The sequence below is a fragment of the Pseudoliparis swirei genome, chromosome 4, assembly GCF_029220125.1.
Source record: "Pseudoliparis swirei isolate HS2019 ecotype Mariana Trench chromosome 4, NWPU_hadal_v1, whole genome shotgun sequence".
Classification (NCBI taxonomy): Eukaryota; Metazoa; Chordata; class Actinopteri; order Perciformes; family Liparidae; genus Pseudoliparis; species Pseudoliparis swirei.
This window is the reverse complement of record NC_079391.1, coordinates 24,435,285-24,496,232: the sequence shown is the minus strand read 5'-3', so window position 1 is coordinate 24,496,232 and position 60,948 is coordinate 24,435,285. Positions and strand designations below refer to the sequence as shown.

The following is a 60,948-nucleotide window of genomic DNA, read 5'->3' as shown; positions in this document are numbered from 1 at the left end:
TTATTCTGTTTTCTTAGCACCTGGTTGAAGAGGGCACAAGGTTTGTCTGTTTCGGTCTAATTTGTGTGCAACATTGAGTCACGTTATAACGCCTTTTCTTAGAAGAGTTTTCACACTTTGTATTGACACAGCCACTCCAGGGACCACTACACCACTGCACAATGTGTGTGTGTGTGTGTGTGTCTGTTTGTGTGTGTGTGTGTGTGTGTGAGAGATGTGATGTCCTCCCCTCATGGTGGCAAATAAGCAGAGCAACTCAATCAAATGAGCTTGAAAGATCCACCTAACACCTTAGCGTTAACAACTCAGTGGAGCTTGTTGTTCCCTCCTCCAAAGGAGCGGCACGTTCAACTCAATTCAGTTTATTTTGTATAGCCCATTATCACAAAGTACAAATTTGCCTCAGAGGGCTTTACAATCTGTACACATAGACATCCCTGACCTCACATGGGATTAGGAACAACTCACAAGAAACAGAGAAAAACCTCCAGGAGAGCAACAGAGGAGGATCCCTCTCCCAAAGCACGTGTCTCGGGCATCTTTATTGTCCTGGTGAATACTGACCCGAGGTGGGAAACCAGACCCTCCAACGTGTCCCTAGACCAGTCATGTATCAGAACTAGGACTGAGGACTGGATCCTGTGCTCCGTGCACCCCAGTGCTCTGCATAACACACGGTGTGCGTGTGCGTGTGCGCGTGCACGTGTACATCTTTGTTCCACCATCCCCTTCACTCCCGTGATAAAAGAACGTCCTGTCCGTCCCCTCTGACCCTCTGACCACTAGCAGGCCCGCTCTAATGACACGTCTGCTCTCCAGCGCCGGTGTCACGGGCCTATTTATGGTATGTGATGCGGGCAGATATTGCACATATTTTAGACATTTTTAGAAAATGTACACTGTGGTGTTTCTGTTATTTACCAGAGATTTCACAATGTGTTTTTTTTTATTAACCGTATACCGTTCTTTCGGAAGCTGTGATGGAAATACATTGCACAAATATGTCTCAGATAATATTGACTTTCCTCGCTCTTACAGCTATAATAAGTACAGCGTCGCATTAATAAAAAAAAAGGGGAAAAAATGAAAGTAACAGACTGAATGCAGTGTTGTGTTCTCAAAAATAACCCGGACACATACGGACGCATCACTCCACGCTGCGATAGCAGCGGTCACGTGACGGCCCCCCCCCTGCAGCGGCGGCGGCCTGTGGACCGGGCCGAGCCGAACGGATGCATTTGCTCCGGGAAGCCGCGTTGGCTGGGTGTCAAAATTGCTAAGGAGAGGAGGCGAGGAAGCACAGGTAAGACCGGGAAATGTCCGGAAAACTGTCGCCGGCGAGCAAGGGGCGGCCGCACCGGGACCTCCGCGTGAGTCGTTTCCGACGGTAGACTTGCACATTACCTGAGTTTAGATAACAGTTACGGCACCGGGACAAAAGGGAAGCCCAGTCCGTTCCGAGTCGCGACAAGCTACCCGGGATCCTACCGAAGGTGAGGAGGTTCGCATTCAAAATGAAAGCCCAAATTAGCCATTCATTTATCATTTATTTTATGTTATTGTTTTTTTATTTTTTGGACACAGGATATATATATATATATATATTATAATATATTATTTCATTATTATTTATTTTTGCTGCAGTAAAAAGCTATGTCAGGTGTAGCGTCATTGCACCACAGCTCTCCCATTTTAAATGTCGTTTGTCTCGTGGTCCGTTATGTGGCACACACTGAGGGTGTGTTCTACACACGTTACATTACACTCGGGATATTCATTACAACACTGTGCGAGAGGTATGAAAATGAAAATAAAAAATGTTTTCTTTGGGGCTTTATTTTGAAAGTCATACGCGGAAGTCATGTTCATTAGTTCAATGTAACTTAACACTTGAAGAAACGCCGGGCCGGGATGCTTTGTTCCGTTAAGAGTTTATTACATTTATTATTGTTACATGTTCCTTATTGTGTAACATTCGAGGGTATACCAATACATAACGTGATATAGTCCCGGTAAATAGACCGATCCCATGGTTAACGGAAACCACACGGCAGCTTAGGAGCAGCGGAGATGTCGTCATCACTGCACACTTTAACTCAGCGTCTGTTTGTTTTAATGATCTATCCACATCTTTTTTGTTCATACTCTTCTGGCATACACTTGAGTATGTTGCATTCGTTGTCATAACATGCCTGTTAGAATACATTTCATTATTATTGTCTATTTCCACGCATCGTTCCACTTCCCACGAGGCCCACGATGGACTGATCTCAGTGCTGCTCTCTCGGCTCCGGTGAAGCTGACACATTTACACATTTACACAAGTTACACATTGCATTTATTTTTTTGCAGAACATCGAGTTTACAATCAGAGTTAATTCATGTTTTAGTTTTTTGAAAGAAAAGTAAATAAGTAGAGGAATAGCTTTTACTGGCAGATGGTTTATCCCAGACCTCCATGTTGTTTCCCTGCTCTACTTGATACTCAAGTCCAGCAATGACTCGTTCCATCGCAATCTGTTGGACAGGAAAAAAGGGGACCGCAGTGTCCAGAGCCGGACCTCAAACGGCACCATGGCCGCCCACGAGGACTCCAGAAACGCCAGTGCCGGCGGCTCCCCCCGGCCCCCGGAGCCCCCCAAGGAGATCATGCAGCTCAAGAAGGAGATCTCGCTGCTCAACGGCGTCTGCCTGATCGTGGGGAACATGATCGGCTCCGGCATCTTCGTGTCCCCGAAGGGCGTGCTGTTCTACAGCGCCTCCTACGGGCTGTCGCTGCTCATCTGGGCCATCGGGGGCCTGTTCTCCGTGGTGGGGGCCCTCTGCTACGCCGAGCTGGGCACCACCATCACGAAGTCGGGGGCGTCGTACGCGTACATCCTGGAGTCCTTCGGCGGCTTCATCGCCTTCATCCGCCTCTGGACGTCCCTGCTGATCATCGAGCCCACGAGTCAGGCCGTCATCGCCATCACGTTCGCCAACTACCTGGTGCAGCCGCTCTTCCCCACGTGCGAGCCGCCGTACGCGGCCGGCCGGCTCATCGCCGCGGCGTGCATATGTAAGTGCTTCCGCTCCGCGGCCCCCTCTGCCGCTTTGCTCGCCGTCTTGTCTCGTTGGCGCCCCGCGGCCGCGGGAGCGCCCGTGACGCGTGACCTTCTCCCCTCCCCAGGCTTACTGACATTCATCAACTCCGCCTACGTCAAGTGGGGCACCCGCGTGCAGGACGTCTTCACCTTCGCCAAGGTGGCCGCCCTCATCGTCATCATCATCACCGGCATCGTCAAGATGTGCAAAGGTGAGCGGGGTTCCTCCACTGGGAGGTTTTCCCGGCTTATACATCTTTATTGAAACATTTAGGGACATGTTGTTCCGGTTGTTTCTCTCTCTCTCTTAGGTCACACGGCCAACTTCGAGTCGTCCTTCCAGGGCTCGTCCACAGACCCCGGGGACATTGCGCTGGCACTCTACTCCGCCCTCTTCTCGTATTCCGGCTGGGACACACTGAACTTCATCACAGAGGAGATCAAAAACCCAGAGAGGTAACGCCCCCCCCCCCCCCCCCCAACCCGTAGAAAGGCTGAGGGGCCACAACAATGACCCGGCGCCTTGCGGTTCCAGGAACCTGCCCCTGGCCATTGCCATCTCCATGCCCATCGTCACCATCATCTACATCCTCACCAACGTGGCCTACTACGCCGTTCTGGATGTTGGCGCCATAATGGCCAGCGACGCGGTGGCAGTGGTGAGTACAACCGGACCGTACCAAGAGGAGGGCGCGGGGACCCGAGGCTGCTCTGAACCGCTTTCTGTGTCCCAGACGTTTGCAGATCGCACCCTTGGCGTGATGAGCTGGACCATCCCCATCGCTGTGGCTCTGTCCTGCTACGGAGGCCTCAACGCCTCCATTATAGCTGCATCCAGGTCGAACACACACGCACACACACACACACACACACACACACACAGAGGAGTGTAAAATGCAGATGTTTCGCAGCTTGGTGTTGTCCCTCTTAATGGAGGTTTGTCGTGTCCAGGCTGTTCTTCGTGGGCTCCCGTGAGGGTCACCTTCCTGACGCTCTGTCCATGATCCACATCCAGAGATTCACCCCGATCCCGGCTCTGATCTTCAACGTAAGGGAGTGGAGCAATTGTTTGTTGATTGTGGTGGAACTGTGTAATAAGGAGTTCTTCTTTTTTACGAGTCCTAACTTCAATTCTAAAATATATATATACATATAAACTATAAATATCTGGTAGCTCTAAATACAAATTTAGAAGGCAGTGTTTTTTTGCTCAGCGTTCCCTTGCTCCCTGCTGTGCAGTGTGTCATGTCGCTGATCTACCTGACAGTGGAGGACGTCTTCCAGCTCATCAACTACTACAGCTTCAGCTACTGGTTCTTCATGGGCCTCTCCATCGCCGGCCAGATCTACCTCCGCTGGAAGGAGCCGGACCGACCCAGACCTCTCAAGGTGGGACCAGCTTGAACACTGTGGGAATCCTATGCATCCATTCATCCACCTATCCACTCATCCATACACCCATCCACTCATCCATCCACCCACCTATCCATCCATCCACTCATCCATCCATCCACCCACCTATTCACCCATCCACCTACCTATCCATCCATCCACCTATCCACTCATCCATACACCTACCTATCCATCCACTCATCCACCCACCTATTCACCCATCCACCCACCCACCTATCTATCCACCCATCCACACATCCATCCATCCACCCACCTATTCACCCATCCACTCATCCACCCACCCACCTATCTATCCATCCACACATCCACTCATCCATCCACCCACCCACCCACCTATCTATCCATCGATCCACTCATCCATCCATCCACCCACCTATCTATCCATCCACCCACCTAATCACCCATCCACTCATCCATCCACCGACCTATTCACCCATCCACTCATCCATCCACCCACCTATCTATCCATCCACTCATCATTCACCCATCCACTCATCCATCCACCCACCTATTCACCCATCCACTCATCCATCCACCGACCTATTCACCCATCCACTCATCCATCCACCCACCCACCTATCTATCCATCCACTCATCATTCACCCATCCACTCATCCATCCACCCACCTATTCACCCATCCACTCATCCATCCACCGACCTATTCACCCATCCACTCATCCATCCACCGACCTATTCACCCATCCACTCATCCATCCACCCACTTATCTATCCATCCACTCATCCATCCATCCATCCACCCACCTATTCACCCATCCACTCATCCATCCATCCACCCACCTATTCACCCATCCACTCATCCATCCACCCACCTATTCACCCATCCACTCATCCATCCACCTATCTATCCACCCATTCACTCATCCATCCACCCACCTATCTATCCATCGATCCACTCATCCATCCATCCACCCACCTATTCACCCATCCACTCATCCATCCATCCACCCACCTATTCACCCATCCACTCATCCATCCACCCACCCACCTATCTATCCATCCACTCATCCATCCATCCACCCACCTATTCACCCATCCACTCATCCATCCACCCACCTAGTCACCCATCCACTCATCCATCCACCCACCTATCCACCCATCCTCCAATCTGCCTCTCTTGATTCCTCTCCAGCTGTCTCTGTTCTACCCGGTGGTGTTCTGCATGTGCACTGTTTTCCTGGTGGCCGTCCCGCTCTACAGCGACACCGTCAACTCCATGATCGGCATCGCCATCGCGCTGTCGGGGGTCCCCGTCTACTTCATGGGCATCCGCGTGCCGGAGTCCAAACGGCCGCCCGTCATCACCAAGATGCTGCGTGAGTTTTTAAAACACATATTGTCAACGTGGAGGGGTAAACGGGGCGTCGCTTTCTCTCTCCAACCAGCCAACGTGCTCTCTCTCTCTCTCTCTCTCTCTCCGCAGGCTCTCTCACTTACTCCACCCAGTTCACCTGCTACTGCGTCCTGACAGAGACGGACAAGAGTGAGTAGCGTGGATCCAGCGTCCTCGCACAGCTGCCTCTTCAAGGAGGAAAAAGGCATCCGTCTCTCGGAGTCCTCTGAAGGATCTGCCGCTCTCAGATTCGACCCCGGGATTCAAAGACTTTCAAAGACTCCGACTTCTCCGCACACTGTGAAACTTTGAGATTCTTCAGTGACCTCTTCTGGTCGAGGGTTTGCCTCGATAGGGCCGCAGCCCACAGGTCATTTGCGTACAAGCCTTGAAGCAGTACGTGCCTGTGAGATCTTACAGGGACCGGGTAATGATGCGAGTACATTGTTTATCGTCTGGATCGAAACCCATTTCAGCTGAAAGACGACGATTAAAAGAAGTTTGCTTCAAAAAATCAAAAGAGGGAAGAACATGTTCTTTGTCTGCTGCTATGTGAAGACTTTAAGTCATCATTGATACATTATTGATCTCAGTGTCCGGTGGTTTCTTCCTTTCTATTTGCAGGTGGGTTAACCGTGTGTTGAATCCACGCCACTTCCTGTTCTTTGAGTTTCCTTCAATCTGCGTGTCAATTAATAAATATCTAATTCTCTATTGTTCAGTCACCTGACAGGGATTTGGATTTTTTGTTTTCCCCTAATAGTGTGCACTGTTTTTGTGGAGTGGTTAATCTAATGTAATGTATAACAACTAAATGCAAAAGTGCATTCAGTTCACTGGTTTCAGACCAGTGCTGTGGCATTGGTCCACTGGTCCGACCGTCTAGCCCAGTGGTTCTTCACCTTATTGGAGGTACTAGCTTCATCAGTGCATGAGCCGAACCCTTCATAAATGGAAAAATTGAATATTTCTTCAAAACATATATATATATTGTATTGGTGCACAAAATAACTGTTCAAACAACAAAACATGAATTTCACAGAAAAAAATAACTCGATGAATATTTAATGCAAATCAATGTGACTTTTGATGTTCCCTTTCAGATACAAGTTGAGATGTACTATGTTCTTACGTACGTCTCCAGGCAGCTTTAGGAAGTGTTCCTTTAGTTTTGCCGGTGCTAGACTAGAATTGCTCAACTCGGCCAGTGAGGACGCCGACTCCCAGCACGCTCCTTTATACACGTGAATCCACTTTGTACGGTTTCGTCCAAACACTTTCTTTTTTTTGCTTGGCATAGTTAATGACTGAAAGATTTAAAGAAAATGACAAATTAAGTATAATCACAACAGCCTCAAGTTCGCCGCAGCAAAATAAATCCAACAACCAGCGATGATTTATGCAACGTGTCACTCTACATTGCATAAATCATCGCTGGTGGTTGGTACCCCCTTTTGAGAACCACTGCTCTGGCAGGTCAGAGGTCACTGACCTTTCTAAAGCCTGGATAAGAGGTGGATCAGATTTGACTCCTCCGCATCACCCTGAGTCTCCGCCTAGTTGGGGCCGGCAGAGATGAAAGTACTCCAAACTTTTTAAAAGTAACATGACCAGCACAAAAGTTGTGTACAAAATACACTAAAAAGTATGCAGAAGGACTCAGCTTTGCAATGTTTATTATACTTACAGTATTTCAAATATAAATGAGCTATTGGCTTGTATTAAACATTGAAAAGTCAAACGTACCAAATTGTACTGGGCATCCAAAACATATGTAATGGTCAACTACCAAACAGTTTGTGTTGCGCCATGCAGGACAAACTCACACTGACATGTTTAAAGTTTATTTTGAAAGCTTTCTTTTTATACACATCTACATATATACAAAAATTGTAATTCAACAAGCATCCAATAACTTCAAAAGGGAGTGGGGGACCAAACTCACACACCCATAACAAAAACAATGTGTCACACTTTCACATTGTGCCAAAAAACTAACACGCACAAGCACACGCACACTACCATGCACAAAATGCAGCCTAAATCGCAACCACGCACAGCCCGAGACGTCTCAGACGAAAGTGTTAACAGCACAAAGCATACAAGGCATATCACGCTAATGTGCAACATTTCTTAAACACATGCCCACATTGAACAAACACCCACGCACAAATTCACTCCACCACAATAAAAAAAACAAAGACACTCTGGATCCTTTTGGAAATATCAGCTACTCCTTCACCAGCTGTGTGGGGAGGGACGTCACCATTAAAAAAAAGGAACGCTCAGATTTATGGCGTGTATTCAATCCTCTAAACCAAGTTGATATTAATTTTATTTTGTTTTTAGTCTCGACTTAAACAAATACTTCGGCCACAAAATAATTGAATTTAGTTTCCTGGTGAAAATTAAAAAAGGTACCATTCCTTGAAATAAAGGATGCCCTTAGTCAAGCAGCTTTCCTCAAATCTAATGAGTTGCGATGCTACTTTGAGACGGGATTTATTTAAAGTTGCTGTTTTCGCTCCATGCTCGCCAACAGGGAGTATGCCATTATCTGTCTCTCTGTGTTTGTGTGTGTCGGGGTCCACCGGCAGGTGCGGGTGAAACAGACTGATCAATCAGAATTATATTTGTCCTCCTCTTCCTCCTTGTCGTCTTCACCACAGCGGCCCAGCTCAAGCAGCACCTCCCTCTGGTAGCGGCCCCAGCTCCTCTGGCTGTACGAATGCTCCTCCTCTCCGTAACCTGCTCAACAAAAGATGACCCTCAATCAGCAGCCCGACAGTCACCACGCTACGAGTCCTGGAGATGTCTCGTCTGATCTTCTGACCGAGAGTTTATGCTCCATGTGGGTCTCATTTTGGGTGGAAAGGAAACGATGTGCATATTTCTAACAGTCAGACGTGTTAAAATTTGTCTTCATGTCAATGGAAAACACCACGAGGTCCAGTAAAGATGGACAGGAAAGACCATCTTTACTGGATCTCATGGGACAAACCAGAAGAGGAGCTACAACCTACTAAGACTGGACAAACATTGTTTCCACCCGACAGATCTTGGTCTCAGGGAGAGAGGAGCAGAAACCTCTTGAGAGATAAGACAGAGTGGTCCTGACCAACGCACGGGTCGCCCCACATTTAATTTGGGTTGAAATATATTTTGCTGAATTTCTTCCAATGTCCAATACTCACGGATACACACACGCATATATCTGCAGTTCACCGTTCAGATTGCTTCAAACATCCAGCCTCATGTTTTCAGAATGCTTTGTTTAACATGAGAAATTAATGAGAACCTGAAAACCACGAAGCTTGAATAACCCATTTATCAAACCTCTTCTAAATGTCTGGTTTAATATAAAGTGACGGCAATGTACTCATCTGCTTTAAATCTTTATTTGCGTCAGCTGTCAAAATAAATCGGACCATGACAAACCTCATTAAACGGGTTGAGGGATGGGGCTCGGTCGTACACACCTGCAGACTGGGATAACCGACACGCCGCCAGGAAGATTAATACGTACCGCCGTAGCGCTCCTCTCCTTCGCTGTCCCCATCGCTCTCATCAGGGTAGTCATTCCTCCAGTTGCCTTCCTCGTTTTCATCATCCTCGTCTTCATAAACCTCCTCTTCATAAACCACAACGTCAGGAACCTGGGATAAACAAGCCACAATTATCTGAAAGCCTCCTTTTCGTTGGTTAACCTTCAGAGAACTTTTTGTAATAAAGAGCTTATAGAAATGTAAGACAGCCTCATGATTTCAGCCATAGAAAAATATAAACACTCTTTGACAATCATTTTGTTTTACCATATTAAGTACTTCTAAATGTGATGCATTTGAATTATTTTTAGTTAATTGTTGGCCAAAATATATATACATGTATATTTTAAATGTACTGGTATGCAGAGACCTGCAATACCAGTACATTGGAGAAATAAGGTAAAGATGCTCGCCGATTTGTCCAAATTACAATTGTGTGGTAAGTTAGCACGGAACGGATGTGAGGCTTTCCCCAAGTCTAATTGTTACTTCACCCATGTCTTCATTCACTCACTCCGAGTCCAGCACTCATTCATCTGTCCGTTCCATCCATCCACACACACCAGTTCTCCCTCGTCGCCATAGGCCCTGACTGACAGGATGTCCTGGATCCAGCCGGGCGTGACCGTCTCCTGATAGTAAAGGTCGTAGACGTAGTCGCTGCCGTCGTCTCGGTGCTCCCCCCCCAACCCCTCTCCGCTTATGCTCAGGCGCTCCCGCAGCATCTTGGTGCTGTTACACAGGATCATTTCCGGGTCCGAGGACAGCTCCTTTACAAAAAGTAGAGCGAGAGAATACATCAATATTAGCAATGCCTTAAATTATAACCTCTAAAAGTTGAACTCTTAAGTCCATTCACACATTATCCAATAAGCTCGAGATGTGGGTACCACATGTCAAAGCACATCATCAGTTCATTATTAAATGTTTTGTTTTCTCTTGATCCTCCGATAACAAGACACACAAAAATGTAAAAAAATGCATGTTCTGAAATAAGTCTTATTCCGTCCCTCCCCCCCGCCATTGCATGTTGGAAATCTTTCACTGCAATAAATAAACCCTTTTTAATACACCACTACAGAAGGGCCTGGTTGCTTTCAGCCTCAAAGTATGTACAATCAAACTAAAGTAAAACGAGATTTTATTTTTTGTTTTATCATCAGAAATTTGATATCAGCCCAACAAGTTCGGCACTCGCCATGTTGGGTGCGTCTCTGCCCAACACACATATCCTCACGTGGGCGTTTCATTCTCTCTGCCATGTTGCATTTGAATCAATTAAATTTGTGTCACCCAAAATCACAAATGTGCCTCAGGGGGCTTTACAATCTGTAAAACATACACTATCCTCTGTCCGTACAATAAAAACTCTAAAAAGGGAAGAAGGAAAACACCTACTCCAGGAGCAACATAGGAGGATCCCTTTATCAGGAAGACAGAAGGTCAAGAGTAGAGAATGCACATCATAGCAGGATTGCATCACCCTGACTTTTGATTTTGTATGCTAGATATCCATTAGTTTCAGAATAAAGGGCACTTTACCGCCTGAAATTGTAACACGCTATAAATAAGACTTTGTAAAGACAAAGAAAGTAAAACAATAACAATACTCGGCTACGTTGTCGCTCAAGAGATCCTTTCACCTTCCCGGGCGACTTGTCGTCCTCCACGTCCTCCATGTCCTCGTGCAGGAGATCAACCACCTGGATCTCCCCCAGAACCAAACATTTGTCTGGCTCGTCCTCGGTCTCCCCCGCACTCTCAGAAGCTTCCGTCCGCGGGGTCTGCTGCTCGGCGGGGCTCGACAGGCCTGACCGGTGGCTGGACAGTATCCTGTAGCGTTCCTCCCTCCGGGTGCTCCACTTGGTGCTGCGCAGGTCCCCCGCTACCCGCTGCGAGCTGGCCGCGGAGGGGCGCAGCGCATGCGCCATGCGAGGCCGGGCCAGCGCCTGTCGCACCTGGGTCTGGACGGGGACATCCTGGGGACGGGGACAGGTGGGGGTCGACGGGTCGGACTTAATGACGGCATCGCGAAAACATATCACGAGAACGTCCCAGTCACCCGGTTGAGACCGTATGGTTAAATAAAAGAGTGAAATTAACGCCAACTCGTAAAAAACGTCATATCGAAAAGGCGTCGCGCTAGCTAGTACAACAACTACATTGTAGCAGCGAGGCTATGTTTGCCAGCTAGCCTAACGTGCATTAGCTTTCGTGATCAATTAGTGTGTTTGACAGTGTGCTCCAACAGCTAGTTACATTCCCATGTTGAAGCTACGACCGCTGTACATTATGGATACCATTTCAATTTGTTTAGAGGCCTGCAAACACGTCACAGCTCCAGTCAACGTCAATAAAACGAGCGAGTGATCGCCGCAGCTAATGTTGGCGCATCGTGCTAACAACTGACGCTAGCACAGAAGGCGCTTCGTTTCCCCAACAACTACCGCAGTTTACAGTCGGTAACTTGCCCTGGATAACAGGCTACTCACACGACACCGTCGTACCGATACGCTAACTCGTGTTTATTTGCCCGCGTTGACACTGGTGAGCTCGCGCCGTCGCATCGGGCCTCTTACCTGTGTCGCTACGGTCGCCACGAGTTTGAAGACAGCGTTTTCCACCTCAGCTTCATTCGGCTCCGGCACCACTTCCCCTGAGCTCTGGGACGTCTCCGGCCGGATCCGCTTACACGCCAGCAACAACGCATCTGCGGGGTCGGTGCCCCTTTTTCTCTTTACTCGCAGAATCGTCGTGTTCGGGTCCATGTTGTCCCTCTGTCCGAGTGCGTCTGGCAACTGGCGCAGTAAGAAGGTTTAACTGGAGAGCTCCGCCTTTATTTCCGGGTATCACTGTGGCCAGGGTTGCCAGGTCTGTGTGACAAAACAAGCCCAATGGCCAATAAAACCAGCCCAAAAACCATCCCAATATCAGAACTCAAAATATGCACATAACTCCTTCATGATGCCCCCCTGAGATAGGAAAGTGACCCACTGCGAGGGTTGTCGACGGGGGGGGGAGGGAAGTGTTGGCGTGTACGTGCTGTTCTGGAGTCAGTTTGGTAGGATTTGGGTATAAATAAATTATTTCATTTTAAATATGGATTTTTATTTAAAGATATTCATGTAATTTGCATGCAAAATAGGTCTACCCGAACCAGCGGACACAAAATTCAACCCGCGGCAACACTTCAAAAGTAGCCCAATTCCGCGGGAAAACCGCGGACCTGGCAACACTGACTGTGGCTCTTGAATGAAGACCGGGAAAAGAGTCTCCTGCGCAGGGGTCCGCCATATGAAGCCCTGACGTCACCTCTTTCCATCCTCCTTGTCATCACAAACGTATAGTAATCATGATTATTATTATTACAATAATATGAACTCTTGACAATTACAATTATAATTACTTCCTCAAATTACTCTTTCCTTCGTATCGTAAATGCTATTCCTTGTTTCGTCCTTTGCCTCGTACCAATTATTTAATAAACTCATTCTGCAGTGTGGATTGTTCCATCCTGATAACACAGTTCCTCAAAAAACCTGGCCTGGATCCTGACATCAACACGCGATCTCCAATCTCCCTTTTCGGTCTAAAATACTTTAACGCAGCGCAACTCAAAACCCACCTGGACTCCAACCAAATTTAAATTATTTTAACTTTAAATCTGTCTTTCTGTACACATTACATCCGGAAAGTATTCACAGCGCTTCATTTTTTCCACATTTTGTTATGTTACAGCCTTATTCCAAAATGGATTAAATTCATTATTTTACTCAACATTCTACACACAAAAACCCATAATGACAAAGTGGAAAACTGTTTTCTGCACATTTATTAAAAATAAAGAACGAAAACATAACATGTACATAAGTATTCACAGCCTTTGCTCAATACTTTGTTGAAGCACCTTTGGCAGCAATTACAGCCTCAAGTCTTCTTGGGTATGATTCCACAAGCGTGGCCCACCTATTTCTGGGCAGTTTCTCCCATTCTTCTTTGCAGAACCTCTCAAGTTCCATCAGGTTGGATGGGGAGCGTCGGTGCACAGCCATTTTCAGATCTCTCCAGAGATGTTCAATCGGGTTCAAGTCAGGGCTCTGGCTGGGCCACTCAAGGACATTTACAGAGTCGTCCCGAAGCCACTCCTTTGTTATCTTGGCTGTGTGCTTCGGGTCATTGTCCTGTTGGAAGATGAACCGTCGCCGCAGTCTGAGGTCCAGAGCGCTTTGGAGCATGTTTTCATCGAGGATGTCTCCGTACATTGCTGCATTCATCTTTTCCTCAATCCTGACTAGTCTCCCAGTTCCTCCCGCTGAAAAGCATCCCCACAGCATGATGCTGCCACCACCATGCTTCACTGTAGGGATGGTATTGGCCAGGTGATGAGCAGTGCCTGGTTTCCTCCAGACATGACGCTTGGCATTCAGGCCAATGAGTTCAATCTTTGTTTCATCAGACCAGAGAATTTTGCTTCTCATGGTCTGAGAGTCCTTCAGGTGCTTTTTTGCAAACTCTAGGCAGGGTGTCATGTGCTTTTTACTGAGGAGTGGCTTCCGTCTGGCCACTCTACCAAACAGGCCTGATTTGTGGAGTGCTGCAGAGATGGTTGTCCTTCTGGAAGGTTCTCCTCTCTTCATAGAACAACGCTGGAGCTCTGTCAGAGTGACCATCGGGTTCCTGGTCACCTCCCTGACTAAGGCCCTTCTCCCCCGATCGCTCAGTCTGGCTGGGCGGCCAACTCTAGGAAGAGTCCTGGTGGTTCCAAACTTCTTCCATTTCCGGATGATGGAGGCCACTGTGCTCATTGGGACTTTCAATGCTGCAGAAATCTTTCTGTACCCTTCGCCAGATCTGTGCCTCGATACAATTCTATCTCGGCGGTCTATAGATAATTCCTTGAACTTCATGGCTTGGTTTATGCTCTGATATGCACTGTAAACTGTGATACCTTATATAGACAGGTGTGTGCCTTTCTCAATCATGTCCAATCAACTGAATTTAGCACAGGTGGACTCCAATCAAACATCTCAACGATGATCAGTGGAAACAGGATGCACCTGAGCTACATTTTGAGTGTGATGGCAAAGGCTGTGAATACTTATGTACATGTTATGTTTTCGTTCTTTATTTTTAACAGATTTGCAAAAATTTGCAAAAAACAGTTTTCACTTTGTCATTATGGGTTGTTGTGTGTAGAATGTTGAGGAAAATAATGAATTTAATCCATTTTGGAATAAGGCTGTAACATAACAAAATGTGGAAAAAATGAAGCGCTGTGAATACATTCCGGATGCACACCTGTCAATCCTGGAGAGGGATCCTCCTCTGTTGCTCTCCTGAAGGTTTCTTCCCTTTTTCCCCCCTGAAGGGTTATTTGGGAGTTTTTCCTGATCCGATGTGAGGTTTTGGGACAGGGATGTCTATGTGTACAGATTGTAAAGCACTCCGAGACAAATTTGTAATTTGTGAAATTGGGCTATACAAATAAACTGAATTGAATTGAATTTAAATGTATGAACATTTCAATCCGGATTCAGATCTCACCACAGCACAGATACCTCCTTAATCCAAGTCACCCATGACCTCCTCTCTTCTGATGACCACTCGCTTAACATCCTCATCCTACTGGACCACAGCGCAGCCTTTGACACCATCAACCACTCCATGCTCCTTTCTCGTCTTGAGTCCTCCCTCCACATTATTGACACAGACCTCTCCTGGCTAACAAGTCATCATCATCAATAAATCAAAGTCTGACACAGCCCCAGTCCCTCAAGGTGTCCCCCAAGGTTCAGTCCTCGGCCCCCACCTCTTTATTCTCCCCCTTAACAACATCATACGCCACCACGGTCTCCACTGCTATGCCGACGAAGCACAGCTTTACAAGTTGGCTTTATTCCAGGTCGTTACCTGGATGCAAGCCAACTTCCTCAACATCAGCAACAAATCTAAAATCCTCATCATCGGCCCCAAATCGCTAAACAAATTGCACCACAACGTTCCCCTCTTCATCAACAGTGCCTCTGTTCCTGCTTCCACACACATCTGTAACCTTTGCGTCATCTTTGATCCAAACCTCTCTTTTGAACGCCCATGTCAAGCACATCGCAAAAACTGCCTTCTTTTGTCTTAGAAACATTACCCATATACGTCCCTTCCTACTGCAACATCATCCTGTACGGCACATCCTCGCCTTCATCACCTCTCGACTGAGCTACTGCTACATTATCCCGTACGGCACATGCACCAAAATCATCAACAAACTATAGAATACATTCAGAATACAGCTGCTTGTCTCCTCTCCCGCACCAGAGATCACATCCCTCCAATCTCTCAAAAACTCCTCCGGCTCTCCAAACAGCAACTAATCTAGTTCAAGATTCTCCTCATCACATACGAAGCCCTTCACAAACTCGCCCTTCAAACCTTCCTGACCCCCTGCCAACATGCTCCCACCTCAGATCTGCAGACGCCAACCTCCTTACCCTTCTTACTCTGTCCAAGCATCGGACCTGCGGGTACAAGGCCTTCCCAATTGCTGCCCCCTCCCTGTGGAACTCTCTCCCCCATCACCTCAGACATTCTCCGCCACTCGCCACTTTCAAAACAGCACTAAAAAAACGTTGATTTAAATCTGCATTTAGCCTGGGATACTACTTTTTATTTTGTTTCTCACTATTGTCATCTTTCTTGTTTTGCTGTCGCTTATTTAGTTGTCTTTACCGTGTAAAGTGTCTTGAGTACCATTTAAGATGCTATACAAATAAAATGGATGTTACGGTCCATCTCACATCCTCTGTCCTTAGGGAAGGCCAGCCCACAGAGCAGTTACAGGGTTCTCATTTCATTGACCCGCAGCTCTTATATTTGAAGAGTGATCATATGGAATATAATACAAGGGAGCATTAGTGTAAGGGTAATTATATTATTATTCTAAATGATAATAAGCATAGCAATAATACTACTACTACTAATAATAATAATAATAATAATAATAAAGGAAAGTCCAAAATCCACAATTTAAGTACTTTTTTTGTGTGAAAACATGTTTTTAAATGTATCTCATGGATATATTATATTTACTCAGTGTTTGTTGATCAGCGTGGCAGCGCTGTAATTTCCATCTTTTTATAGATGAATACATTGAAACTTGCATTGCCAGCAGATAGCGCTCTTGTGCCACTGTTCCATCTCGGTTGCATGGACATTGGCAGCACATGCAAACGTAAACGGCATGGGTCTAAGCTAAAACCGGTGTCTCCACTTTTAGTTTATATATATATATAAATATATATATGTACTTATATATATATGTGTGTGTGTGTGTATAACAGACTGTTTCAGGTGTTTTGGTGTTGCAGATGATATGTCCCTTCGGGGATGCCGTAGAGAGAAAAGGTACGGTTATCCCACTGCTGCCACCGATGTAACCGAGCGTTATGGGTTTGTCTGTCACATGAGAAAAAACAGATTCGGGAAAACAAACGTGTCGCTCAGCCCACGGCTTCACTCTCTTTATTTTTCTCCAACACTCCCGTACATTTTCTGTCTACGGCAAACCCGAAGGGACATATCATCTCCAACAACAAAACACCTGAAGCAGTCTGTTAAATACCCCCCCCCCCCATAATTAGAAACGTCTCTGTTTCGTAACCAACAAAGGAAAAGAAAATAACACAGATCATCGAGAGAAACCAATAAATGAACATAGCTAACAGGATAAACCTAACCATAACCAAAATACCTGAAACAGTCTGTTACTTATAATATATGTATATATACATGTATATATATATATATATATACACACACGCACACACACACACACACACACATAGTATGTTAAACCTGTTGAAGCTTGCGCTTTCACTGATTGGAGAGGTGATTTATTACTATTTGGAGAGGTATCGTATGAGCCACAGCTGGCCTATAGAGGGCCACAGGGCCTGGCCTCACCCACCTTGAACCACAAAAAGAACAAGGGAAAAAAAGTATACAAAAACTATAATAATAATATTAATAAATTATACAAATTGACAATGTTTGTGTTTTGAAAATATATAATATACCCAGTCATATTTGTAAAATGTCGTGCTAACGCCATATGCTGCTTAATAAATCAATGGGGACAGATCCAGCATGGACAGTTACGGGGGTAAGGGACATGAAGCAGAAAAATTAAGAAAACATTAGAACGCCAGGACACACATGGATAACTCCGTCAAGTGAACATCGCTACCAGCTGGACGACGGACACACGATGGCTGTGAAGAAACACAATGAGGTGGTGGATAAAAACAGGCACACTTTAACCCTAACAAGTCGCCACACCACATCCACGTCGTTTGATGAAACCTCAAGCCTATAAAACTACTGTCTTTTGATTGTTCTGACCACAATCCTAGACTGATATGATTAAGAACAAGTGCGAAAAACGTACGGTAATACAAATAAATATTTACAGAACAATAGGTCCTCTGCTCTGACTACATTAGTGCTCGGGCCCTAATGATAATAAAGTAAAATATGCATTTTCGTTATACACAATATGTTTAGGGTTTAAAGTCATTCATGAACCAACTTTCTTTTTTTGGCCTGAACAAGTACTTCAAGGCTGCTTAAACATGTCAGCCTTTTCCTTGAGTCTTGTCTGCCTCTACCTCCTGATTGTCACGATACCAAAATTAGAACTGCCATAAATATCATGATACCTGATACCACAATACCAGAATTCGATACAATACAACAAATACGATACTGGTATATTTATCTATAATAGTAGTTAGGGATTAGACAGCTATCTTACATTTTCTTTTTGAATAAAGATGAATTATTATAAAGCGAGGGAGTAGGGGGGGCTCGTGAGCGTTGCGGAGCAGGTCGGGGAGAAATTCTCACAAGAGCTCAAATAAATGCCCCGTCGGATATTAAAACATATTTGGGGGGACTTGATGACAGAAAGAGTAACTTTTATTCTTAAATGCTGATGAATGAAAAAAGTGGCTCCAGCAAAAAGGGCACTTTTCTCATCCAGGGCAAAAGGGCTGGTGCTTGAGCACCACTAGGGCTCTATCTGTGCACGTGCCTGATTGCATTGATGCCTTGTTCCTACACTTAATGCCATGTCTTTGTGTGAATAAGATGTCCTTATTATGGCAGTGTTGGACTACAAAATGTGTCTTTTGAAGAAACAATGATCTCACTATCCCCGGGGAAGTCGTGCAGCGTGTTAAACAGAGAACGGTGTTGTGGTTTCAGTGGGTTCCGTGTCAACGCTGCTCTACCCAGAACTGAATGCGATTCCAGAGAAGTGCACACAGTAGTTTCCGGTAGGGTGTCTGCTTTAATGTGTAAGCAAATGAATACAACCCACAAGTCAGATGTGGTTTCCCCCTCTCACATCGGTGATATGCTGTAGCCAGCCAAAATATAAATATTGCTGCAGCACAATTCAAAGTTGTGCTGCCCTTGCTTGGAAGAAGAAGTCCAGAATCCAGAGATATATAATAAAAAGTATTTAATTATAACAAAAAGGATCATCAGTACGTTCATGGTGCGGCCGGATGCGCTCACGTGGTTGCAAGGCCACAGAGGGCTCCAATTGATTAGTATTTAGGCAACATGCAAATACGTCAGCAGCACAGCATGCTATTTGATAATCTCTACACGGAGGAGAGGCTTCCCTCATCGTTTGACAGTGTTAATATTAATCTGAATTATTGAATTGGACTGTAATGTCCAGGTCCCTTCAAACCTCAGAATAAACAACACGTAGCAGCTGAAGTATGTGCCGATACGCGTCATGTCTGGCTGTCGAAGGTTACCACTCCGCCTCACCCAAAGCAACACACACACACACACATCATGTTGTTACAATGAGAGAGGGGGACGAGCCCCCCCCCCCCCTGTGAGAAAGAATCAGACGAGCAGATCCGAGGTCAGGACGACGTCACGGAATGTGGGTGCTTGAAGAGCCGGATTTGTTTTGGGAAAGGGAGAGTCGCTTTGGGTTTTGACATGTGCTGACTGAAAAGGACTCCCGCTGTGATTGCAATCACATCGAGCTTGTATTTTACATGTGTGATCAGAGAATAAATCCTCCCGTTGGAAAGGAGAGAACGAGAGAAGGTCGTTGGCTGAATTATTACTTTACCAGACATCCAATTTTGCAAATACCTTACAACAGCACTTCCGGATTTCGGGAAACTACTTCCGGCTTTTTCAAAATAAGATGGTTTCAGAATGATTATTCTTTTGAACCAGCGGTTTTTATGACTAAGTCTCCCATAATCAATACATTTCCATCATACCTGGTCATCCTATAGTTGGATAACCATAAACATCTTACAATCCGCATTACAGTTAGACTAATAATACTCATACAGGGACTTTCTCCTATGTTTTCCAAATACATTCTTCATAATATCCCTTATTACCTTCGCATTGAAAATGCCGGAAGGTTATGTTTTGATCGCCGTGTATTTATTTATTTATTTGTATGCGTGTTATTCGCAAATCTCAAAAAGTATTGAACCGAATCGCATGAAATTTGGTGGGATGATTGTTTATTATCCGGGGACCAGTTGATTAGATTTTGGGATCGATCGGGTCAAAGGTCAAAGGTCATGAACAGGTCAAAATCTTTCGCAGAACTCAAAAAGTATTGAACCGAATCGTATGAAATTTGGTGGGATGATTGTTTATTAGCCGGGGACCAGTTGACTAGATTTTGGGATCGATCGGGTCAAAGGTCAAGGTCAAAGGTCATGAACAGGTCAAAATGTTCTTGAATCGCCTGAAATTTGGTGGGATGATTGGTTATTATCCGGGGACCATTTGATTAGATTTTGGGATCAATCGGGTCAAAGGTCAATGTCAAGGTCATGGAAAGGTCAAACTCTTTTTTTACCATAGCACGATACATTTTTGTCCAATTGGCATGCAACTAATGCCAAAATGTTCATAATTCAATGCCCAATCTTGTGATATGCGAAGGTATGCGCTCTACCGAGTGCCCATTCTAGTTAATGATCATATCTTTCTTATGTATTAATTTAAAACATAGACTTTCTTATTTACATGTGCAAGTATATATTACCACTCCACAATGTGAACACTTTCACGATTCTCCAGGAAGAGATAATAATATTTTTGTTTCCAGTGATAACCCAGTCCACTTCTGATACTACCGTAATCATAAGAATCATAAGTGACGCAACAATAAATAATTAGAAAGGGTTACTGTTCATGATGCATGCTTGCTGATGCAAACTTAATTTAAAGAAGATACATGACATGATTAAGTGTCATTTAACTGCATATGACAGGAGTCCAAAGGCCAGTAAGCACCTAATATAGTTTAACCGCTAATGCGCTTGTGAATATCAGTTATTGAAACTGGTAATCATCACTTTCTGAGTGGAAGGGTCTCTGGTGGAGGAGTTGTTGTCAGATCGAGACTTGCAGGATATCGCCACGGACCACAGGAACATGAACACACCTAGGAAGAGAGAACGGAAAAGCTGTGAATCCTTCCGGCAAATGAAGAAGTAAAACACAGTGGATGCCTTGAACGAGGGTTATGCACAAACTCACCCTGCAGGGAGTTTAGTACCGTGAACACGTAGATCCCCGCGAGGGAGACGTAGGTGGTGCTCGCTAACCCCCAAGGTAAACCCAGCACGAAGCTGAGGCCCAGCACTGTGGCACAGTCCCTCCATAACTTCATCCATTTTTCTCTATTCATCTTCTTCGAGCTGCCGCCTCGACTGCCCGTCCTCAGCCTCCAAAGCTTAAACACCACAAGCCCCAGCATGCAGGAATTGCACAGTATCACCAGACACGGGAAGGCCACAATAGTGACGTAGCTTACCGAAAGCCTGTGGCTGCTCATCCAACATCTGCACGTTGTTCAAAAAAGCATTTTCATTTACATCAAAATAACTTTGAATTCCAAATGACGTGCGAGGAATAAAGCAGTATGCATTTTCCGAGAATTCTAGCCTCACGTGTGGTTTACATTTGTAACAATGGATCTTGGTTTCTTTCTTACATCTCCGCTGTTGAACTGTGATTGTTGGCGTCCCTTGATTCTGGCCTGTATTTTCCGTAAACACCTGAAATCCCACAAACCACTGCAATCAGTGTAGGGAGACCTGCATGAAGAAATGTGAAAAATAATTGAAGTTTTCTTTTGTAATGGAACAATAAATCATAAAACACCCATTATTCCGTTTGAGCACTTTACTCAAGGACTGACTCCACTCACCCCATCCGACCAGGCTGAGCTTGAGCAGGTATCTCCTGACGTAGATGTTGAAGACTTGGACAAGGAGAAGGTAGAGGTGGAACCCCTCTAGAGCCATCCAGCTGAAGGTGGCCAGCAGGGACCAGTGCAAAAAGAGACCCAGACCCCGGCAAACCCAGTCCTCCTCTTTCCCGTTCAGCTGCCACACCCAGAAGCAGCACAGCAGGAAGCTGAGGTGGAGGCAGAGCATCGCTCCGGTTAGTTGCAAATGCACGCCGATAGCCTTCTCGGGACGCCGCCGTCTGAAAGGGAAGAGGTTTATAACAATCATTTTTAGCAGATGCAGTACTATATATGGCTATTTTCATAGGTATTTTCACCTCAATACAGTTGGACTCCCACGTCTCTCACCCAGTCAGTTCTGATGTTACCTCATAGCTACTGCTTGAACGCTGTGCAGGCCGACTGCTTACTTGGCCACACTGACTTTAGACTTTGTCCCGATTCTGCTTCCTTTGACTTTTCTGACAATCCGTATGATCATATATGGGAAATATATAATAAATGACATACCATATGATCATATAGAGGAAATATATATTATGTGACATACCGTATGATCATACAGGCTCACAACAAACATGGGAGCGTAAAATGTATAGATGCAGACATCTACGTCTTTTTTTCACAGGTGTAGGCATTTGTAGTGTTGCAGTCGCATCTATTTTAGTAATTTCCTGTGTTAAGCTTTACAGGAAACGATCAACCCCCAGTGTCGCACGACAAAAAGTCTGCAACATATAACACCGCTCTTTGCAGCCGAAGGCAGAAAACTAGCACACGATAAGACTCTTAGACCCAAGGGGTTGCACCGAGCAGCCGGCGGCCATCAAACCTTTCAGCTCATCAATTAGTCAAAGTACATCAGTATGAAAAAACACAGAAGAAATGAATCCAGTAGTAACACACACTAACAGTTACATCCACATGTCGCTTCACTTTCTGGACCGAAAGCCCGACTGTCCTCTTGGTTAAGCAAAACATTAAAGATATTTGATGATATCTTATTATAATTCACTCTGGACCCATGGATGTCATAATTTAAAGTCACACTCACTGCAGACATATATAGATGATCAAGCTGATGACAGAGAAGAAGATAGTGAGCGCTGATCCAATGTAGGTGATGTAGCTAAGGTTCACAGCATGACTTTCCTCCACTGATAGCACGGGGTTCTGGATGGGGAAAAACATGGAATATAAGTTCAGAGGCCTGATGGAGGCCTTTTCAGCAGATATATTGTAGATATTTATTTAGATATGTCTTCAGTAAAACTCTATGCCTCTATAAAGTATGTTTCTATCTACCTTATTTCTATGCATTTTCAAAATGCAGGCCTTTAAGACAGCAATATCACACACAATCTACACCCACATCAAATTATGTTTGGCTGAAATGGCTAATTTCTTCTGCCTTTTAAATGTGTGCTACATGTTGTTTTTGGGGTTCGAATGGTATTGACAAATCACGTACGAGCAGATCGATTCTTGAGATATTACAAGAACCCGTATCATGCCGGAAATCCATCTAGTCAAGCCTTAAATAGTGATCTTGTGTCCAGCCAGCCAACCAATAGAGCTTAGGTTAGCTGCAATAGCATCAGTCCTATCAGAACTAAAGAGCATTTCTTTGATGAAAGAAGAACAAAAAAACAACTCTGATGATTCTCATAACCGGCTTAGACAAGAGTTTGATTGACGCATGGTATATCCAATCCCCTGCCCGCTATTGTTTTATCTGAAAGTCCCTGCCCCTTTTTTCAAACAGTACCCAATGACAACTCTCAGATGGATCTGTGGGAAAAAGTAGTTGCAGCATGTGGCTGATGACAAAATATTAGCATTTTACCACAAGCACAGCAAAGAAGCTCAGGTGGTTGCAGCTGCAAACAAATTCACTTCCAGTGTCGCTGGTCTCACAGCCGACTGTGCTCCAATAACCTATCAACACACAAGCATGTGATGCAGTATAAATCATCTTTTCATTGAAGAGCCATAAAAGAGTGGAGGCCTACCTGTTCCGTCCTCAAGCGGGGACTCCTGCCAAAACATACAAGCCCCATCCTCCACCTGAAACAAAACAAAATACATGTATTCAAAATCAGAGGCAAGCAGAATTATACATTCTCCAACATGGATGCCTCAATGCTTGTTCTTCTCACAGTAAATTCCTCATTGTTAAATTTTCATTGTTAAAGTATTTTGACTCTTTCAGAGTTATGCCAACAATGGCAACAGTAACTACTACCAATGTGTAAATAATCACTGTTAAACTTTTCACTGTAAAATATGCAGTGTCAAAGTAGCCTACATTAAATAAGTAAAACTCCCCCAGTGTCAATGTGATTGAACACTGCTACAAGACAGTGTACTCTGGAAAGTACACTGTAATCTGGGAATATCTGAATATCAGAGGGATATTGCGGCCGAGTTGAAAGTTAGCTTAAATGTGCGGCACAGTTAAGTTAAGTTCAAGGTGGGCATTATATTGCTGTTTAATTCCATTCAGTCCCCACTAATGTGTGTTTATAGCTAGTTGCAGTGCTGACCTCTATGGGTGTGACCCTGATGGTACGTCAACCCTTCCATAAAAAGGCAGAGGGGACATCGAGATGCCAAATAGGTAAGTTGATGTGTAAAATGTTTGTTGTGAACTTTTTGGGGGAGATTCTCTCATTAAAAAACCCCCAATTTAAATCTTTATTTACAGTCATTTGACTGCAAATAAAGATTTAAATTGTTTTTTTTAAAGGTAATTTCATATTAAATTAATAGTGTCTTGTCCTCTACTCTATCGTTTTTAATGCAAATCTGTATTGGCTCAGAAACCTGGACGAACCTGGACGAAAGGCCTGAAGGAAAGTTACACTGGGATCTCAAAGTTTAAAGATAACATTGTATGCAAACTAAACTAAAATGTTTTTATTTTTAATAAATTTTGATTAAGACTGGATATACTGCTGTTTGTTATCTATTTTTCCCCTAAGACTTTTTGTTTTGTTTTAAAGTGTTAGTAAAGTGAGAAAAGGAAAAACACTTTAAAGTTTTCCTGTTGAAAAGTTATAAAAGAGTCAATTGAAAATAAGTAACTGTTGGATATAAAGTACACTAATAGGGACTTAATACAAGAGGGAATATGTTTCAACAATGGCAGGAGTCAGTTAAAAATCAACACCTGGTGTCAAGTAGGTCTAAAGGTGCGTTCACACCAAAAGCGAAACAATTTTTTCGCGCGACTGAATCCCATGAGAAGTCAACGTACAGACGCTTGTGGCTGCGATAGACGCAATATTTTCCCGGGCGGCGCGTTTGGGGCGACGCAATGTGGGCGACGCATTTACAGCGGCGCGTTTTCAGCGGCGCAATTTTCGCCCCGAGTTGAAATATTTCAACTTTGAGGCGGTAATCTCACAACTCGGGCCAATCAGCTCTTGTGTTCCGCTCTCGTAGCGCTGGAAGCGGAAGTCTTTCAGGCGTAACAGTAACTTCATCGGTGAAAGTGACCGAGCTGAGTGAGCCTACGGGTGATGTCATGAACCCAAACACGAGGGCATTAGTGTGTGAGACGTCCACAACAAATATAAAGCAGAACTAGTGGTCAGTTATTCTGGTGGATGAAGGAGATGATAACGGTCTTTACGGAGACGAGACACAGAGATAAGCCCCGCCCCTCGTGGAGCGTCTCGACGCTTATGGCGAGAACACGGCGAATGGTCGAGCGAGTAAACTCATCCGCTTTGGGCGACGCGAAAAATAGTTTCGCTTTTGGTGTGAACGCACCTTTACGCTTATGAAGTGTAGACATTAGAGTCCTAGTGTCAAATCTGATAAGGCTAACACTTCTCAGTGGAGTGGAGTGTAACATATTAACTCTTAACATAATTGAATTGACTCTGAAATGTGAACACTATGTTCAGTGTCACTTTAACACTCAGTAGATTGGGACCATATGTTCACTGGCTTCCTGTTAAAATGTCATCTTTAAGTGTTACATTAACACTACATTTTACTATTGGCAGCACGGTGGTGTAGTGGATAGCACTGTCGCTAGAGGGGCCTGGGTTTGGATCCCGGTTTCTGTGTGGAGTTTGCATGTTCTCCCTGTGTCAGCGTGGGTTCCCTCCTGGGTTCTCCAGCTTCCTCCCGCAGTCCATAGACACGCAGCTCATGTTAATTGGACTTTAAATTGGCCCGTATAGGTCTGAGTGTGAATGGTTGTCTGTCTCTATATGAGACTTGTGATGGACTGCCGACCTATCCAGATGAACTCATCCTTTACCCAATGTCAGCTGGGATTGGCTCCAGCGCCCTGCGACCCTAATAAGCGGTTCGGATAATGGAATGGAGTTTTACTATACCTGTTTGTTGTGTTTGAAAGTTAGTTTGATGGCTTGTGAGAGGTTCTGGACAGGATGGTTCCCCACCCTCACTACCAGGACCAACCCCCCCAGAACAGTGCTCTGCCTGTCTAGTGTGAAATGTCTCCCTCGAGGCCGAGGGCTCAGCTGAAATGACAGAGAGAGGTGGATGAGAAGACACATGGCGTTAACACGGTGTGTGATCAATAAGGTTCGAATCAAGTTTCTTCACCTCACAGTTCATTCATTTTCATCACCGGACGACTGTGAGCGTGCAGACGTCATGAAATCAATGCAAATCAGCATGAAGTGGGAAATGCTAGCTTGTATAATCTACAGAATGAAGACTAACTCAAATGAAAAGTCCACCCAAAAAATCTGCTCCCTCGGCTCTTTTTGGTCCAAGAAAAAACATTTGTGTCGAATGGCCTTAAGGAGAGCGAGGCGCCCGTGACACAAAAGCACATCAGTGCAAACTTTAACGCAGTCCGAATGAGACAGCGAGATGCAAGTAAAGAGGAAGGAATAGAATATTCGCCAAAAAAGAAATAAAAAAAAGTTATGTACAGTACCTGTAGCTTATCCAAATGTTTTTGCTAAAAAAAGCACTTCCCACTAAGAAATCTGCTGTGCCATTCACGGGAGGATATTCCCATGATGCTTTGTGTGGCAAGACTTTGTGTCAAAGTCTACCTGCACTGATGTGCAGCCATTTTTCCACTCGCCTTAAAGCAGTTCGATAGAAAACCTTTCTTTTCTGGGACCAAGGTGAGTCTGGGGATGTGGGTGCTGTGTACAATTGAGTGTTTTTTGGTAAACTATTCCTTTAAAGAGGACAGAAACATGAAGGCCCTCCTCCTTATCCACCGCCCTAAACTGGAGCCGCTTTTGATTTCGCTAAAGCTCGTAAAATGCAAAAATAAAAATAAAAAGAGAGAGAGAGAGAAAAAGAGGTCTGCAGAGAAATCAAATGTTTGACCTTTAGAGCCACTGACCTTGAAATAAGTGCTGTTGATCACAGTGGCAACCAGCAGCACTTCGTCCTCAGAATCGGCTCCTTTGCTTCTCCAGAGAGCTGAGGATGAGATTTGAACCTTGTGCTGGGGAGTGGGACTCTCTTCGGCCTAAAAAAATACAACACAAAACCCCCCAAAATATTTTGTTCCTCTTCATTTCTGAAGATTGGCTTTTTTCCTTGCTCGTTTGGAGAAAAGACGACACAGCGGGGGCTGATCATGATCCCTGATCATGGGGAGCCAAAATGTTTCTTTTATTGTGCAAATTTCACACGCAACTCCAGAGCCAAGTAAGACGAAAGCTGGGAGCCCAAAAACATGACCTCACCTCTTGCGTCCAGCTCACCCTCCGATGAATGAAGTTGATCATCCTACGGCTTCTTAACCTACAGCTTGCAATTCTGTCCTCATAGCACCTGCCAACACATATTTCAAACATTTCAGCAATCCAAACAATACATAGATAGTATCAGAAGTCTTCTTAGACATAGACTTATTATAACTATTCATTTTAGGGAAATGAAAGAACACAAATACGTCAGCCTTTTCATAACACTGACTGTGGTATTAACAGGTCATGTGTGTTTCGGGGATTGCCAGCACACTCGTTAGACGACAGGGAGCAGCCACATGTGTTCTTTACTGTAAGCTAAAGAGTGAGGGTTACCTGGTCCAGGGGACATCACCTTGCTGACATTTGTCAAAGACATTTTCACAGTTTTCTGAAGCTGTGAGAAGCAACAGAGAAGGACACATGTAAGAGATTAAACCATCAATGGAGTGACAGATATATTTTAATTCCTACGTACTCAAGTAAACAGTGGGGTTTTTTCCTTCCTGTGTTGCACAAATGGTTGAGTAAGAGTCCCCGAGCAGCATTGGATCATGAGTGACTTTGTTTTTTTCTTGGTTTGAAACTCTACAACATTCCAATGGTTAAAGTGGTATTCACCTCATTAGCACACATAAAAAAAGGAAAAAAAGCTAAATAATGATGTTGAAAACTCACCGAGAGCTTGGTTCGTAGACAGCCACGCGAGCACGAGAGAGAAAAGAGAAGTCCACATTGTGTCTCGCCGTCCCTCACACACACAGATGTGTTGACGGTTCCATGCAAACGGAGCGTCAACTACATGCTTGAGGTTTTGCTTGATGAGCAGGCAGTTTCACATCTCTATACATCACATGGTGGTGGCAGAGCCGGGGGTGGACAGCTCACACGGACCACAAGTGATACATAAACCAAAACGTCTGGTCATAGGGAATCTCACCGGTCTTGCTCAGACAGCAAAATGTCTCAATGATTTCAAGATTAGTGATTTATCACTGAGAGAGAGAGAGAGAGAAAGAGAGAGAGAGAAAAAGAGAGAGAATAAAGTCTCCTTTACAATGTGACTGAAAAAGAAAGGGTATTTCACTGTGACTGAATCTCTAAGTTTGGAAAGGAAAGAGAAAAGAGGAAGTTTCCAAATGTTAGTTTTCCTCTGAACCCATGCAAGAAGTATACAAAACTTGTGAAGTGAAACTCACGCGACAACCGCATCATGTTCTTCTGAAGCTGACAGCACACACATATGCAATTCAAATGAGTATTAACAAACGCGTTAATACGTTTTCCGAATGCTCTACTCTGATGAATTCAGATTTTATTCCGAAACACATAAACAACACAGCTTTACTTAAATCCCACTTTAGTTAAAGCTACGCACATGTAATTGGCCAGTGTAACAGAGTTCTAAGTGCACTTGTGATTTCTTATTTTCAATGTATTATATTTTCATTGTGTTTGTTGTTCAACAAGTGGCAGTTGAGTGTGTGTGAATTTAATTTGAATGAGTTTTTATATTAGCAGTATTTCTAAAATCAGTTTTTTCACAAACAACTCTCTGAAACTCTACTGAGTTTTGCCTCTTCTGGGCCTCTTGAGCTTCCGTAGAACCATCTTTTCCTCACAATAGTTCTATATTCTTGAGGATAAGTTGTGGGGTAAAATCATCTTTCACTATGTTGTTATATTCTTTACAAGTGTAACCGTTTATGTTACACACGATAATGGTCTATAATCCGATCACGGTGTCTATCTGTTGTGTGTTAATAATATCGTCAAAAGATGATTCAAATATTTGTCTTGTTTCATTACTTCTTTGGCGCCATTAGTTTTTGCCACTTCCGGCCGCCCTGTCGTATATTTTACCCGTACAATATAGCATATAGTAATAAGTATAAATTCTGTTTTTGCATGTTTAGGAAGCTGATGTCTTCGGCAGGTATTTGTTTTTTCTTTGTAAAGGTGCGTTCACACCAAAAGCGAAGCGCTGTTATCTGGCGCGATAGAGAAAATTACAGGGGGGCGGACGGAGATTTTTTTTTTTCTAACTCAAAATTGTCTGGGAGCCATATGCCGTCACCGGAAGAGCCATATATGGCTCGCGAGACATAGGTTCCCGACCCATGCCCTAGGAGGTCCTTCTGTGTGGAGTTTGCACGTTCTCCCCAGTGCAGCGTATGTTTCTTCTGGGTTCTTGGGCTTCCTCCCACAGTCCAAAAACATTTAGCTTCGGTTAGTTGGAGGCTCTAAATTGCCTGTTGGAATGTTTCTCTGTCTCTTTATGTGCCTTGCAACAAGTCCTTCGCCCCGGTGTTGGCTGGGATTGGCTCCAGCCTCCCTGTGACCGGGATAACTTTGAATAATGCAATGGAATATTGACTTACTGAAATACACAGTAGTTGGTTGACAGTGTTTTAGAAATTGAACTCCACCTTTGACTTTGTAACATCTGTCCTCAGATGATAAAACACAACAGTTGTTTCTAAAGTTATTCTTAAATTAGTTATCTCTTTCTTCACTAACTATTACATTAACATGCTGCTGACTCGTGAGTGCATCAGCAATAATAATATAAAATCACATCAACGGGGTCATTCTGTCTTAATTGAAATGCTTCCTTCCCTGCATGAGCCTGTGTTGTGTGGGTTCCAATGCAATCCTCCCACCCGTGTTGATGTGGATGATATCATTTCTGGTTGCTAGTTTTCTTTGCGGTGTTGATAGGATAGAAGAGTTTTAATTGGATGATTTTACCACAGATTCCTCTGCTAGACGATAGGATAAATATAAAAACGTTGATTTGTTGTCTATTGCCAAGTTCTTTGAGGTTAAAGTGCCATTAAATACTAAATAAAACGTATTTTAAGAAACAAAACCCAGTGTGACTAAAAACATTGAACTTGAACATATTGATGTAGAATTTAGGCCGTTCATTTTGGATGGTTTTGTGTCAATGGCCAAGGATGGAGCCAAACCTATGCCCATTCAAATCTCATGAGTTACTGGTGCAAAACATTCTCCTATTCACACCAGCGGCGTTTCTCAAGATGCGTACTTGTGCGTACTTTTCTCTACTTGTGGACTCGTGAAACGTCATCAGTCGCAGCCCGAGTACATGTTCCAATTCAAAGTCCGCTTCTCGCAAAGCACGGTCAAAATACCCGGATGTGACTTGATCCTCCCACTTTCCGGAGGATGCATCAGAAGAGACTTGTGCGTACTCTGGCCAGCCGATATCCCAGAATGCATTTCACCAGCAACCGGAAACAGTAGCGGAGGAGAAAATAAACTACTGACAGTTGACTTTTAATAAATACAACTGTTGTTGAGTCACGGAATGTCATTTTACGATGTTTTCAGGCGAGAAGTTAGTAGTTTAAAAATCTAATCTGTGGTCGGTTTGTTTTGATTCAGCCTAATAAAGATCTGCGCAGTAGATTTGAGATTCTGCTCGTGGGACCACTGAGCTCCGGAGCGCCGGACGGTCAGCGCGCTGTGTGGCCGCCGACAGCAGCCTGATCTCGGCAGGACTTTTTTAAATGCTCCGCTGGCTCTGACGTCTCCGTAGCGGTTTAACATGAGATATAATTCGGTTTGGAGGATCTAACGAGCACAAAGAGTTAATTATTTATTCATAGATAACGTTACATCAGTTTGACTGAGGGTTAAGATTCATAACTTAATATTTTAATTACATTTTAACGTTGAACTCATGGTGTCTTTTTACTTTTGACCGAATTGTTTGCAATTACATGTGTAATACAACTATATTTATATACAGTATATATATATATATAAATATATATGTATGTATATAACATATTTATTATATATACATATTTATATACAATCTAAATATGTAAAAACAATATAAATAAATCAGGGCAGCACGGTGGCTCAGTGGTTAGCACTGTCGCCTCACAGCAAGAAGGCCCTGGGGTCGAATCCCGGTTGTTCCAGGTCCTTTCTGTGAGGAGTTTGCATGTTCTCCTCGTGCCTGTGTGGGTTTCCTCCGGGTACTCCGGTTTCCCCCACCATCATAAAGACATGCACCGCAGCCTCACCCCGGTTCGTATGGATGTGAATGAATGTTGGTGGTGGTCGGAGGGGCCGTAGGCGCTGATTGGCTGCCACGCCTCCGTCAGTCTGCCCCAGGGCAGCTGTGGCTACTGATGTAGCTTACCACCACCGGGATGACTGTGTGTGTGTGTGTGTATGACAAATGGACTCTGTAAGCGACTTCGGGTATTTAGAGAAGCACTATATCAAATTTAAGGTTATTATTATTATAAATAAATGTTTTTATTTTGTACACAATATTAATACACCTTTATGTGTATGATTATTTTATTTTTAATTGTGTGTATATAAATTATATATATATATACACACACACACACATATATATATATATATAATCCACATACATAATTCAAAATAAAATAATTAGATTTAAAGAATAATGAAAAAAGCAGGGTTGTCATATTTTTTTTGACTGAAAAAAAAAATTGACAGTGAATAATTAGAGTAAACTCAGGAGCAAGAACAGCTGATGTGGTAACGTCATCAAGTCAGCTGCTGTTCCAATCGCAGAAAGACCGTCCTCCCGTTGTCCTGTCCTCCGGAGTCTGGACTCCCAAGACCAGACTCCAAAAGAACACAAGTCTGTACTCGTGTACTTTGAATTGAGAAACGCCGTAGGTTTTTGTCCTTTTCGAGAAAGAAAACGTACAGTGGCTCAGATATACTGGTGTGGGGTATTGGAAGGAGCGTTTGCATTTTGCTATGCAGCTGTCCTCTTCCACTGTGTCTGGTCCAGTACTAGTTAGTTTGCGATCCCAGTTGCCAGTATTAGGGGTTGAACTCATTCTCTTGCTGACAACACAACCGTGGATGTGTGTGACCCGCACTCAATGTTCCAATATATATTGACCGACAATACAGTTGAGGTTGATAGTCCTGTTTTGTTTCTCAGCCCCACAGAGTGTGAGCCTGCTGACAGTAAACTGTCCACAGTTTCAAAGATGACGTATCCGTGAATAAAACATAATTATTAATTCTCAATAGATTGAGTGTACTTTAGCTCGTAGTTTGACTGCTGCTGCTTTAGGAAACAGAATAGAGCGCTCAGCAACTTAAGTTTTTGCTGATGCGCATTCTGCACGATACACTTGCATTCTTTATTAATTATTTCACTAGTACGCAGAAAATAAATGCTGTGTTCTGCATACGGCGAGAATACATTTCCAGCCACACACGGAGGAAATGACGATCAAAAAAGATCCTAAAGATCATATTCAGACAACCAGATAGCAATTTCAGTTTACATGTGAGACCTATTTGACTCGAAGGAAGGGATGCTTTGCCTGGCTCTCTGATTTACCTAAACAAATAGCACAACATAATGTCATGAGCAATAGGGAACATGTGTCAGTTTATTATCTCAAGAACAGTGCAACTGCCAATTATACTTTAAAACGATTGTATTTTATTATGTTTAATTAAAGGACTGCAAGGTGGTGTAGTGGCTAGCACGGTCAACTGCCAGTGCAACAGACTTTTTATGCCACACATACTTCATGATTATTTTACTCTACTAAAATTATATTATGTGATTGACTGCTATAGTTATTATTCATATAATCAACTATCTGAAATACACGGTAGTTGGTTTGACAGTGTTTCAGAAATTCAACTCCACCTGTGACTTTGTAACTTCTGTCCTCAGATGTCAAACCACCAAAGGGGAATATTTGCACTTTGCGTCACGAAAGCAAAGTTAATTAATGAGCACTGTGAAATTAACCAGTAAATATAGAATTGAATTAGTCCGACTCCATCTTCACCAACTATGACAAACCTAACTTTTAGGATTAAGAGGTGTGGATGCCGTTACTAATAAATACGGGTGGAAAGGGTGAGTTTGTTCTCTAGACGGTCGGAAGGTTACAAGACAGTTCCCTATCAGCTTCTTTGCTGTTAGTCTGTGGCGTAATATTCCGGTCGGCCCTACAATCGTAGCTTCAATTTACTGCTTAGACTTCTTGCCATTAAATATTGTTAAATGTATCTATCGGATTCAGATTCTCATTTTATATCGAGCACGGGACCTCCAGTTTGATACACTAATACTCCCCACTGACAACAACCTCCAGCTGTCTCACCCAGCCAAGGAAACTGTGGCCATCGTCGCCAGAAAAGGGAGCAGGCAGGTTCACATGGATGTCCCTGCAGGCTGACCGTCTGCCGAACAGTCCTGAGCTGGGCTTGAACGGGTCTTCTTCAATCCACATCTCGTACTTGAACAAGCGGCGTGCGTTTCTCTATGAAAGGCTGCAGTTAGCCTGGCTAGCTAAACTGAGACAGATATGCTAAGCTAAGAACGTACACACTCAGTCGCCAACGTGTACAATCTTTGTAGCGGTCTGTAGTAGGTTTATTAGAACCACTGCTGCCACCAATGTAGCCGAGCGTTATGGGTTTGTGTATCTAGTGCTCTTATCACATGTGAACAAACAGTCGGGAGAACAAACGTGTCGCTCAGCCCATAGCTTCACTCTCTTTATTTCCCTCCCAAATTCCCATTACCTTTTCTCTCTACGGCAACTCCGAAGGGACATATCATCTCTAACACCAAAACACCTAAGACAGTCGGTTACAATAAAAGCACTGTAGAAAAGCGAGATAACAAACGGCAAAGATATGTTAATTAGAGACGTATTTGTAAACGTCAAATACAAACATAATCGGGGGAGAAATACGTTTCAGTCAAACGTAATTGCACATTACGTTTTAGTTCTGGGGGAACGTAATTTTTCGTGATACAGGGTTGCCGTGTGCGTTCTGCAAAATGCATTACGAAACCTAACCTGCACAAGTGTTACTGGCAGGTTCCTGTTAGGTTCTAATAGTTTATTTTCATAACATGTGCAGAGGTCTTATGCTTTAAATGAATGCATATAGAAAGATATTATAATAGGAAATATTAGGGAGAATATTGTTAATGTATTATGAAGCATAGGGGTAATGTTTACTCTATGCAAATGTAAATGGCAAGAATTAATGTATGTTGCAAGAGAGTGACTATGTTAGTATTATCGATTGACGAAGCCGGTTGAAATCCGTGAAGTGACTTACAATAATAGACGGGACTTTTATTGTGAAAATACTTGACCGGAAGTGACGTTTTGACCCGGGGTTCAGTGACATTCGACCCCTCCATTGTTCTATCGGGACTTTGAAGCAATCAATAGGTGTTAAAGGCTGGACTCACCTTTGAGTGTGAGGATTGGCTGATTTTGAGTCTAAGACTCTGTGGATTAGAGATAGCGCTTTCTTCTACTGGGACCTCGAGGGCGGAGGAGCCCGATGAAGACCACAATCATGAGGTCTTGAATGTTTGTTTTACACTTCCTGCCATTAAATGTTGATAACTTAATTCACGCTCGTCCGGAAGCCTGTTTTCCATCATTTGCGAAGTGCCCAGTTTCAGAACATCCTTATATTCCCCTGACTCTTCTTGCCTCAATAGTGTCTACATTTGTGACACCGAATCACTTCTTTTCATAACAATGTAATGTCTTTTGGCCACATTGCAGCGACTTATGTCTGAGGGGGCTTTCTGGCGTTCCAAATTGTGAGGCACATTTAGATGACGTTGCCGTCTACTCTTCCACCTGATCTGAGCATGTGGTTCCTTTAGCAGAGATATTGAGCCATTGGCATGGTGACAAAGTTTAACAAACATCAAGTTAATGACAGTGCGATCGAGAAAGAAGTGTTTGCTTTACTGCTTGCCTCTCAACACCATGCCTGTTCTTGTGTATTTAGGACCGCAATCCCTTGTTGTTCCCGTCCTGAATGCACAATAACAACAAGCCTTTATTGTCTTGGTCTCTGCTATTGCAATAATCTTAATAATGAGATTTGAAATACCAGAGGGAAAGATCATGTTATGGCTGATACCCTTTCTCATTCCTATGACATCGAATATTTCAAGTCAAAAGTCAAATTCAGCCTTTTATCTTTCCTTCGTAAAGTACTCAGTAAGTTGCACATGGCAAGAGTACATTTCCAGTCGCGCATGGAGGAAAGGACGATAATGGAATATCTAAAAAAATCATATAAATATGACCAGACAGCAATAAACAATAGCTGGCAAAGTCAGTCTGCAATTTAGACATCAGCTGATTCTCATGCACACTGACCAATTGTGTTTGTTTGAAAAGGTATGGCAGTCAAATATGTTACACCAATGAAATAGAGATAATTTGTCAAATGACAACCTGAGCAACATGTTGATCCAAGCTAAAGTGAGTAAGTTCTCTTCACTGGCCTGTTTGACCTTGTGGTGACGGATACTTGCAGTTTACATATGACTCATGAGACCTATTTGACTAGAAGGAAGAGATGCTTTGCATGGCTCTCTGATTTACATTAACAAATTAGGGTGCCCAGACGTCCTGTTTTCCCCGGACATGTCCTGTTTTTGAGACCTAAAAAATGCTTCCGGCCGGGATTTTGCTTCGTCGGATATTTGTGTTTCTCTGGGTTTTCACAAACTAGTATTTACCCCTTACAAGTTTTGGAAATGGTATCTCCCTTACGTTCCACCTTCTTGCGCGAGCTCTGACGGTATAGAGAACAGTCATAGGTCGACCGATCTCAGGGTTGCCAGATACACGATAATTATCCTCCAAATACAACCATTTTGAGCCTTTGGTACGATACTTCACCGTTTCCAATCTGGCAACACTGAGCACCTTGCCGCTTCCACTAGTTCATTGTTGTTTGTGCGGCATGCTATACACTACTACCAACCAGTAGCAGCCGAGGCCAAATTGGAGACAGCTGCCATTGCTTCCTTCCCTGGATGAGCCTGTGTTGTGTGGTTTAAAATGCAATCCTCCCACCCATGTTTATGTGGATGATATAATTTCTGGTTGCTATAGTTTTCTTTGCGGTGTTGATAGGATAGAGTTTCAATTGGATGATTTTACCACAGATTCCTCTGTTAAGGTGCGTTCACACCAGAAGCAAAACTATTTTTTCGCGTGACTGAATCCCATGAAAAGTCAACGTACAGACGCTTGTGGCTGCAATAGATGCAATATTTTTCCGGGCGGCGCGTTTGGGGCAATGCGATGTGGGCGACTCGTTTACAGCGGAGCGTTTTCAGCGGCGCAATTTTCGCCCCGAGTTGAAATATTTCAACTTTGAGGCGGTCATCTCGCAACTCGGGCCAATCAGCTCTTGAGTTCCGCTCTCATAGCGCTGGAAGCGGAAGTCTTTCAGACGTAACAGTAACTTCATCGGTGAAAGTGACCGAGCTGAGTGAGCCTACGGGTGATGTCATGAACCCAAACACGAGGGCGTTAATGTGTGGGATGTCCACGACAAATATAAAGCAGAACTAGTGATTAGTTATTCTGGTGGTTGAAGCAGATGATAATGGTCTTTATGGAGACGAGACACGGAGATAAGCCCCGCCCCTCGCGGCTTGAACACGGCGAATGGTCGAACGAGTAAACTCACGCGTTTTGGGCGACGCACAAAATAGTTTCGCTTTTGGTGTGAACGCACCTTTAGACGATAGAATAAATATAAAGACGTGGATTCGTTGTCTATTGCCAAGTTCCTTGAGGATGAAATGCCTTCAAATACTAAATACAACTTATTTTAATAAACAAAGCCAAGTGTGACAAAAAAAATGTAACTTGGACATATTGATGTTGAATTTTTGCTGTTCCATAGTTTCAAAGATGACAGTATCCGTGAATAAAACAGAATTATTAATTCTCATTAGATTGAGTGAACTTTAGCTCATAGTTTGACGGCTGCTGCAGTGGCGGGCCCTCCGGGCTTTCTAAGCCTTCTCTGAAGGCCTAAACATAATTACAAAGTTAAAGCTATTTTATAATATATATTTTTTATGTTTTTATTTTATTTTTGCACTTGTGTCTTCCTCTGTTGCTGTGCTTTCATCCGGCAGCGCTGTTTCCAGTCCAATTTATTTTAACGGGAGCTTTTATCCAATCAGACCTCCAGTCTCTATGGAAGAAGAGCAGCTCATCTCAGGCCAAGACAAGTACAGCCTGCTTGAAGTACACAGGGAAACTTATCGTTGAATGACATAATCTTCAACCTATCATATCGTTAGTTTGACATACTGGGTGTATTTTTTGAGGTCTTTGGCCTTCTGGAAGCCCATGAAAGTACGTCAGATTAACATGCACTGTGATTGGTTAGTGGGCCCGCATGCAGTTCAACTGAGAGGAGAAGGAGATAGATTAGCGGGGGTCAAGAAGTCACCACATAACTTTTAATGGCGGAAGGAGGAGAAGCGGACTTGGTGGCAGATTTAATCTACAAGCCTTTCTCAAGGAGGATGTTTCAGGAAAAGAAGGACATTTGGCTATAACCAACGGCCGTCCGACCCCACAGCTAGCTAGCTTGAGCCAGCAATGTTCAGCACTAAAACGGATGAAGACTTATTCGAGAAACGCAACTGAGGAGGCTCGACTTTCATCATTGGTGTCCATGGCCATCAGAAGGAGCTGTTGGTGGACTTAAAGCTCAACGACCGCGTCATTGAGTTGTGTGTTGGCAAAGAGAGGAGGATGGACTTTAGCTTTAATTGAAGGGAGTTTGTAAGTCACGGCTCTCAAGTTTTGAAGACAGGCAAGAGTGACATTTCCATCAGCACCCCCCCCCCCCCCCCCCGCAGAACGAAATTTTCGGATATCAGTCAGTCGCGCACAATTCCAGGATGCCTTATATTCATTGGTTGCTGGATTAAATCTTACCCAGATACAACAGATACGTTTTTTTTTCGGATTGGCTATTGTGTAGCTCATTTCTTTTTTTTGATTGGCTGATAAGTGGCTCCTCACAGCAGAACTCCAGGGGAGCGCTTGATTCCTCCACGGTGAGGGCAGCGCGGCCAGCTCATGTTTGAGCTCGCTTGTTAAAACATTAAATAGCCGAGAGTTGTTTTTCAGCGTGAGAAATACGATGTGTGCCGGGAGTGCGTGACGTAAGACCGAAATGCGTGACACTTGAGAGCCCTGGTAAGTGTTTTGGGGTTCTGCAGTAGCGTTGTGTTCATTTGTCTCTGTTGTTTTTATTATATAGTTCTCTGATTTTATTGAGTGTGAGGCGGTTTAGTGCCAGAGTTCTGTCTAATTGTTTTGTTATGTTTTGGTATGTATAAATGTGACTGATTCTTGTAAATGTGTTCTTGAAATTGTGTTTATTACGGTGGCGTGGACTACAAGCATTGTCCGTTAATGACGCAGCATCCCGTCATGCGCGTATATATGTATCCACACTCTGCAGTTATGTATTTGTAGCCTAGGTGTTGCACTTTATGAAACATTTTATTCCACTTGTTTGCATTGTTATGTGAATACGAGGTGTTTACACCAAACCAATAATAACTTGTAGCTGTGGCATCTTAATGAGGTTATTAGTGTAACTGAGGGTTTTACGTTACTTAATAACACAAGAGACATGACAACTTTATCTCCTTCCGTCTCCTCTTTCACAATAAAAGCTCCGCATCGGAACACTGGTGAACTAATATCTTACATTAGGTTGTTCAGCTGTAGTAAGACCGCATTGAAGGCCGAGGTAGAAAATGCACGGCCCCCCCACTGATTTCCAGCCACACACGGAGGACATGACGATCAAAAAAGATCTAAAAGTTCATATTCACACAACCAGATAGCAATATATAATAGCTGGCAGAGAATGTGTCACAGTCTGCCATTTAGACAGCAGCCGATTCTCATGCACACTGACACATTGTGTTTGTTTGAAAAGGTATGACAGTCACATATGTTACACCAATGAAATACTGGTATTTTGTCAAATGAGTGAAACAAGTTGACTGATCATGCACATTCCTACTTTGTCATGCTATTGTTTGATGCTAAGAAAATACTGAAGCAACAAACGATGAAAGATGTAGAACCTTAGCTGCAAACCCCCAACATGTTGATCCAAGCTAAAGTGATCAAGTTCTCTTCACTGACCTGTTTGACCTTGTGATACTTTACGTGTGAGACCTATTTGACTAGAAGGAAGAGATGCTTTGCCTGGCTCTCTGATTTACCTAAACAAATAGCACAAAATAATGTCATGAGCATTTGGGAACATGTGTCAGTTCATTATGTCAAGAACAGTGCAACCTAGTCAGGCACGTGCACAGATAGAGCCCTCGTGGTGCTCAAGCACCAGCCCCTTTGCCCTGGATGAGAAAAGTGCCCTTTTTGCTGGAGCCACTTTTTTCTTTCATCAGTATTTAAGAATAAAAGTTACTCTTTCTGTCATCAAGTCCCCCAAATGTGTTTTAATATCCGACGGGGCATTTATTTGAGTTTTTGTGAGAACCCCCCCCCTCCTCTCCCTCTCCCCGCCGCGCTCCTCCCTCTTCCTCCTCCGCGCAGTGCTCCTCGCGCCACCAAACGGGTGCACCTCCTTCTCCTCTGACCCGCAGCATCAGACCAACAGGTCGTGACGGTGTTTGTCCCCGGACGTTGTTTTGTGATAAATCAACCACAACATTAGCGCTGCTGAAAACATGACGTCACAACTGGTCCGACGTTTCCTAAAAAATAAACAAACAAAAACTCACGGAATCCGTGATTTCAAAGCCTCGTCCAGCTGTTTACTGACGTTAGTTATGTTTAGAGAGAGAAGAGAGAAGAGAGAGTATTCTTATTCCGTTCTATTTAAGAGGGGCTAGTCTAGGATTTGCGTGGCCAGACTGAAAAAAAAAATCATAAGGCCTCTCTGGTATTGTTCAGAGGGCCGGGCCAAATGTGGAGGCGGGCCGTATCCGGCCTGCGGGCCTTAGTTTGAGGACCACTGCTCTTGGCTGTTGATGTCTATCAATATCGCTCATTTTGAAAATGACGTAAGAGGGCAATACGGATCCGTATCAGACCAGGAGGGCAAGACGTGGCTGGCATGACGACCCATAAGCCAATCAGAACGCTTGTACTGTTGTTGCTATATAATATTTGATCTTTATTCATAAAGAAAATGTAAGCTAGCGGTCTGATGCTGCCAGAGGAAACGCAGGTCGAGGACAGCATCATCAGTGTATTGCTGCTTATGCTTCAACTCCTTCAGAATTTTTTTTTGGCATTGGGTGCCCTTCTTTTTGGTTTGAGCACCTGACCCCCAAAATGTCTGTGCACGTGCCTGAACCTAGTGTTATGCCAATTATACTTTAAAACAATTGTATTTTATTGTATTTAATTGAAGGGCTGCACGGTGGTGTAGTGGCAGCACGGTCACCTCACAGTGCAACAAACTTTTTATGCCACATATACTTCAAGATTATTTTACTCTACTATTATTATATTATTTGATTGACTGCTATAGTATTATTCATATATTCAAATATCAAAAATACAAGGTGGTTGGTTTGACAGTGTTCAGAAATTCAATTCCATCTGTGATTTTGTAACTTCTGTCAAACCACCAAAGGTAAAAGTTTGCACTTTGCATCACAAAAGCAAAGGTCATTAATTAGCACTGTGAAATTAACCACTAAATATCAAATTGAATTAGTCCGACTCCATCTTCACCAACTATAACATTAAAATACTATGACATGTGAATGCATCATAATCCAACATCTTTCATGACAACATCACAGGGGTCATTCAAGTGAAACGCTTCTTCCACTGGATGAGCCTGAGTGTTGTGTGTGTTCTGATGCAATCCTACCCATGTTGATGTGGATGATCTAATTGGTCAGTTTGATGTTAGGGGAGTGTCAGTGGGACTGGCCAAGTGAGTCCCAGGCTCCTTATGTTGGGAAACTTGTGGTAGTGATTCACTCAATGAGTCTGGCTGAGTTGGTAACAACATAGAACTAAAGGTATTGAAGCGGGACGTTAACCAGAGAACATGGTGCCGGGACCTTGATGCCAAATCTGCCGTAGAGTAAAGTCAAGACATCTCTGGGGAATCATGTTCTGGAAGAGCAGCTCCAATGGTCTCGTCATCTTCATCTTCATCTTCAACCTCCCTCTGTTCGTGCAGGCCTCTAACCATGACAGAAGATATGTTTACGTTGTGACCAAAATGACCTGGAATTCGGCCCAAGACTACTGCAGGAAGTACCATACTGACCTGGCTACTATTCGAAATGATTTGGATGCAATACAGAGTACATGCCAGCAGAATAACTACTGTTGGATTGGTCTCCAAAGAGACACAAATAATGCAAATGTCTGGAAATGGTCTGATGGAGACAAAACCAACTTTACAAACTGGGAACTAGGTCAACCTAACAATCATGCAAATGAGGATTGCGTTCTAATGAGGTCTTTGAGTTGGCATGATTATTTTTGTGGAAGAGAATGTACTTTTCTGTGTTATGATAATCTAATCTTGGTGAAAGAGAACAAGACATGGGAAGAGGCTCTGGAGCACTGCAGGACTCTTGAGACTGACTCCACTTCAAGCAACAACTACGTAAATCATCGCTTTGATCTCCCACACATGTACTTTGTAGTCAGGAACTCGGAATCCGAAAAAGTGTTCCAGGATTCCCAGACGCCAGAGGTGTGGATAGGTCTACGTTTCCTGGCAGGAGAGTGGCTGTGGGTGAACGGGATGCCGCTGTCGGAACAGCTGCAAGCCTGCCCTCCACCCGGGATGTACTGTGGGACGATGTCGAAGACGGGGATCGTGTTGCCAATGAGGAACTGTTTGGAGAGAAGGAACTTTCTTTGTTTTAAAAAGGGACTAAAGTAGATGTAGTTCAGAGACTCCACATGACGATGTACGTTTTATAATTCAATTTGTTAGCTTTATTTTCTGTTCGTGGAAGAGGAGTAGATACATCTTGTTTTCTGTATTAGTTTATAAAAACTTAATTTCTAGATTTAAGACATAAGTATGTGTGTCTTAGTTGGTATTATCGTGTTTACATAAAAAACAATATGTTGATATTTATTTGTAAAAAAAATGTTAAATTATTTACATTTCCTCTTGTAGAGGTTGTATTTTTTAAAAAAACTGAGGAGGTGAACATTCAACTCCAAGCTCATACACAATATAACCAACGCAGGTATCATTTGATACTAATACCAAACTTTTAATGGAAGAATTCTTGCACCTATTGAAGGAAAAATAATTGTATGTAATTTGAGTCCAATATACTGTATACAACCTATAATAGAAGTTGGGTGACATCATAAGTAGCTTATAAAAATAATAAATAACAGATCTACAGTATCTGGACCTCATTCCTTTTCCTCTGTTGTCGCAGCATTACATGTGCTTTTTCTCCCGATTAGTGAATGTGTGACGTGAATTCTACTCTTAGCCTCTTCATAAATATTATAGTGGATGATATTTGTTCTCCCTGATGTCTGTTTTTGGTGGTTATCTAGTCTCCTGTCAAGGTACAGAATAAAGTGAACCCGGAGTTGAGACGTGTATGCTTTTTTTTCAATTCAATTAAATTCGATTAAGTTTATTTTGTATCGCCCATTATCACAAATTACAAATTTGCCTCAAAGGACTTATAAATTGCATCTTTATAGCCCGATATCACAAAATGCCACATTTGACCCAGGAATTTACAATCTGTCCAGCATATGATTTCCTCTGTACCAGGACACTCGCCTCCTCCCCCCCCCCCCCCCTTCCACACATGCACACAAAAAAACCTTAAACTGGCACCAAAGGAAGGAAAACCCATAAGGAGAGCAAAAGGAGAGATCCCTCTTTGGCAGAAGTGCAATAGATGTAACAGAATAAACAGTATGTTTAAATTACAACATAGTCAAACCATATGATATGAATTATCCATAATATGACAGTAGTAATTGCAAATGTAGCAGAAATGGTAGCAGTGGATATAATATAATGATAATAAAAGCAGTACGGTAGCAGTAATATTAATTGTAATATGACAAAAAATATGGTCTAAAGTAGCATATCTACTGGCCGGCCAAATGCAAGCCTGAGCCAGCCCTAGATATAAACTTTATCAAAGAACAACGCCTACGCTTAAATGGGGTAATTATGTCTGACCCCCAGACTGAAACTGGAAGCTGGTTGCACAATAGATGAACTTTATATGCTATCATACATATAGGGCACATTAATCTATGCCTTGATACTGAACATGGGAATTATATGTGAAATATTAGGTGCACATTCTACAATTATGTATTTCTTCATTAGTTAAACTGGGCTGTAAACATATTGTGGGCCCTGAAGGATTACGGTCAAGGGACAGTCAACTCATTATTTAGTGATAACTTTGGGATAGTTAAAATGTTTCTGTAAATCTGTAAAACTGTAAATCTGTAAAACTCATAGTTCAAGAATGAGCAAGTATCAATACAGCCCCTATGAGAAATGTTTAAAACTTTGGTTTATGATTAAAAAAAACATGCAAAACTAATGATACTCCCTTCAGCCTCAGCTGTAAATTGTTTTAAATGTTTATGAGCAAACGTTACTATACTGACACACGGGAGTTACATGTTTAAATTAACCAGTTAAACACCAGCATGTTACATTGTCATGTAGACTTACAGACCTGTTTTATATATGTGTTATATGTGATGAATGCATCCATATCTGCTACACCTATTTTGATTTTAAACATGCTGTAATATCCTGGCTGTCTTTGATGAGACACGTTACTTGGCAGAGTGAGAAAGCCGGCGCAGCAACCTCCCCAAGGTCCTAGTGCCCGGGGATTATATATAGTTAAGTATGATGATAGGCTGTTGGATTGTAATTTGAAGGGGGAGAAAACATGCAAACCTAAATGCACGCACATATGTAGCATGTTAGAGTTATATTCCATATGACAAAAGAAAGCCCCCCTAAAATAGGCCTAACGACGCATCTGGGCGGTTCGATGTCCACCCTAGTCCAGGCAAGAAACTTAACCCTGAATTGCTCACTGTCGCTGTGTCTATGGTGTGTGAATGTAAGATGATTGAAAGTCGCTTTGGATAAAAGTGTCAGCCAAATGACATGTAATGTAATCACAGCGCTGACGTCACCTGGTAGACTGTAAGGGCTTTAAATATTGTTAATACATTGTTATAACAATATACATACACATTAATGTACAATTGTGGGTATTTATTTCATACTTTTTATACCTTGATTTGATCATCTCCCAGGTTCAAGAGACAAGTTATTTGTCAAATCATCTATTTACTCAGCTTCAATGAGAACATTAAAAGAAATCGTTCGATGAATAAAGTTTTATCCCAAAGTTGTTTGTGTACAACTATAGTTGTCCAGGCTCTACGTCCATGTGCTGTCTTCTTTGTTTACCTTTTTTCTTCTTCTTATGCTTCCACTGGTTACCAATAGGCACGTGATTGGAGTGAGTCTGAACTTTGCTATGGAACCTGACCCTTGAGTATTTTTTATTGATCTGACAAACAATTTCTGATAAATAGTCTGATTTGTGTTGCGCTTGGCTCATTTTATTTAAAATTTGCATTTGAAGCGCCCTCTAGTGGTCAAAACCTTCAGGGGTGTGTTTCAGGACCTGCAAGTTCGTCTATGTGCTGAGCCACATACAGCCAAACGTTGTTCAGCCATCGGTTGAACATCTGGAAAAGGAAATGATATGGAGAAGATTTTGGATACATTCTCCTAACTTAAACCTCCATCATTAGTAAAACGCAGTGTGCGAGGGACAGTTTGACCAGGTAGTGTTTGAAGTGTTTATCACCTTTATAAGCAGCAGATAGAGATGAAGGGCCTCTATGGCCATCCAGGTGAAACAGCAGAGCAGGGAGAAATGGCGGCCGTGACAAACACACACACACAGGTGTGGCCCCCCACTCGCTCAGCCGGAAGGTGGAATTGAGCAGTAACAAGGCCACACTCAGAGATACATGGATGAAGATGGAGAAATCCATCCTGTGGTTTCTGAAGAAGAGATGGGAGGAGAACAAGTCACTGGCGACCCTCGGACAACAGCTGAGCAACAGCTGCACAGAATGCACGTGTACCTACTGACTGAAGACAGATATTACGAGGGACAATGTGTGAAGGATGCAGACAGGCCGCAGCCTATGTAACTGATTGGGGACAGGATTTGACAGTGGACTTCTGAAATTGGGTCTCTCATCTGCAGAATAATATGGTCCAGTGGATATTATTTCCAATTAACGGGTTGACTTTTACCAAACGTCTGGGGACAAGTCAGGGAGCGTTACAGGACTGAATAGGGAGTCACAGATGACTGTCGTCTGCTGTGGTTTTGTTTCAGCGTGGAGCTGAATGAGTGTTGTAACTGGTAATATATCATGAGGAGAAAGTCAGTCAAATTAAGAATGTCTTCTCACAAATAGGACGGCAAAGGGTGTTGAGTGGTGACAGTTGCAAGTGATTTCTGTTTGATTGACACTGGTCTCACATCCACCTGTTTTCACACACATCCGCGCACACGGGTGAGCACACTCTCACTAGCACCCCCCCCCCCCCCCGTCAACAACTCTTCTCGGCTTGCGCGTGGCAGAACTCCGGTGATTCGCGCACAGAGTTGAGCACACTCTCACAAGCACCCCACCCCCCCCACCCCATCGACAACGCTCGCCGTGGGTCCCTTTCCTATCTCAGGGGGGGCATCGTTAAGGAGTTAAGCTTAGGGCACCAACATGGCTAGCAGCGGCACTAGTCCCGCCCCCCTGAAGCTGTAAACCTAGGGGAAACACTGAATTCCACCTGGCCAAAGACTTCTCCCATAAAACCGAATTCTGTAAAAATGTGCAAATCTGTACATAAGCTTTTCATGCAGAAATAATAATAATTTCACAGTTAGTGCAACATAAACAATAAACATTCCAATTTGAATCACTTATCAATGCATGAACAAAATGGGTGTGTGTGCGTGTACTATTTTATGTTTTGAAACACAAAAAAAGTCACAACAAGACTTTAAGCAGTTAAAATGCATGCTAAGGCAGAACAACAATTAACGGCATACATACGGCCGCAGATCAGATGATACGATTACAAAGTCGATCATTGATCTCCGGCCTAAGGTGTTCTGGTACCAAGTACACTTATGAGCCACCTTATGTTCTAACATGGTGTTCGTTATGGACAAACTGTGTCTAGCATAGAAGTCCAATAACAGAACACCGCTCGGGTTCAGATCGGGCAAGCCGCTCCTTCCAATCACCCCCCGCCAGGTTTCTCTGTCATTTCCCACGTGAACGTTGAAGTTTCCCAGAAGAACTTTGGAGTCGGCAGGCGGTGCCCTTTCCAGGACCCATCATACTGACTCCAAGAAGGCCAGATACTCTGAACTGCGGTTTGGTGCATCAGCACCAACCACAGTCAGAGCTTACTCCTCGCAACGCATAGGCGCAGGGAGGCGACCCTCTCGTTCTCCGGGGAAAACTCCAACACAGCAACGCTCAGCCGGGGGCTTGTGAGTATCCCTACTCCCGCCCGGGCCTCTCACCCTGGGCAACTCCAGAAAAGAACAGTGTCCAACCCTTCTCCAGGAGCTTGGTTCCAGAGCCAGCGCTATGCGTGGAGGTGAGCCCAACTATATCAAGCTGGTACTGCTCCACCTCCCGCACCAGCTCTGGCTCCTTCCCCACTAGCGAGGTGACATTCCACGTCCCTAGAGCTAGTCCATGCTGCCGGTGATCGGCTCGCCAAGGCCCCCTGCCCGACCCTGATGTTTGACCCTGTGGGTTTTGGGTCCACAGGGTGGCTGCTCGATATTACTTCTTCGGGCCCGACCGGGCCCATAGGCGAAGGCCCGGCCACCAGATGCTTCCCTGTGGACAGCTCTGTGTCAGAGCTCCCCTCCTGGGTCTGGCTCCGGGAGGGTGCCCCGGTTTCTTTTGTCCGGGCGAGGTAACAAATGAAATCAGGGTTTTTTGAACCGCTCTTAGTCTGGACTCTCACCCAAGTCCTGTTTAAATGTTACGTAGATGAAAAAATGCAGTCCTTGAGGTTTGCTTCACGTGGGAGTTAAAGGACAAGTTCCGATCAAAGATAACGCCGAGATTCTTTTCAGTGGTGTTGGATGCCAGGGCAATGCCATCGACAGAAACCAAATCACCAGATAATTGATCTCTGAGGTGTTCGGGGCCGAGTAAAATAACATCAGGAAGTTGCAGGTCATCCATGTTTTTATGTCTTTGAGACTTGCTTGAATTTTAGTGAATTGGCTGGTCTCCTCTGGTTTGATCAATTGATATAATTGAGTATCATCTGGATAACAATGAAAGTTTATGAAATGTTTCCGGATAATATTGCCCAAAGGAAGCATGTATAAGGTAAATATAATTGGTCCAAGCACAGAACCTTGTGGAACTCCGTAACTAACGTTGGTGGTCATCGAGGCTTCATCGTTTACAAATACAAACTGAGATCGATCTGATAAATAGGATTTAAACCAGGGGTCACCAACCTTTTTGACACCGAGAGCTATTTCAAGGCTACAAAATAATCCGAAGGGCTACTTGTTTGATATAAACTTCCCGAAAAACTAATTAACATTAATCACCTTTTAATGATGAGCCGCCACACGACATCCACATTGTCATTAACCGGAGTTTCTGTCTTGTTGTGGGTCTTATTTTGAATTCCTTGTGTCATCTGTCTCCCTGTGATTGTCTGCCCTGGTCCTGATTGTTTCTTTCTGTGTGATTGTTAGTACCTCCTCATTGACCCTCATTGAGTCCACCTGTGTCTCGTTCCCCAGTGTGGAATCACCTGCACCTTCCCTGTGTATTTAAACCCTGTTTGTCTCATTCCCCAATGTGGCTTCGTACCGTTTAGTCCTGTGTGTAACCTGTTTCAAGTAGATAATGAAATATTTATTTATAAGAAGTTGTCTGCATTTGGGTCCTCACTCTTGCTACGACACCCGTGGTTTGATAAAACCTGAAGCTTTTATAACTAAGGTCTTTTGATTCTTCTGACCAACATTCTGATTTAGAACATAGATTGTGCTGAAGAAACGTACAGTAATACTAAAGATTTGAAGAATAGGTCCTCTGCACCCACTGTCAGTGTTCAGACCATAATATTAATAAGTAGAGTGGTTATGTTTACGCGCACAGCGCGGCACTTTTTTTTTAAAGCCCTGGATATCCATTGTTAGAGACAGAATTTCAGGGTCATAGTGATATGTTATGCTAACTTGGACTCTATCAATGAGTTAAAGATGAACTCGTTAAGTGTCTAATATACCATTCAATGGAGAAACATATTACACTCAATAACAACTGCTGACATTCTGTAACTACCTGGACTTACTGTTCACTCCGTGCATCATTTACTTTGAGCTAAACTTGTCGGCTGTAGTCCTGGCTCTCTTTGAGAGAGACATTACTTGCAGAGTGAGAAAGCCAGCGCAGCAGCCTCCCAATGTCCTAGTGATCGGGAATAATGGCTGGGTTTCTTTCTGTTTTTTTTGACGGAGCTCAATGTCAATTATTTTTAAAACATGGCTTGCGGGCGATTCACGTGGTCCCTGCGGGCGACCAGGTGCCCGCGGGCAACATGTTGGCTTCCAACTTAGTGCGGTACCTGAAATACCAATCGACAAGTCTCACCAGCTCATCTCCGTAATCCCCGCTGCTCCTGTTAAATTGTAATAGGTCATTTTGACTTTGCACATGTACATAGGGAACATTTGTGCTTTAAATGAATACATATAGCAAGATATTATCATAGGAAATATTAGGGAGAATATTGATGTTGATGTGTTATGAAGCATAGGGGTAATGTCTACTCTATGTATATGTCAATGGCAGAAGTAATGTTTATAATTGTATGTGTGTTTATGATTATATGTATGCCGCATGAGAATGAAAGTTAGTTTATTGTTTCAATGTTGACACATGAGTTGGAAGCCGGTTGAAGTCCGTGACGTTGCTTGAAGCAGGAGAGTGACATGTGGGACTTTTATTGTGAAATAGAACTTTCATCACATAGCTGACCGGAAGTAATATTGGTCGCGGGATCATGACGTTTGACCCGGCTATTTTATGACCTGTTTATGACCTGGCCGTAAGCCAACTAGAGTGTAGCATGCTGAACTGACCAATGGAACTAACTTTTAGGATTAAGAGGTGTGGATGCCGTTACTAATAAATACGGGTGGAAAGGGTGAGTTTGTTCTCTAGACGGTCGGAAGGTTACAAGACAGTTCCCTATCAGCTACTTTGCTGTTAGTCTGTGGCGTAATATTCCGGTCGGCCCTACGATCGTAGCTTCAATTTACTGCTTAGACTTCTTGCCATTAAATATTGTTAAATGTATCTATCGGATTCAGATTCTCATTTTATATCGAGCACGGGACCTCCAGTTTGATACACCATAATACTCCCCACTGACAACAACCTCCAGCTGTCTCACCCAGCCAAGGAAACTGTGGCCATCGTCGCCAGAAAAGGGAGCAGGCAGGTTCACATGGATGTCCCTGCAGGCTGACCGTCTGCCGAACAGTCCTGAGCTGGGCTTGAACGGGTCTTCTTCAATCCACATCTCGTACTTGAACAAGCGGCGTGCGTTTCTCTATGAAAGGCTGCAGTTAGCCTGGCTAGCTAAACTGAGACAGATATGCTAAGCTAAGAACGTACACACTCAGTCGCCAACGTGTACAATCTTTGTAGCGGTCTGTAGTAGGTTTATTAGAACCACTGCTGCCACCAATGTAGCCGAGCGTTATGGGTTTGTGTATCTAGTGCTCTTATCACATGTGAACAAACAGAGTCGGGAGAACAAACGTGTCGCTCAGCCCATAGCTTCACTCTCTTTATTCCCCCCCAAATTCCCATTACCTTTTCTCTCTACGGCAACTCCGAAGGGACATATCATCTCTAACACCAAAACACCTAAGACAGTCGGTTACAATAAAAGCACTGTAGAAAAGCGAGATAACAAACGGCAAAGATATGTTAATTAGAGACGTATTTGTAAACGTCAAATACAAACATAATCGGGGGAGAAATAAGTTTCAGTCAACGTAATTGCACATTACGTTTTAGTTCTGGGGGAACGTAATTTTTCGTGATACAGGGTTGCCGTGTGCGTTCTGCAAAATGCATTACGAAACCTAACCTGCACAAGGGTTACTGGCAGGTTCCTGTTAGGTTCTAATAGTTTATTTTCATAACATGTGCAGAGGTCTTATGCTTTAAATGAATGCATATAGAAAGATATTATAATAGGAAATATTAGGGAGAATATTGTTAATGTATTATGAAGCATAGGGGTAATGTTTACTCTATGCAAATGTAAATGGCAAGAATTAATGTATGTTGCATGAGAGTGACTATGTTAGTATTATCGATTGACGAAGCCGGTTGAAATCCGTGAAGTGACTTACAATAATAGACGGGACTTTTATTGTGAAAATACTTGACCGGAAGTGACGTTTTGACCTGGGGTTCAGTGACATTCGACCCCTCCATTGTTCTATCGGGACTTTGAAGCAATCAATAGGTGTTAAAGGCTGGACTCACCTTTGAGTGAGGATTGGCTGATTTTGAGTCTAAGACTCTGTGGATTAGAGATAGCGCTCTCTTCCACTGGGACCTCGAGGGCGGAGGAGCCCGATGAAGTCCACAATCATGAGGTCTTGAATGTTTGTTTTACACTTCCTGCCATTAAATGTTGATAACTTAATTCACGCTCGTCCGGAAGCCTGTTTTCCATCATTTGCGAAGTGCCCAGTTTCAGTACATCCTTATATTCCCCTGACTCTTCTTGCCTCAATAGTGTCTACATTTGTGACACCGAATCACTTCTTTTCATAACAATGTAATGTCTTTTGGCCACATTGCAGCGACTTATGTCTGAGGGGGCTTTCTGGCGTTCCAAATTGTGAGGCACATTTAGATGACGTTGCCGTCTACTCTTCCACCTGATCTGAGCATGTGGTTACTTTAGCAGAGATATTGAGCCATTGGCATGGTGACAAAGTTTAACAAACATCAAGTTAATGACAGTGCGATCGAGAAAGAAGTGTTGGCTTTACTGCTTGCCTCTCAACACCATGCCTGTTCTTGTGTATTTAGGACCGCAATCCCTTGTTGTTCCCGTCCTGAATGCACAATAACAACGAGAGTTTATTGCCTTGGTCTCTGCTATTGCAATAATCTTAATAATGAGATTTGAAATACCAGAGGGAAAGATCATGTTATGGCTGATACCCTTTCTCATTCCTATGACATCGAATATTTCAAGTCAAAAGTCAAATTCAGCCATTTATCTTTCCTTCGTAAAGTACCCAGTAAGTTGCACATGGCAAGAGTACATTTCCAGTCGCGCATGGAGGAAAGGACGATAATGAAATATCTAAAAAAATCATATAAATATGACCAGATAGCAATAAACAATAGCTGGCAAAGTCACAGTCTGCAATTTAGACATCAGCTGATTCTCATGCACACTGACCAATTGTGTTTGTTTGAAAAGGTATGGCAGTCAAATATGTTACACCAAGGAAATAGAGATAATTTGTCAAATGACAACCTGAGCAACATGTTGATCCAAGCTAAAGTGAGTAAGTTCTCTTCACTGGCCTGGTTGACCTTGTGGTGACGGATACTTGCAGTTTACATATGACTCATGAGACCTATTTGACTCGAAGGAAGAGATGCTTTGCATGGCTCTCTGATTTACATTAACAAATTAGGGTGACCAGACATCCTGTTTTCCCCGGACATGTCCTGTTTTTGAGACCTAAAAAATGCGTCCGGCAGGGATTCCAAAAACGGCCGGGATTTTGCTTCGTCGGATATTTGTGTTTCTCTGGGTTTTCACAAACTAGTATTTACCCCTTACAAATTTTGGAAATGGTATCTCCCTTACGTTCCACCTTCTTGCGCGAGCTCTGACGGTATAGAGAACAGTCATAGGTCGACCGATCTCAGGGTTGCCAGATACACGATAATTATCCTCCAAATACAACCATTTTGAGCCTTTGGTACGATACTTCACCGTTTCCAATCTGGCAACACTGAGCACCTTGCCGCTTCCACTAGTTCATTGTTGTTTGTGCGGCATGCTATACACTACTACCAACCAGTAGCAGCCGAGGCCAAATTGGAGACAGCTGCCATTGCTTCCTTCCCTGGATGAGCCTGTGTTGTGTGGTTTAAAATGCAATCCTCCCACCCATGTTTATGTGGATGATATCATTTCTGGTTGCTATAGTTTTCTTTGCGGTGTTGATAGGATAGAGTTTCAATTGGATGATTTTACCACATATTCTTCTGTTAAGGTGCTGTCATGATTTGGGACTTTTGTTTTTGCCACTGGGGTCATTTGGCGACCTCTGGTGGCCGAAAGACATTATGTCAGTCTTTCTGGTCCACACCTGTTTTCACTTGAATTAACTTTGTTTGACCAGGGTATAAATACCTGGCAGTGTGCTAGACACGTCATCGCGACGTTTGATTATTCGTAGTGATCCTCGTTACCCTCTCGTAACGTTCGCTACTCTTCCGTGTTTTGGATTTTGACTCTTGTTGGGATTATACCATTTTTGGATTTTGACTCGTTGTTGGTATTATACCCTGTTTGGATTATACCTTTTTGGATCTACCTCTTGTGTTCACGTTATTGCCGCTTTAAAGACACGTTTACATTTTGTGAAACTCCGTTGTGACGGAGAGGAAATAAAACACTCTTGACTGTACTCTCTGCATCTGGGTCCTCAATTGCCCACTGGGTAAACCGTGGGTTACCACTACAGCGACCCGGGTTTTCTTCCAGACTCCGGGGTCCTGACAGAACGTCGCGATCATTATGGACCTAGCAGAGCACATGTCCCAGCAATGGGAGAGAATGGAGCAGACCCTCCAGGCTATATCCCTTAGCCTACAGTCAAGCAACACCCGTCTTGACCAGCACGAACAAGCACTAGTGCACCACAAGGAAGCAGAGGATCGCCAGCAGAGGGAGGCTACTCGCCAGCAGGCGGATATTGCTCGCCAGCAGGAAGACGTACTTCGTCACACCCAGCACCTGCAACAACTGGACCAGAGAGGCGCAGCACAGCATCTTCCTGAGGCTCCAGTTCCACACTCCTCTGTGGAACCCCGGGTCTCCCAGCCGCAGCGCTATGATGGCAGCAAGGGGGGTTGTCGAGGTTTTCTCACACAGTGCGACCTGATCTTTGAGCTCCAACCCCGTGCCTTTTCCTCGGACCGCTTCCGCATAGCGTACATCATTACCCTTCTCACAGACAAGGCCTTGAAATGGGCTACCGCAGTCTGGGCGAAGCAGGGCTCAGTATGCTCTTCCTTCAAGGATTTTCAGGAAGAGATGTTAATGGTCTTTGACCAGTCCACGACCGGGTCAGACACTGCCAAGCTGCTAATGACCATTCGGCAGGACAAGCGTTCCGTTACGGACTATGCCATTGAGTTCTGCACTTTCGCAGAGGAGAGTGAATGGAACGACAAGGCTCTGGTAACGGCCTTCCACCACGGGCTGTCGGACGCCCTGAAGGATGGGTTGGCTTCGATCGGTTGCCCCAGAGAGTTAGAACCTCTGATTGCACACGCCGTGCGATTGGACAACCGTATGAGGGAGCGTCGCCGGGACCAGGGTCTCCTGGCTACTACCAGCAGATTCTGGGAGGTCCAGGTCAAGTGAAGATCCCGAGCCTATGCAGCTGGGCGGGGCCCGACTGTCGGCCAAAGAGAAGGAGCGGCGGGCGTCCAGGGTCTTTGCCTTTACTGCGGCGAGACTGGTCACACGGTCAGGCTCCGGACCACCAACAGGTTCCCCCAGTTCTGCTGTCTCGCCTGTTCTCCCTGCTGTACACTGTGCCCGCCTCCCTCCCACAGTCAGTCCGTCAAGCTCCCTATCACCACGGACACCCTACCCTCATTGGACTCATCTCTGGACCACCATTGACTCATTCTGACCACCTGGAGACACACACTGGGTGACCTGAAGCCACAAAAAGAACCAAGACAGGGAAGGCTGAAGACAGTGGAGATGGTTGCAGCCCAGGAGGCCCTGATCATCCTGTGTCTCTCATGACACCGCTGTGGAGTCCTGTCCGCCTCCTGGGCTTCCGCTCCTGGGCTCCCTCATCTCAGAGCTGAACATCGGCTCCAACTCCAAGAAGGAGCTGAAAAGGGTTCTCCAATTTTCTTCCTGGGCAGCTGAGGAAATGAACCTGCAGAGGGAAGAGGGAAGATGCCACTACCCATCTACCGGCCATCCATCCCTCCCTCATCTGCTCCTCCATCACCTGCAGCCCAAGCCAAAGACAAGCAGCCGCAGCAGCCAAAACTCCGCCGCGGCCGAGAGGGTTATCGCGGTCTGCCTTCCCTGCCTTCCTCCCGTTCTTCCAGGTCCAGGTGGCGGGCCAGAAAGATTCATGACCTGAAGCCCCTGGACCCTGGACACTCCTCCCCTCCCCTCAGGGGGAGGTGTCTGAGGCCCAATCCGACCGACCTCCGACCTCCCGCCACACCCCCGACCTTTCCGGCGGGCTCATTTCACAAACCCGGCCCCTGACGACCACCACCCAGGACTACCACACCTCCTTTCACACCTTCCTCTCTCCCCTTCTCCTCCTCTCCTTCCCCTCCTCCTCCCCTCTTCCTCCTCTCTCCTCTCCCTCCTTGCGTTGATTGTTGTTGTTGTTGTCAAATGTTGCCTTCCACACCAAAAAAAAAAAATTTTTGTTTGTGAAAACATTCATTCTTTGGCAATAAACCTGTTTCTGATTCTGATTCTGATATCTTCCAGGGAAGGGTTGTGACGGGCGCAACCTTTTCTTCCCAGCCTCCGGACCAAGCGGTGTATCTCCCTATTTCCATCTCCTGGGGCAAGAATGAACATTCATGCCAGGCTCTGGTAGACTCCGGGGCAGCGGGAAATTTCATAGACCGGGTCTTGCACTAAGGCTCAAGATCCTCTGGTCTCCCTTGAGGCACCGCTTGATGTCACCGCCCTTGATGGGCGAGCACTGGGAGACGGCAGCGTGACCCAAGTCACATCACGGGTGAGGCTGCAACTGGGAGATCATCGTGAGGAGATCTCCCTAAACCTGATCTACTCTCCGGAGTTTCCGGTGGTCTTGGGGTTCCCGTGGCTCAACCGCCACAACCCCCATCTTGACTGGGTAACGGGCCGCATCCTCGAATGGGGTCCTACCTGCCACGCCACCTGTCTCTTCATTGATTCTCCGCTTTGTTTTCCCAAGCCTCCTGAGCCTGCTGAACTGTCGCTGGTGCCGGCAGAGTACCTGGATCTGCAGGAGGTGTTCAGCAAGAGCCGGGCCGCTTCTCTTCCACCTCATCGGCCATACGACTGCTCAGTCGAGCTACAACCAGGTACCATGCCAACCAGAGGGCGGATTTTTTCTCTTTCCCGTCCAGAAAGGAGGGCCATGGACGATTACATCAGGGACTCTCTAGCATCCGGGTTCATCCGTCCGTCCACGTCCCCTGCCGGGGCGGGGTTTTTCTTCGTGGGCAAGAAGGATGGTTCCCTGCGGCCCTGTATCGACTACCGGAGCCTTAACAAGATCACCATCCGTAATCGCTATCCCCTGCCACTGATGTCCACAGCATTTGACCTCCTCCAGGGTGCAAGCATTTTTACCAAGCTAGACTTAAATGCAATCGCACCACGGGCACTACGAATACCAGGTGATGCCTTTCGGCCTAACTAATGCCCCAGCCGTGTTCCAGGCCCTGATCAATGACTGTCTCCGTGACATGATTAATCACTTCGTTTTCGTGTACCTGGACGATATTTTGATTTTCTCCAGTTCTCTGCAGGAACATCGCCTACACGTCCGACAAGTTCTCAAGAGACTCCTTAAGAACCATCTCTTTGTGAAACCCCAGAAGTGTGAATTCCACAGGCCTGAGGTTACCTTCCTGGGGTACATCCTCAGGGAGGCCCAGATTGAGATGGACCCAAAGAAGACAAGGGCAGTGAGGGACTGGGAGGCCCCTAAATCCATTAAGGGGGTGCAGCAGTTCCTGGGCTCTGCAAATTTTTATAGGAGGTTCATCCGAGGCTTTAGTTCTATTGCAGAGCCCATCTCCGCCCTTACCAAGAAGGGTCTGGGTCCCTTCGTCTGGACCTCTAAGGCGGAGGAGGCCTTTTGTGAAATGAAGAGAAGGTTCTCCTCGGCTCCCATTCTCGTCCTTCCGGACCCATCCCTGCCTTTCACGGTGGAGGTGGATGCCTCTGAGGTAGGGGTTGGGGCTATACTCTCTCAGAGGGCTCAGGACGACAAGATCCACCCCTGCGCTTTCTTCTCCCACCGGCTGAGTCCTGCAGAATCCCGGTACGACGTGGGTGACCGGGAGTTGCTGGCCGTCAAGCTGGCGCTCGAGGAGTGGAGGCACTGGCTGGAGGGCGCTCAACATCCGTTCCTGGTGTGGACGGACCATCGGAACCTTGAGTACCTCCAGGTCGCCAAGCACCTCAACCCCCGACAGTCTCGATGGTCCCTGTTTTTTAGTCGGTTCGACTTTACCCTTTCCTACCGCCCGGGGTCGAAGAACATCAAGCCCGACGCCTTATCCCGACAGTTTCCCTCGGATAGCCAAGATAAGGAGGAGAGGCCCGCCATTCCTCTCTCCCGGATCGTGGCATCCATCCGCTGGGGGATTGAGGCCAAGGTCAGAAGGGCGCAACGGGACGAACCCACCCCAGGTCCGGAGAGGCCTGGACTCCTCTTCGTTCCCCGAGGCGTACGATCACAGGTACTCCAGTGGGGCCACGCTTCTCGTATCACAGCACACCCTGGGGCTCGAAGGACACTGGAGTTCGTGCAGAGATGGTTTTGGTGGCCTGGCATGGCCGAGGATGTTAAGTCTTTTGTCGGGGCCTGCTCCGTCTGTGTACGAAGCAAGAACTCCCACCAGCGGCCTCAGGGGTTGCTACATCCCCTTCCCATCCCACACCGACCGTGGTCCCACATTTCCATAGATTTTGTGACCGGTCTCCCCGTATCGGAGGGGAACACTGTTATTCTTGTCATTGTAGACAGGTTTTCGAAAGCCTGTCGCTTTGTGCCATTACCCAAGCTACCGTCCATACTGGAAACCGCGAAACTCGTGTTTAACCATGTATTTCGGCTGTTTGGTCTTCCACTGGATATCGTGTCCGACCGTGGTCCCCAGTTTTCTTCCAGGGTGTGGCGGGCTTTCTGCAAGAGCATTGGGGCGACGGTCAGCCTCTCCTCCGGCTTCCATCCTCAGTCGAACGGACAGACGGAGAGGATGAATCAGGAGCTCGAGACCACCCTGAGGGCACTGGGGGCAGACAACGCATCCTCCTGGAGCTCCTGTCTTCCATGGGCAGAATATGCACACAACACCCTCCAGTCTTCCGCTACTAATCTGTCTCCTTTTCAATGTCAGTTTGGGTTCCAGCCTCCCTTGTTTGCAGAGCAGGAGGAGGTTGGGGTGCCCTCTGTTCAACACTTCATGAGAAGGTGTAGGCGGACCTGGAAGAAGGCCCGGCAGAACCTGGTGCGCACCGCGAGGACCAACCAGTCCCAGGCCAACCGGCGCCGGCGACCTGCTCCTTCCTTCCGTCCAGGACAGAGGGTGTGGTTGTCCGCACGGGATATTCCCTTGCGAGTGGAGTCCCGCAAGCTGGCGCCTCGGTTTATTGGTCCATTCAAGGTCGTCCGGAGGATCAACCCGGTGACCTTCCAGCTCCCTCGCACGCTGAGGATTAACCCCTCTTTCCATGTTTCCCTCCTGCGACCCCTCCTGTCCTCTCCTCTGGCCCCGGCTGCCAAGCCCCCTCCCACCCCCCGCATCGTGGGTGGACAGCCTGCCTTCACAGTTCGCCGGTTGCTGGACTCCCGTCGGGCGGGGCGCGGGTTACAGTACCTGGTGGACTGGGAGGGTTACAACGCAGAGGAGCGCTCATGGGTCCCGGCCCGGAACATTTTTGACGACTCCCTCATCAGTGACTTTCACCGCAAGCATCCTGATCGCCGAGGGGTCGTCAGGAGACTCCCCTAAGAGGGGGGGTACTGTCATGATTTGGGACTTTTGTTTTTGCTACTGGGGTCATTTGGCGACCTCTGGTGGCCGAAAGACATTATGTCAGTCTTTCTGGTCCACACCTGTTTTCACTTGAATTAACTTTGTTTGACCAGGGTATAAATACCTGGCAGTGTGCTAGACACATCATCGCGACGTTTGATTATTCGTAGTGATCCTCGTTACCCTCTCGTAACGTTCGCTACTCTTCCGTGTTTTGGATTTTGACTCTTGTTGGGATTATACCCTTTTTGGATCTACCTCTTGTGTTCACGTTATTGCCGCTTTAAAGACACGTTTACATTTTGTGAAACTCCGTTGTGACGGAGAGGAAATAAAACACTCTTGACTGTACTCTCTGCATCTGGGTCCTCAATTGCCCACTGAGTAAACCGTGGGTTACCACTACAGCGACCCGGGTTTTCTTCCAGACTCCGGGGTCCTGACAGGTGCGTTCACACCAGAAGCGAAACTATTTTTTCGCGTGACTGAATCCCATGAAAAGTCAACGTACAGACGCTTGTGGCTGCAATAGATGCAATATTTTTCCGGGCGGCGCGTTTGGGGTAATGCGATGTGGGCGACGCGTTTACAGCGGAGTGTTTTCAGCGGCGCAATTTTCGCCCCGAGTTGAAATATTTCAACTTTGAGGCGGTCATCTCGCAACTCGGGCCAATCAGCTCTTGAGTTCCGCTCTCATAGCGCTGGAAGCGGAAGTCTTTCAGACGTAACAGTAACTTCATCGGTGAAAGTGACCGAGCTGAGTGAGCCTACGGGTGATGTCATGAACCCAAACACGAGGGCGTTAATGTGTGGGATGTCCACGACAAATATAAAGCAGAACTAGTGATTAGTTATTCTGGTGGATGAAGCAGATGATAATGGTCTTTATGGAGACGAGACACGGAGATAAGCCCCGCCCCTCGCGGCTTGAACACGGCGAATGGTCGAACGAGTAAACTCACGCGTTTTGGGCGACGCGAAAAATAGTTTCGCTTTTGGTGTGAACGCACCTTTAGACGATAGAATAAATATAAAGACGTGGATTCGTTGTCTATTGCCAAGTTCCTTGAGGATGAAATGCCTTTAAATACTAAAAACAACTTATTTTAATAAACAAAGCCAAGTGTGACAAAAAAAATGTAACTTGGACATATTGATGTTGAATTTTTGCTGTTCCATAGTTTCAAAGATGACAGAATCCGTGAATAAAACAGAATTATTAATTCTCATTAGATTGAGTGAACTTTAGCTCATAGTTTGACTGCTGCTGCAGTGGCGGGACCTCCGGGCTTTCTAAGCCTTCTCTGAAGGCCTAAACATAATTACAAAGTTAAAGCTGAAATAAAAGGGCAATGCTCAGCAGGAATGTGCAGGCAACATAAAACATAACATTACAGTGTGTGTGTGTGTGTGTTGGAGGGGGGGTGTTGTGTGGTCATGTGGGGGTCTGGTGAGGTCGGAGTTCATTGCGCAGCGTGACAGGCGCCTGCCTGACCGCAGCAGCTGAAACAGTCACGGGTACAAGTCCAGGGGGGGGGAGTGTGTTCCAATAGTGCGCAGCTCAAGGCAGCACTACTCTCTAGAGCCTTCCTGTCCCTGGTAGACAGTTGCCAAACGGCTCTCCTCACTCAGAGTAGAAGGAAGGAAGGATCCTCCTGGGAAACTTAAATTTCCTCAGCTGCCTGAGGTGAGAGGCGCTGCCTTGCTTTCTCACCAGAGTGTCTGTGTTTGTTGACCAGGTGTTGTCCTGCACATGACAGTGACAGATCCTACTTCCTCCAGGTAGGCCTCTCGTCAAGTCGGAGATCAGGCCCCCACCACCCTGTCATCATCAAACACTTTTGATGTGTGAGTTGTTGAACCTGCACACACACAGTGTGTGTGGGGAGTAGTAGGGGGGCTGAGGGACGCAACCTGGGGATCCTGTGTTCAGGGTGAGGATTTGGAGGTGTCTGCCCACCCTGGGCTCGGTCAGGAAGTCAGGATCCAAGCACACAGGGGTGTTCAGTCTTGCCGCCAGTCTGAGGGACTATGTGGAAAGGCTGACTATAAATCATGAAACAGTAGTCTCACATAGCCCCCCTCTGGCCATATTATAATATATGTTTTTATTTTATTTTTGCACTTGTCTTCCTCTGTTTTGTGCTTTCATCCGGCAGCGCTGTTTCCAGTCCAATTTATTTAAACGGGAGCTTTTATCCAATCAGATCTCCAGTCTCTATGGAAGAAGAGCAGCTCATCTCAGGCCAAGACAAGTACAGCCTGCTTGAAGTACACAGGGAAACTTATCGTTGAATGACATAATCTTCAACCTATCATATCGTTAGTTTGACATACTGGGTGTATTTTTTTAGGTCTTTGGCCTTCTGGAAGGCTATGAAAGTACATCAGATTAACATGCACTGTGATTGGTTAGTGGGCCCGCATGCAGTTCAACTGAGAGGAGAAGGAGATAGATTAGCGGGGGTCAAGAAGTCACCACATAACTTTTAATGGCGGAAGGAGGAGAAGC

At 44.9% G+C, this 60,948-nt stretch overlaps 3 protein-coding genes across 6 annotated transcripts; 1 reads left to right on the top strand and 2 right to left on the bottom strand.

Annotated features, from left to right (window-relative positions):
• Positions 1-1,229: 1,229 nt before the first annotated feature.
• On the top strand, positions 1,230-6,560 carry slc7a6 (solute carrier family 7 member 6). Of its 3 annotated transcripts, none has more exons than XM_056412490.1 (10): positions 1,230-1,303; positions 2,529-3,058; positions 3,170-3,295; positions 3,395-3,539; positions 3,619-3,742; positions 3,818-3,921; positions 4,035-4,131; positions 4,298-4,472; positions 5,648-5,831; positions 5,939-6,560. In XM_056412490.1, exons 2-10 carry the CDS (start codon positions 2,575-2,577, stop codon positions 6,000-6,002), a joined length of 1,503 nt encoding a protein of 500 aa, XP_056268465.1. In that variant the 5' UTR covers positions 1,230-1,303; positions 2,529-2,574; the 3' UTR covers positions 6,003-6,560. The 3 variants fall into 3 exon arrangements, with proteins under 3 accessions (XP_056268465.1, XP_056268464.1, XP_056268466.1); XM_056412489.1 differs by having other exon boundaries at positions 1,236-1,493; XM_056412491.1 differs by having other exon boundaries at positions 1,236-3,058; positions 4,323-4,472.
• A 1,116-nt stretch (positions 6,561-7,676) lies between these two features.
• Positions 7,677-12,203, bottom strand: slc7a6os (solute carrier family 7 member 6 opposite strand). The gene is made up of 5 exons (XM_056412506.1): positions 11,973-12,203; positions 11,037-11,372; positions 9,957-10,163; positions 9,375-9,504; positions 7,677-8,596 (listed from the first exon to the last, which is right to left on the bottom strand). Exons 1-5 carry the CDS (start codon positions 12,159-12,161, stop codon positions 8,466-8,468), a joined length of 993 nt encoding a protein of 330 aa, XP_056268481.1. The 5' UTR covers positions 12,162-12,203; the 3' UTR covers positions 7,677-8,465.
• Positions 12,204-18,893: 6,690 nt separating this feature from the next.
• Positions 18,894-28,167, bottom strand: LOC130192211 (adhesion G-protein coupled receptor G1-like). Of its 2 annotated transcripts, XM_056411995.1 has the most exons (13): positions 28,084-28,128; positions 27,884-27,993; positions 27,742-27,802; positions 27,403-27,490; positions 27,054-27,182; positions 26,059-26,205; positions 23,716-23,770; positions 23,550-23,641; positions 22,758-22,876; positions 21,662-21,942; positions 21,446-21,548; positions 20,989-21,293; positions 18,894-20,893 (listed from the first exon to the last, which is right to left on the bottom strand). In XM_056411995.1, exons 2-13 carry the CDS (start codon positions 27,951-27,953, stop codon positions 20,778-20,780), a joined length of 1,566 nt encoding a protein of 521 aa, XP_056267970.1. In that variant the 5' UTR covers positions 27,954-27,993; positions 28,084-28,128; the 3' UTR covers positions 18,894-20,777. The 2 variants fall into 2 exon arrangements, with proteins under 2 accessions (XP_056267970.1, XP_056267971.1); XM_056411996.1 differs by lacking the exon at positions 27,884-27,993 and having other exon boundaries at positions 28,084-28,167.
• Positions 28,168-60,948: the final 32,781 nt, after the last annotated feature.

Coding starts and splice junctions, on each gene's coding strand:
- slc7a6os (XM_056412506.1), bottom strand. CDS start 12,161: ATGGACCCGAACACGACGATTCTGCGAGTAAAGAGAAAAAGGGGCACC. Junction 11,373..11,972: donor TGGCGACCGTAGCGACACAG/GTAAGAGGCCCG, acceptor CCCCGTCCCCAG/GATGTCCCCGTCCAGACCCA. Junction 9,505..9,956: donor ATGGCGACGAGGGAGAACTG/GTGTGTGTGGAT, acceptor TGTTTATCCCAG/GTTCCTGACGTTGTGGTTTA.
- LOC130192211 (XM_056411995.1), bottom strand. CDS start 27,953: ATGCTGCTCGGGGACTCTTACTCAACCATTTGTGCAACACAGGAAGGA. Junction 22,877..23,549: donor GCTTCTTTGCTGTGCTTGTG/GTAAAATGCTAA, acceptor TTCCCCATCCAG/AACCCCGTGCTATCAGTGGA. Junction 21,294..21,445: donor CACAGTTCAACAGCGGAGAT/GTAAGAAAGAAA, acceptor AACAACGTGCAG/ATGTTGGATGAGCAGCCACA.
- slc7a6 (XM_056412490.1), top strand. CDS start 2,575: ATGGCCGCCCACGAGGACTCCAGAAACGCCAGTGCCGGCGGCTCCCCC. Junction 3,743..3,817: donor CCAGCGACGCGGTGGCAGTG/GTGAGTACAACC, acceptor TCTGTGTCCCAG/ACGTTTGCAGATCGCACCCT. Junction 4,473..5,647: donor ACCGACCCAGACCTCTCAAG/GTGGGACCAGCT, acceptor ATTCCTCTCCAG/CTGTCTCTGTTCTACCCGGT.